The 70,569-nt window shown below is 47.7% G+C and overlaps 2 protein-coding genes and 1 long non-coding RNA gene across 5 annotated transcripts; 2 read left to right on the top strand and 1 right to left on the bottom strand.

Moving 5' to 3' along the window:
- Nucleotides 1-11,135: 11,135 nt before the first annotated feature.
- CDS1 (CDP-diacylglycerol synthase 1) lies at nucleotides 11,136-46,588 on the bottom strand. 2 transcript variants are annotated; one of them, XM_074588860.1, is made up of 14 exons: nucleotides 46,448-46,588; nucleotides 45,101-45,224; nucleotides 34,489-34,616; nucleotides 31,452-31,548; nucleotides 27,066-27,163; nucleotides 24,616-24,755; nucleotides 23,011-23,069; nucleotides 20,712-20,794; nucleotides 19,166-19,253; nucleotides 18,042-18,110; nucleotides 17,093-17,245; nucleotides 15,561-15,680; nucleotides 12,750-12,853; nucleotides 11,136-11,560 (listed from the first exon to the last, which is right to left on the bottom strand). In XM_074588860.1, exons 2-14 carry the CDS (start codon nucleotides 45,113-45,115, stop codon nucleotides 11,431-11,433), a joined length of 1,284 nt encoding a protein of 427 aa, XP_074444961.1. In that variant the 5' UTR covers nucleotides 45,116-45,224; nucleotides 46,448-46,588; the 3' UTR covers nucleotides 11,136-11,430. The 2 variants fall into 2 exon arrangements, with proteins under 2 accessions (XP_074444961.1, XP_074444960.1); XM_074588859.1 differs by lacking the exons at nucleotides 45,101-45,224; nucleotides 46,448-46,588 and adding an exon at nucleotides 42,540-42,812.
- On the top strand, nucleotides 46,465-52,871 carry LOC141743853 (uncharacterized). Its single transcript, XR_012587223.1, has 4 exons — nucleotides 46,465-46,777; nucleotides 46,933-47,168; nucleotides 48,006-48,185; nucleotides 49,931-52,871. It is a non-coding gene; the product is annotated as an uncharacterized LOC141743853 (long non-coding RNA).
- Nucleotides 52,872-59,427: 6,556 nt separating this feature from the next.
- NKX6-1 (NK6 homeobox 1) lies at nucleotides 59,428-63,582 on the top strand. 2 transcript variants are annotated; one of them, XM_074588514.1, is made up of 3 exons: nucleotides 59,428-60,490; nucleotides 61,246-61,347; nucleotides 62,431-63,582. In XM_074588514.1, exons 1-3 carry the CDS (start codon nucleotides 59,878-59,880, stop codon nucleotides 62,730-62,732), a joined length of 1,017 nt encoding a protein of 338 aa, XP_074444615.1. In that variant the 5' UTR covers nucleotides 59,428-59,877; the 3' UTR covers nucleotides 62,733-63,582. The 2 variants fall into 2 exon arrangements, with proteins under 2 accessions (XP_074444615.1, XP_074444614.1); XM_074588513.1 differs by having other exon boundaries at nucleotides 61,175-61,347.
- Nucleotides 63,583-70,569: the final 6,987 nt, after the last annotated feature.

Here is a 70,569-nt window from a genome sequence, read left to right as displayed (position 1 = left end):
GCATCTGCCAATGCCAACTTTTTCCAGAGGGGAGCAGGAAGATGTGTTTACTTCCCAGCACAGGAGTGGTACTGGGAGCTGGGACTGAGACCTGCAGCTTTGGAGATGAATGCCTTGCCCTTTAGGGTAACTAAACATGCATTTTTCCTTCTCAGACAGTCTCCACATCAAAGATTTCTGCTACAAACAGCCACCATGGGAAATAAGGAAGGTCTCATTCCTGACATAGCAGAGGTGCTCTCAAAGACAGCAAGGAGACCTGAGCTAGGCAACTACTCTTCCTTGGCTGTATGCTGGAATAGACACGGAGGGGTGATGGCTGCACCCCTGCTTCTCTCTAGGTGTGGGGGGAGTGATGGTCCTGGCTTTGCTCTCAAGAGAGAAGAATTTGTTCTCTCCATCAGCAGGTACTTCACTATAAATCACAGTAGCAAAAGACACTGTATTCTGACCAGAAATATAAGGGCTCTAGGATGTAAAGAAAGTTTTCTGCAGCTGCCTTTGCCAGTCCCCTGTTCTGAAGCACCTAATTCTTACAAACATTCCAAGTTACCCAATGCCAAGATTATCCTCAATTCCCCAGGTACATTTGGGCATCCAGCCTTCTAGCTCCAAAGCGGCATACCCCTGGTGAAACTGGGAGTCTGCTGAGACACAGCTTTGTCCATAGAAGCTGTCCTTTCTGCCTGTGACCTGTGCCACTGCTGCCTGTCCCTCGCTGTGCTGGAGAGCCCACTGTAGGGCAGTCTTCTCTCCCAGGGAGTGCTGGTCTCCTGGGGAAGCACCAGGGAAGCAACCTGGGTGGAGATGCTGAACTTCTGCAGGGCTCATTTGCTTGGGTGTAGACCCTCCAGACCAGATGGTCTGCATATCTGCTGAAGCCAGCATACTTGGTCAGCCCCTTTTATCTGCTCTGGTTTCCTCCATGTGATAGCCATTTTTTAGTTTCTAAGCTCTCCTGTTTGTTTTGAGAAAAGCACTCGGGAAAACTATACAAATCGTGGCTCAAAGGAGTGAAGAAGATCCCGTGACACAAAGGCTTATATCCCTGCCAGGAAACTGAACTCATTTTTCCCTCTCCTGCTGCTCAAACATCTGGCTTCAAGACTTTAAGTGTTAACAAAAAAATTGACATGTGACTCACTTTGTTGATGTTTACAGCTGTTCCACATCAGGTCTAGGGAGAAAAAAAAAAAGCAATGTAATTGAGCCAGGCACAAGTTTTATAAAGCATTTCTTCTGATGAGAAAAGGTTAAAAACACTCTTGGAAGTACAGGAAAAGACTCAGCTTCAACCGGAGTTTCAGCTAGCTTCAAATGCCACCATACTCACTGTTTTAAAAACCTAGTGGTCGGAGTTCCTGAAGCAAGTCCTTCTAACCCCCAAAAAACTGATGGGATAGCACCTCCCCTCCTCGTCAACCATGGGTGATAGGGAAGCTCCTCTTTTAGAGCACAGCCCAGGTGCTTTTTGCTGCTCACATCAATGAAGTAAAACCGACCGGTCACTTAACAAACAGCAAATATGCCTCAGGTGGAGACTGTCAAATGCCAGGAGCTTTGTCTTCTGTGAAGGAGCTCAGCCCTGGATATTTATTCAACTCCATATGTGTGTCCTCTGTCCAGAAAGCAACTATTTCTTCCAATTTGATTTGGAAAACTGCCTCACAACATTATAAGCAACTGCTTAGTAAAGCTACTTGCTGCTAGAGGGTTTATGAACAAGTCGTCCCATGCACACAGCACCCACAGCACTCAGAGCAGGTCTGCTGATGACGAGCAGCGCCTCCCACATTTAACCAAGGCACAAACCGGACACTCCGAAGGGCTTAAAACTATTAAAAACTTGTAAGTATTTTCCTTATGGAAAACCAAACTAGACATTGTCTGCCCTTACTAACTCCCACCTCCTGCCTCCCCCTCTCCAGTTTGGTCTTCTAGTTTGTTCTTCCCATCCGGTCTTGCAGGTGACCCTACGCTCGCTGCAGCTCGCACCCAGGCTACAGTTGTACGACGACATGACACGGGAAGCAGGGAAAGGATATCACACATGAAAAAGTGCAGTGCACTGCATGTTCTCCAGGACTTACGGCAGGGTTTACACCACAGGCTTGCATGTCTGGAGGACAGTGGGCAATTCCTGTCAGCGCATCCCCTTTCACCAGTCCTTTTGCACCTCTTTGTTTGCTTAAGCAAGGCAGAGACCTCGTGGGCAGCTACAAAAAAAATGTAATGAGAAAAAATCTGGGTGAAACCTTGTTTTGTCTAGGTTTCAGGCTCAAAAGGCAGCTACGCAAGGAGCAGGTTTTTCAAGGTCAACATGCATAGTACTGACAGCAAAAATTGGCTGAGGGTCCTGGGGCTGGCAGTCAGTGGCTCCAGCACACGGTGCGCAGGAGAAGAGCGTGAGGAAGAGAGATGGCAGTAGCGATAGAAATGTCAGTCTAAGGATACCTGCTAACACACAGACTGTCAGCGTCACCTCTTTTCAGCTCATGGAGATGGATCGTAATGCCAGCAGCTGCTGAGTAGCTTTTAGTGGATTACTCTGCGCTACTGAATTAGGGTTTTCAGAACACCGCCTGTTTTACCAGCGTACCCTGTTGTCTTGGGCTTTTCCTGAAGCCCACACATAGCAAAAATAAATAGTAGCAGGACGTGCTGGTGCAAACTGCTTCGATCTTAACTCTTAACTCAAGGTAATAAATGGGTAAGAAAATGTGGGGTAAAACAAAATTACAAGTTACTCAGGGCAAGCTTTGGAATGGGCAGCACCGAGGATCAGCTAGAGTACTCGTTCCCATGCTCTGCAATTTGGCTGCACAGTCAGCTAGCTGACCATGTGGTCCTTGCTCCTGTTGGTATTAATAGGAGACCGGCTGGGATGACAGATGCCATAACTCTCCAGACTGTTACAGCTTCTCTATTTTTAAGCTGGTTATATGAGGGTTTTGGGTTTTTTTTTTTCATCAGGGTGATCATAATCTAAGATCGCCTCAGCTAAAGGGCTGTAGCTCTCTTCAGCATTGAGCAGCAGGAGGCTGCAGCATCTCTCTTAAGTGCAGTCCCAGCCCTTAGCATTTCCACGTCCCCTGGCCGGGAATGCCCTGTGTCTGCCTGGATGCCACAGTGCCCTGTGGAGCTGACTCACACCCGGCATATTCTCCCTGATGTTCAGCAGCTGCTTGCTTTTTGGCTACTGAAACCCCAGGAGGCTTCAGTGCAATAAATAGTCTTTTCTGTGACCACTTCACCTCCCAGAAATGTGAATTTTGATGTACCCTGATAAGGAAGCCGATAGCCTTGCTGGGAGGTGCTCTCTGCAAGGGATCAGTGTTCTGCAGCAGGTGTCTCTGACAAGCTGGTCCTTCCAGGTGTGTCCATTTGAAAGGAGGCTGGAGGTGGAGGCTGAAGGAGGGCGTGGAGAAGGAGGAAAAGAAATGAGTGGTCAGAAGCATGGCAGGGCACAGTATTGCTTTTGTCAGTCATTGCAGGAGTTACTTGCAGAGGTACTAATTTGTGCCTTGTAAAATCATGGAGCATATTAGTAGAAGGGCATTGGTTCCCAAAATCTTAACATCTACATTAGCATTTGGGATTACAGACTTCATAAACATCCCTCTGTGTGAACACAAACAGTCATTTGAGAAGCTGACCACTGAAACCCTGATACAGGCATGGCAAAGGCTTTGGTTTTATGGTACCTGGCAGGTCTCCCCCTCACATAATCATTTAGGTTGGAAAGAACCTCTAAGATCGAGTCCAACCATAAACCTAACACTGCCAAGTCCAACGCTAAACCATGTCCCCAAGTGCCACATCTACGTGTCTTTTAAATACCTCCAGGGATGGTGACTCAACCACTGCCCTGGGCAGCCTGTTCCAATACTTGATAACCCTTTCAGGGAAGAAATTTTTCTTAATATCCAATCTAAACCTAGCTTGGTGCAACTTCAGGCTGTTTCCTCTTCTATCACTTGTTCCTTGGGAAAAGACACCAACACCCACCTCTCTACAGCCTCCTTTCAGGTAGTTGTAGAGAGCAATAAGGTCTCCCCTCAGCCTCCTTTTCTCCAGGCTGAACAACCCGAGTTCTCTCAGCCACGCCTCGTAAGACTTGTTCTCCAGACCCCTCACCAGCTTCGTTGCCTTTCTCTGGACCCGCTCCAGCACCTCAATGTCTTTTTTGTAGTGAGGGGCCCAAAACTGGACACAGTATTCGAGATGGGGCCTGACCAGTGCCGAGTACAGGGGGACGATCACTTCCCTAGTCCTGCTGGCCACACTGTTCCTGATACAGGCCGGGATGCTGTTGGCCTTCTTGGCCACCTGGGCACACTGCTGGCCCATATTCAGCTGGCAGTCGACCAACACCCCCAGGTCCTTTTCCCCCAGGCAGCTCTCCAGCCACTCTTCCCCAAGCCTGTAGCGCTGCATGGGGTTATTGTGACTGAAATGCAGGACCCGGCACTTGGCCTTGTTGAACGTCATACCATTGGCCTCCTCCCATCGATCCAGCCTGTCCAGATCCCTCTGTAGCGCCTTCCTTCCCTCAAGGAGATCAACGCTCCTGCCCAACTTGGTGTCATCTGCAAGCTGACTGAGGGTGCACTCGATCCCCTCCTCCAGATTGATGATGAAGATATTCAACAGAACTGGCCCCAGTACCGAGCCCTGGGGAACATCACTGGTGACCGGCCACCAACTGGATTTCACTCCGTTCACCACAACTCTTTGAGCCCAGCCATCCAGCCAGCTTTTTACCTACCCAGCAAAGAGTGCACCCGTCCAAGCCACGGGCAGCCAGTTTCTCCAGGAGGATGCTGTGAGAAAACGTATCAAAGGCTTTGCTAAAGTCCAGGTAAACAACATCCACAGCCTTTCCCTCATCCAGTCACATCCCTTCTCATCTAGTATCTTCCTCTTTGAAATGGCCTTTCAGTAATTTCTCGTGTCCCACCTTTAAGTCATCCCTTCCTCAGACTGACGCTGTTGGGGTGATCCAGGCATCCCTTCTAGGCTGCGTGTTTAAACCTTCCTCTGATCATTCTGTTCCCTTGAAAAAACACTCAGTCTGGTCAGTGTGTTTCTTGTAACACTGTGCTTTAGTGTGGACTGGCCACTCCGAATGAGCCGAGTAGAGCAGAAGGGTTATTCTGTGCATCCTGCACGTTCCTTCCTGCACCTAGAAACCAGGCAGGCTGCTCCAGCTGCTCCAACTGCAGCAACCAAACCAAACCAAAAAGCACAAACCAGTACCACAACGTGGCCTACCGACAACAAGCTCGTGATCCCACTAGCCCTCATAAAAAGGGCAGGAGAAGCAGTTATATGCCACCTATGCTGTGCTTAAGTGTGAGTGTGGCTCTTTCACCTTGCTGAACTGTCCCCAATAACTTTTGCATCCTGCCCAGGTGCTGGCAGCCCCCACCATGCTTGCGGCACTTGCAGATGCAGTGATGCTGCTCTCCTCCACCACCCCACTGTGACTGAACCCATTCTCTGCCCACTGCTGGCAAATGTGCCCGGCCACAAGGCCTTTTCTCCCCTAAAGCCTCCTGCCTTGCCAGGCGGGACCAAATGCTGCCAGCCCAGCAGCGGTGCCTGGACGGGGGTCCCAGGGCGGGATGCGGCAGACAGCACGGGACCTCTGGTGGCACTCCTGTCCCTGCCAGCAGGAGCGCGCTGAGCCAACTCACAGCTTTAGGTCCTGCTGCTCTGCATAGATGCTTGGTGAAATGCTTGTGGAAAAAGTCTCTCTTTGGACTATGCGGTCTGCTTTGTTTAAGAGGGAAACAAACAAGTTGCGGGGGAGTGATGTCCATGTATTGCAGAAGGATCACGGGCCGCAAACCTGTGCAGGTGGGTCCACAAAGCAAGGCTGTTTGCAGGTGATGCACACAGACAGGGGGGTGAGAGGGATCAGGCCTCCCCTGCCGGGCCTTAAATGTTCTGAGAAAACCAGGCAGCAGGAAGGACGCTGTCTGCTGGGCTCGGGCATGGTTCAGGTGGATTGCAGTGTGGTAGCTGAGACACCTCAAAGCATTGCTAGTGCCAGTTGTGGAGGGGTTGAAAGTTAGTCTGAAGGACACTGTACAAAGAAAAGGTTGTGCACAATTAGGCACAATTAGATTAAATGCAGACATGTTGGTTTGCACATTGATTTTCTTCTTCAAAACAAATATGAGTCAACTGTCCAGAGGCTTGCTGGCATCTTAGTTGCTGCAGGAAGAAAGGACCTAGCCTGTAGTTTTACAGAGCTTCCATCTGAATTTGAAGTCAGAAACTTGTTTTGGTGCAGCTGGACATGGCACAGCACGGAGTCTGGCAGAGCTTGCCTTGGGATAGCCTACATTTGGTGGGTATGACAGTTTGTCACGCCAGAAACAAGGTCAAAGTATGCAGAGCTACACACACCCTTCAAGCACATACAAACCTCAACGATTAGTCACGGTCAGGTAGTTAATATGAGCCACTATTGGACAATTGGAGCCCTCACCGTGTTTTCTTTAGAGGTGTGCACGATTCCTGCCAGATAGCACAAGTATTTAACTTCCCGTGATCAAAGAGCAGGGTCCTAACAGCAGAAGTTATAGAAGAAACCTATCCTCTTGCTCTGGAAACCGCGTGTGGAATTTCAAAACTGGAGTCCTTGCTGAGCCGGGGGCAGCTGGCCCGGGCACTTTGCACGGGAGCAGCAGAAAGCAAAGTGCTGCTATTGCACCTCGACGTAGGCAAGTGCAAGTGAACTGGTGGCATTTAAATGGGGCTGAAGCTTTATACCTTGACTTCACAATGAGAGTGTGTTGCCTTTTCATACTTGCGAAGGATATGTCTGTGCTAACAACATCCTAATAATACCAGTCTTTCTCACCTGTTCCTTTAGCGATCAAAACGTGTCCCTGTAATTTGCATCATGTAACAAGTAGCAGTTTCGGGAAGTCAGGGTGCAATATGTATGCAATCAACAAATCGTACTGTCTGTAGTGAATGGTGGACTTGGCAGTGTTGGGTTAACGGATGGATTGATGATCTCAATGGTCTTTTCCAACCTAAATCTTCTATGATTCTGGGTTTATAGGTGACACTTACATTACCGCCTGTTTCCAGAATTCTGTCAGATACAGGACTTAAGTCTAAGTTTATGCAATTTGAAATTGCTGAACCATGGCATCGAATATCCACTTTATAATTGAGAAACTATTTGCAGGAGAAAGAGCAATTGTACCTTAGCTATGGGCAGGTTCTGGGGCAAGGTGGACACAGGGACTCTGCACAGCGTGGCTTAAATGTTATGTAGGACAACTGAAGACAACGATTAAAAAAAAAAAAAAAAGTCCCTAATTCCTTCTTGCTGCAACTGCACAAACAAGGACTACGTTTGCTGTCAGATCAGTCCACTGCTGCTGGTATCCCTGAAAGCAGTTCCTCCCAAGTGCCCCAGCGAGCATGCCCTGAAAGGGTTTTGTCTGGTGAAGGTAAAAATTTCCTGTTTCTGTGCAAGTAACAGCCCAAAACATTATCTGTCTAGCAGGAGAAAACTCAGCACTAACTTCTTCCCTTCCCTTTCTTCAGAAGGGCATCAGGAAGCAGATGCAGGCCCTGGGAAAGCTCCCTCTGTGCTTCTCCAGTAGTTTTGTAAAGTCCGATGAGGTGCACAGCGCAGGCATGATGGCAAGTGTTTAACAGATGTTACAGTTGTCTTTGTAATTTAGAAACAAGGTGCATTTGTTACCCAGCTTGTTTGAGGCTGCAGGAGAGGAAGGGCCTCGGATCCAAGACTTACCAGGGAAGGAGCGGGAATTCAGCAGAGAGGCAGCTGCCCCATCATCCCCACACACGGTGAATGCTGACGGGCCCGTGCCAGCAGCACCAGGAGTAACTGAACGGGAAGTTGGGTTCCAAAACAAGAAAATTTCACAACCCCTGACACCAAGAAAACCGAAAGATTACTTGTGTTTCCAGAGGCAGAATGTGGCAGGGTGGGAAGAGGAGTGACTGAGTCCTTCCCGAGCAGGAGCTTTAGTCTTGGCCATGCTTCACCCTCCCCTCTCTGCCATTTCTTTGCAGGTACCTGGAGTGGAAGCAAGAGGGACCAGAGTGGAAGCAGGTACCTGGAGTGGAAGCAACTGGTGGCCGGGAGCAGCAATGCCACCCTTATGACACAGCGGGGGCCCAGACACCAGAGAAAGTCCTGCCTGGCCACCCCAAGAAGCGTCCCCAGGAATGGGGGTCGCCCATTGAGCAAGCGCAGCACTCACTGCAGCACTTCTGGCTGTTCGGTCTAGCCCACCTGAGTGACCTCTCTCACTGGTTGCGAACCAGTGGGAGAACCAAGAGAGCCAGCATCAGGCCTCGGCACACGGGGCAGCCTCTTCCAGCCTCTCACTGGTGTGCTGTAAGGGCAGCGATATTTCCTACGGGGAGGGAAGCCATTGCAGAGGGCAATGAAAGCGTCACTTTTCCATTCTGTCTGCTCCAGGGCACTGCAGTAGCCATGCTGCACTGCACGCTGTGCACCGTCCACTCGGGGAGCACACAACGTTGAAGTGAGCACCTTTTGGAAAGGACGGAAAGTTTGCACATCTTTGGACATGAGGCACATGGTACAAGTTGCTTGCAGCAAGTCAAGGATGGCCTGAAGTGTTGAGGGGCAAAAGGCAGGAAATTAATAGCAGGCTTTGCTACTAAGACCACAACTTTAAGGAATATATTAAATATTTCTTGTTAAGGAATCTCCACTCACTCTGCATGCTATAGGAAATAAAATACAGGAGGATTTCTGTCCCAGTTTTATTTTTATTTATTTTTTTTTTCCACAATGTCTGCTTCAATGAAAGATAGAAACAGTCAAACCAAAACAGACCAGGACAACATTATATGCTTATACCATTTACAATATTTACATAATATACATTTCTTTTGCTCAAGGGGCAATTATAGCAACTTGGAACAAAAGTGCAAGTGAAAAGAATCACTGCTGTAAAAAGATAAACTTTCCTGTTGGTCATGTTGCAACGCTTGAACTAACAGAAGTCACAAGTGGGGGAAATGCACTTCATAGAAAGCAAGCGTAGTTGTCACTTCACAGTGACAGGTCCTGCTGAGCTTTATTTACACCAAGCCTAAGCCATTACTCTATCCAGAAAAATTGATGAGTGAGTTCACAAGTGATCCCTTCTTCATTTTAACATTGAACAGCAGAATCTCAGGGTTGAGCCGTCTATTGTGCAAATAGTTAGCAATTAGTTTCAAATGCTCTGTTGTATTAAATGCTAAAATATATTTTAACTTCCTTATTATACATGCTATAAAATTACACTAAAAAGTTCAAGTTTCTGAAGTAACAATTACCTTTCTATATATATATATATATATTCCCTCTATATAAACTTTTAAATTTTTAATTTTCTTCTTTAAATACCCAGGATAAAGATATACCAGCTCTGGTACGGCTGTGTTTTTTTCATAAACATTTAACAAAGTCCCACACGTAACCAAAGCCTCATCTAAAAGTTAGTCTTCCAGGTACGCTACTTTGGTCACCCTCTCATTTTCCCTTCCCTTCTTTTTAAAGCACCTTCCCATGTGTCCCACTGTGACCTCAGGCTATGCTGCTTTTCCGGCGGAAGGGATGAATTTCTGTCCCCTCCAATTAATAAGCCAAGTCGCGTGGCCACTGAGGGATGAGCAGCTGTCAACATTTTCCACCTCTTGGAGGGTTCCTTCAACAGAGTACTGCAATCTCCAGGTCAGACACAGTTTAATTCTGTCAAAGACCTGACTTCAACGGGAATTACTTTAGACCCGGATTTCGTTTCATAGCCATGCACAGGGGTGTTTTTTCACACACACACTGTACACATGCTACCACGGCTTAAGTGCAAAACAGAGCGCACGGTGCTCTCAGCCGGATGGTGTTCAACAAAACACAGTCTGGATTTTACAGAGACAGCTTGTCACCCACCCTAGTGATTTTCCCCATGGTTTTATCCTCAGGTAGCACCAACCATTTAAAATTTTCACCTTTTATATACATACACCTTTTAATATTTTCTCTCTATGTACATACACACACATATATGTGGCATCGGTACGTTCACTGCAGGAGAAACTTATTTACATTAAGTTGGAAAAATTCAGTTGTATCAAGTTACAGTACACAAAAACAAAATTGGCATTTGTGCTTTCTTTTTTCTACAGGAGTCATTTTTGTCATTTCAAAAAAAGTTTATATTTTTATTTGCATCGAGACATGTCACGTAATGAAAAAAAGTTAGAAAACAGCTAGGACTGAGAATTACAGGGCATCAGCTTTCCTCATATGCTCCATTAAGTCTACAGAATAGCTGCTTTCTATAAAAATGCTCCATTCAAACACCCCTGCAGCTACCCACGCTTGCTTGAGGATCTTAATAAATAACACACAGCAGAAGAACCACACACCTGTCTTGCACTGTGCACATTCATGAGACAAAAGTTTCTGCATTCACTGAGTAACACATTAATAAAACAGCGCTTAAACTTCTCTTTTTATTTGGGACATCAAAGTGCTGTTAAAAAGAAGGAAACACCCCCATTCTACGCGGTAGTTAAGAGGCACAAGGAATAAGGCTTGAATTACTGTCTTCAGACACTGACTAGGCTGTGGAAACCAACGGCTTAAACTCCAGATTCTCCCCGGTCTCTTTACTGGGTCGGAGAATCCCATTTTCTCAGATAATCTCTACTCTTGAATGTCGATGCTTGTTTATAATCCATAACATTAACCAAAAAAAATAGCAGCTCCACAGCCCAAACAGCCCAGCTATACTTCAGTAAAGGTACTTTTCCCTTGAAAGCATGAGATAGTTTCATAACAAAGCTGTTTAATTAAAAACAGAGCAAAGTTTAGCCTTCATAGCAATTTAGTAAATACAGGTAGTCTGGTCCAGCGGGCTGTAAGTACCTCTTTGACCGGGTAACGAGTATTTTCCGGACAATTGTAATTTCAGCACTGGGCTACATAAAAGTGACCGCCTGCCTCATCTGTTTATGCTTCAGTAACCGCTGGAGACCAAAACCGTATTGCTAAATTATACAATATTAAATAACTCATTAAAAAACTAACAGTGAATTTATTATTTTTTTTTTTTAATTAAATACAAAGCCTGTCAGGCTGGGTGCTGAAGGAACACTGCTGCCATCCACTTCAAGAACTACAACATACAGCACGTGTCCTGTTACTTTGCGAGTATGTGAAGTATTTTTGGAGTAAGAGATCTGTGTCCAAATAGGGAGCCATAGCATTCACATCCATTTAAAGAAATATTCACCTCTTCCAGACCACAAACTACTCTTCCTTTAGCTATTATCAACGTGCACGTTTGCAATGCTTTTCCACAGGCTTCTTGTAAACGGAGGTTTCTTCTAGTCCTCCACTTTGACAAACTACCCTCTCAGAGATGGCTGCAGGATCCCCTTTTCAACAAGGTGAGATTTCAGGGTTTTATACACACTTAGTTGTTGCTCAGGCTGAAGTATCAACAACTGTTTCAGTAATTTGCTGGGATTTGGACCCCTGTCAATGAAAAAAAGAAAATTTTTTTTTTTTGGTGAGCAGCTGCTCTAAAGAAACTTTTTGACAGCTTTCTATTTTCCTCTTGCTGCACAAACAATGCCTTCCCTTTTTTGGGGACACCAAGTTATGGATTACTCCCAGTCTATGTTCTCAGGGTAGATGGGCAAGCGTTACTGGCAGTGTTCTCCTTAGCTCAATTTGAGCAGAAACTAAAAAGCATTTCTTGTATTTGCTGTTAAATGGGCATATTAAGAAGGCTTATGACAAATAAAATTCACTTATTCATCCTTAATCGCTGTAATCAACATTTTTCATCAACAGATCCTTTTTAGTTTAGCATCTGTTGCCAGATAAGATGTATACTATTGAACTAAATGGAAAGTTGGCCAAGTTGGTAAAGAAAACCACAAATTAAACCAAGCTTTTCTAAATAACAGCCTTATTTTTAGCTAGTCATTTATTTACAATCTACTTCTAGGACAGACTGAATAAGAGGCAAATAATCTGATCAGGTATCAAATAATTATTTAGCCATATGCTTTTACAAAACTAAGGACACGTATCAGGACACCTACAGCCCCTTGATTCCCCCCTGCCCCAGGAAATAAAATGACTGACTGTAAGAGAATTGTCATTCCCGTGATTTCTTCCTGAAAGCTGGTGTGGTTCAGGGAAGATAAGCAGTATTTTTAAGAAGTTGTCTCCTCTCTTTAACCATAGTGTTTTCGTCTTAAACAGAAGATCCCGAGTCAAGCGACAGAAATACTGAAACTCACAGGAAGAACTGCAGTCTCGCAACCTACAGGCTCTTCAGAAACCACACAGGGATAAAGCAGATGCTGCAGCAGCCCTCCTGCCCCAAACCCCACCCTCACACCTCTCCGTAATCAGTAAATTCTAGTAAAACTTCTATGAGGCTGCTCCACAAAACTTTATGGTACTTAGGGTACGCAGGTTACCTTTAACAGCAGCCATGGGAACATTAAGGCATAGCTTGAACCTGACACAAATCCTCGGCAGTGACATGTGTTTTCTGAGTAGTTCTGTATTTGAAATCATTGCATAAATCAGATTTAGAAACCTGCAATCGTCACTATGCTAACAGTGCAGAACATAAAAACTCATATGAAGTAACTGTGGTACAGCTCCTATGCAAGCTTAAGCAGTTAATATTGTAAAAAGCCCATACCTTATGAAACTGGTGATATAGACGTGAACAAAAGTGGCCATCAAGTACTGACAATCAAAGCGATCCATTATCCCACCATGCCCAGGGATTGTGTCTGCGAAATCCTTTTGAGTGTGAAGGATGAGGGGGGGGGGAAAAAAACAAACAAAAACACGCATTCAGTGATTCCTATGAAACGCACTAACGATGTATCACTTGACAGCAGCACATTAAGGCCGCAATTAAGCTATGGTTTCACCGCACTGAGCCAAAAGTTAGCAAGAGCCTCCTTTGCTAAAGGAGGTTTTCAACTGCAAAGGTGAGTCAAGGGGCGAGAAGAAAAAGAAGAGATGAAGCAACTTGTCCACAGTATCACACAAGAGGACAGCAGTAGGTCAGGTGCAGGTTTGCTACGCTTGCGTGCCTATACACACTTCATTTTGGAGCTAATGGCTGTGTTTCTTGCCTCTGTAGAATTTAATTCTCCTCTTTAATACTTTTATTGCTTTATTCTCTACTGGTAGCTGCTGCTGAAGCACTTGTTACCAGGGAGTACGTTTTTGCTACGAGAGAAGCAGTGATCTGGGGACTCTTTCCACTGTCTAACACTGGCTTTGCAAGTTGTACTGCCCATTCACCTGCTGGTTTTTTCACTGGGTTCTTGGTAACCGTAGTTAAAAACCATAATGTGTGCATACAATATAAATATATTTAACAGAATCAAAAAACCCTGTAGTGAAAAAATTATCACTACTTAAAAAAGTATATTTCTGATGCAAACAAAACTTGATACGCTACCTTTGTGTTACCTGATCTTGTCTGTAGAGCAGCTTTATAAGTCAAACTACCTGCATATATCTTTTTTGTCATCCACAGTCATTTGTATACTTGCTGGGTGAAAACCCTGACCTTAGCCATGTGGGGCAACTGCCAGCAAGTTAAACCAGTCCTGTGTCCGTGCCGCTCCAGCCACTCCAGGCAGGCATGGAATGTCCAACCTAACCTATGCTGTCCAACCAACCTAACGCTGCCTTCAGTAACAACTCCACAATATCATAGAATGGTTTGGGTTGGAAGGGACCTTAAAGATCTTCTAGTTCCAACCATCCTGCCCTGGGCAGGGACACCTCCCACAAGACCAGGTTGCTCAAAGCCCCATCCAGCCTGGCCTTGAACACTTCCAGGGATGGGGCAGCCACAACTTCTCTGAGCAGCCTGTTCCAGTGCTGTTTCATAGTAAAAAATTTCTTCCTAATATCTAATTTATATCTACCCTCTTCCAGTTTGAAGCCATTACCCCTCATCCTATCACTACACGCCCTTGTAAAAAGTCCCACTCCAGCTTTCTTGTAGCCCCCTTCAGGTACTGGAAAGCTGCTATAAGGTCTCCCTGGAGTATCCTCTTCTCCAGGCTGAACAGCCCAACTCTTTCATAGAGGAGAGGTGCTCCAGCCCTCTGATCACCTTTGTGGCCCTCCTCTGGACCCACTCCAAGAGGTCCAAGTCCTTATGTTGGGAGCTCCAGAGATGGACGCAGTACTGCAGGTCTCACAAGAGTGGAGCAGAGGGGCAGAATCACCTCCCTCGACCTGCTGGCCATGCTTCTTTTGATGTGGCCCAGGATGCCGTTGGCTTTCTGGGCTGCAAGCACACATTGCCGGCTCATGTTGAGCTTCTCATCCACCAACACCCCCAAGTCCTTCTCCTCAGGGCTGCTCTCAATCCATTCTCTGCCCAGCCTGTATTTGTGCTTCAGATCGCCATGGGATATCCCTGTCTTCCTGACAGCACTGCCTTGGGGCCCAGAAGTATTAAAACAAAAATAATGTACCTTTTAATCTTCTAGTTTAAGAATAAGTGCTGCTTTTCAGAAGCATTTTTTTTTTTTCCTCCAAAAGCCCTTCTTCACACAAACAGTCTTTTGCTACCCGGATGTACAGGTACAACAGCACACAAGGCTGTAGCTAGCTGGGCAAGTGCTGGGCAAGCTGCTCAGATCGGCATAAGAAAGATGGGGGTAAGGACAAGGACATGGATGGGAGGTCAGCACAAACAGAGAGGTTTATATACTTCTGTGCAAAGCACATGCCAAAACTGGTGGACATAGGAAACAATAACAACAACAAGCAACAGGATAAGAATTACAGCAGTCCTACCAAGACATAAAGGAGGTCGGGAGAAAATTTGGGGTTGCCCTCTTCCCATACTCCTGCTGCCACTTAATACCAGCCAGGGACAACACTGCCACAAGCGACAGCGCACACCTTGCAATAAACAGAGGTTAGCACGTCACATCATTTGCCAATACACACTCTTGTTACAAGGCGGCACTGTATTGGCAAAGGCAGCCAACCACCTCATGCTTTGGTGAACCTGACACGTCAGCATCTGTGTACGACACAAATACTGTTGGTAAAACACAGCCAGCCACAATCGGAAGGGTAAACCACTGTGGTGCTTCTTAGGCATCTACAGGTTGTCTTTCACGTCAAGTCAAATATCTCGCGCCTTGCTTGTCTAAACCCCTTCTGCAGCATGACTTGGAAGAGTAATTATCAAACAAAATACGACACCAAATTATTCTTAGATTTCCAACACTAAAGTCACATGTTGATTATGCAAAGTTTTACGAATAACATATACATCTATCTGGTAAAACTACGTACTGCGGCTGATGCTGAAAAAACCAGCTCAAACATCATCGCACCATACTAGAAACACTAGGTACTACAATGAACGATTAAAAACAAAACAAAGCAAACACAGACCACCCATTTATCTACTTCAAAGATAAAACAAAACCAAAACCAGCTTACAGAAGTCATTACTCACCTTGATTTTGAAAGCTCTTTTAAATCCACTGGCAAAAAATCCTCCAAACGGCCCAATTAATGAGGCAAATGTTGACAGTGCAATGCTGTGCATCTGAAATGGGTACATATTCACCGTTTCCTGCAAGAAAAATAATTAGCACTGTATTTCGATATGTTTGATTGTAGGCATTTTAAGCTTAAATATTTTAAAATGGGTCTGTCACAGAGCAAATTTCCACAAAGCTCCAGCTTCTCTCCTTAAAAGGCTTTTTGGAGCCTGGCAAAAGTACTCCAGAAGGGCACGTGGAACTACCATCTCTTTTTCGGATTTAACTGATGGCTCTCTATTAGATTGGCACAGAGCTGGGCATTCCCGTCTCCTTGCCCGTTACCAAAATACACGATATAGCTGGACGCAGTAAGATTTCTCTCCACTCAGTTCCCATTATGTTTTTGTTCAGAAAAATCCTTATTAAATTTGCAATCAAGCCCACAGTCCCTGAGGCAACAGTACGTTCATTTAGTATGAAATACTAAATGTACTTCTAGATGTACTCTTGCTTCTCCAAGTACCAACTGTAGACATTACTTACTTTTAGTCTTAAGTTTAGTTAGTACAGTTTCCAGTTTGCGCTTTCTCCTTGTAACCACATCAGCTTTTCCCCTGTGGTGTTACACGCGTGTAACCACAGGCAAAGCCCACTGCCTTCCCTAGTGCTGTGCGCTCACTCTCTGTGCTGAGCCACTGCACGGCCCAGGGGAGCCCTGCAGAACCCACTTGTTCTGCATTTATCCCAGTCACCTGCTCTTTGCCCTAAAGCAAAAATAACGACAGACTGCTTTGTTTCTATTTGGCGTTCTCTTCCTGTTCGAGTGCCTCTGGAGCATGTGACTTCAGAAGCACTGCTTTGTGCAGTAGGGTGATCGACGACCTATGTCCTGGCAGGTGAAGATACAACAGCTCACTTACAAGAATTTCCAGGCTGGGTGTGAGGAAAAGGGTCGGTGACATTACATGGAACTATTACTGCTACTCCTTTTTCAGTCAGCATGGAAGTAATGGCACTAATGCAGAAGATGCTATGTGGTGAAGTACGAGTCCAATCCTAACAGCAGCTACACACTAGCTGAAAATGGAACGAAGTTCTACAAAATTACTTGAGCTTGCTACTAATTCAGGCCATAACAAGGCTTTGTCCATTTTCCATAAAAATGGAAAATTTTTAGGTTAAAAAATAAATAAATAAATGGTTGCTCTTCAAAACCAGGTTTTTCTGCAAAATGCTTACGTGACATCCATTTCCAGCACAAAGAGGATACAGTCTATAAGAACGCAGGCAGATTTCCTCGAGTGACTCCAGCAAGACATTTCTAATCTGCTTGGGTGACCACCTCCCTGATCTGAGCAACAGAGCTCCTCATGGTATCGGTTCAGGTCTTACCCTTCAAGCCTTACCAGCATTCATATACCTTTCTAAAAAGGTTTAGAAAACCATTCAAGCTGGGAAGTATAATTTCAATTTTAACCAAAGCCTGTTTTTTTTCCCTTACCCATCCCAATACAGCCTGAAGCAATGGTGGCAGAGAGTACTTCTTCATCTGAAAGAGCTCTGAAGGTTCACACTCTGTCACAAATCTGTTGGTTTCACTGTTATATTCCACGGGGCAGACAAAGTACTGATGTTGAGCCAAAAAATAGGAAAACTGAAAAGCAAAACAAAGGCTCCTGAAATAGGTTTTCATTGTTAACGGTCAAAAATCATATTGTAATGGATGGCTTTGTCATCGCAAGCTGAGGATAATGAAAATCTTTTTAACAACAAAGAGACCCAGAATGGAGTAAAATTGGCCTGTTCAAGTTGCAGAACGCCTCAACAAGGCAGACAAATGTTCGAGGCACTTCGTGATGATTTCCCAGCTTGTCTTCATATCTTTCAGATTCACATCTACTGGACATTTCTGCATTATAAAATCCCAAAATGTTAGCCACTTATTTTTTGCAGTTCATTGCTCCATTAAAACCTGAACTATCACTTCTACCAAGTTTGGCATTTATGAGTTCTGCTGACCTTGGTGATAAGTTACTTATCAGAACAGTTACTGTATGCTGTTATCTTCTATGCAAATTGTCAGTGTAAACTACTTCTCATGAGAAACGTCATTATAAAGTACATAATAAAAAGTACTACTTTACAAAGCATAAATAATGTGATGACTAATCTTCAATTTCAAAGTAGGGATGCAACTGATAGATATTCCAGATATAGTAACAGTAACGGCAAAAATGGTCAATATAATCTGTTCAGGAGAGGTGCAAGCCTTGCCTGACCTTTCCAGCTAGTTAAGAATTGGCAGAATTCTCTAGCCAAAAAAACCCAAACCCCTAACTCTTAGGCTTTCAGCAGGTTGAGATTAGCAAATTTGTCAGTAATTTTACTTCAAGTAAAACCAGAAAGTTGGAAGACTGCACGTATACAAGGCAAGTCCTGTGGTTACTTACAATAAATCCAAACACAACTGTGGAAAAGAAGCCTCCAATGAACCCCTCCCAGGTCTTCTTGGGAGACAGCTAGGCACAAAAGAGATAGTGTTAGCCTCATCAGTTGCACCACTGCACCCTTTTCTACTGTATTTCTGGACCTTGTTTGTGAAAATTAAGCTCCTATTTGGGTTTTCAAAGCTATGTGTGAAATACTGAACGTCAGCAGCTGCAGCCAACGAATGTGATCAATAGAGGAGTATGGCTAGGACCTGTCCCAGGCACGGAGTGAAAGTGCCACAGTCGGGTTGGTGCCACTGGGCAGCTTGAGGGAACAGAGAGCTCCCTTCCCATCTGCTGCTGCCGTCTGGAGGCTGCTGCCTGCCTCTGGCCACAGCTGACCCCGATTAAGCAGCTGAGCTCCTTCAAGCAGAAGACTTGGAAACCTGCACGAGCCTGCTATGGCTCTCTTGGAGATCTCTGCTAGCAAGTGCACATTTAGATAGAGACAGAAGCCTGGGTGTTAGACGACTACTGCTGGAGATGCTCCTCGAGAGATGCTAGCTTGCTACATACGCACTGGCAAACTAATACAGCAAGTAACTGCAGGCCTAGAGAGACCAGCTATTTTCTTCAACAAGTTCTATCACATTTTCAATTTAGGAGCAGTTTAACATCAGAACCAACTAAATGCCCAAAAGTTAATGTGGCAACATCATGAAAATAATAATTCATGTCTTTCTGGGGGGTTTTGCGAATGGGAAGATTACTACTTGAGCCCTTCTCAGTGCTACGTCAACAAGACCAGATAAGGAACAGATATTTATACTTATTTCAAATTACAGTTTCTGACAGTAAGGATGCAGTTAAAACTATATATTAATTCCAAAAAGGAAGCGATTATAAATGATGATGCAATAGGCTTGAAATGTATTATACTGTAATATCAATATTACATTCACATTAATCCCAGTTTCCGCTTACACATCTTCAGAAACAGGACAATCAATTCAGTTTTTTTAACAAAGATATGTACCATGCAGTACAGCAGAAAGTATTTTTTTCCATGAACATGTTTTTGATCAAGTATCAAAAACGCTATAAATTGTAAAAGCTTATTAGTGAGGAAGTGCTGGAGTACATACCTTAATTAATGGAGTCCTGCCAAAGAAGAACCCAAAAATGTAAGCGGTAATATCATTGCAGATAACACTTGAAATTGGAACCAGAAACCTAGAGAAAGACATAAAAAGTTTCAGAGAGAAAAAGAAAAGCTGCCCAAAACTAAACACAGGGCAGAAATTGAAACAGCAGCATTTCTTTCTGGGAAATTTTTCTGTAGTATTTAGAAAGAATTATGTTCCATAACGTGTTCACCTAGTTTCCCCCATGAGCAGCATATTTAGCTATACTGGTTTTAGTCTTCAGCCAATCAAGACCATTACAGATCCATGTTAGTTCAAGTTAAGATACGATTTTGGTGCATGAGCTTAAAAAGTGAACAGGCTGGCTTTGTCCTGTCAGACTTGAAGACTGGTACCACAGTTAAGAAGAAATCAACAGATATAAACATGTTAATGTTACTGGTAACATCAAAGCAAGCAAATTCCTCGTAAAGTTTAATGATACCTAAATTTAATAAAAGAAAATTTTTTTCGTTTTTTTTCCTCCTGTCAGTTTGGAGCAGCCTGTGTAGCTTTCCAAGTGTTCTTTGCATGCAGACAGCATCTGAATTTGTTACTCAAGCCTGTTAATCTTCCCCCCCCACCCTTTCCAAAGCAGGGATGTATTAATAAGCCAATATTCAGATTTTGTTACCGTCTGCCAAATTGCCTAGCGCCAGTGGAAACAGTAGACTAGCAAGGCGACTAGGTTCAGTTTTTGGCTCATGAACATGATCACTATGAAAAGAATTTGTTAATACAAACTTTGTCAAAGGCTTTGGGTTTTCTTTCTAACTATAAGCATGGCTTCTCTGCAATAATCTCACCAGTTGTACATACATCGGGAAAAGAAAAAGGAGAACATACAGTATTATGTCCCTGGAAGAACACAAATCATCTCCTGTGTGCGTCTTCCTTCTTTCTCAATTTGTAATTTACCCCAGAAGTGGGGGGTGGAAAAACACACCCGCTCTTTGAAGAGAGGTTTTAAGCAATCAAATTCATCAGAATTTAATATATCGCTAGAAATGGGGCATTAAGATGACCCCCAAATATGCAAGATTTTAACTCTTAAAATATTTTAAGTAATCTGAATTTATCTGAACAGGGAAGGTGGCCAGACTGGGGATTTCAAATTAAATGGTCCAACTTCAATAGCTCTGAGCAACCTGAAGCTCCCAAATAATTGAAAAAGAAATGCTGGATATTCATCCATTCAGCAAAATGCTACGGAAACTATTTTGCCAAGCATGCGAGCAATCCTAGTCCTTGCAAGTAAATGAAGCGGCTGTTCAAAACTACCATACTTGTGGCCGCCAATCTAGTTAAAGAGGTTTCTGCTTCCTCTCCTGTATCCTTTACCTCATCACTCACAACTCCTCCGACTCCCCTTCCAACTAGACATTAATGCTCCTTTAATTTATGCTGCTTTAACTGTTCCCACGAATATTCCCTAACCAGATCTATGTAAAAGAACCAACCTTTCAATGCAATAGAGTTACAAATCAATTTATGACTGTCCCCTTACCAGATCATGCCTTCAAAGAGATTTTGGATGACAAGATGAGATTGAGTTACAGTGATCAGCAAAGTGACATGAGTCCATGCGAACTGTTAACAATGCAACAACACAACAGTTAGTGAAAACACCAATCTGTACACCTTGATAAATACTGGCGTGTCAGCTAGAGGAACTACTTAGGAGCTCCCAGGAAAGACCAGTTCTAGTGACAATGCAAGGGATGCGTGCATACAGTATATCACAAGTTAGCTGGCTTTCTGAAGCAAGTACTGAAACTTTAACAGGTTCCCCATCACTTACCTCCGCCCAGAATTTTTTAAAGTGCAGTTTAAAGTCTGATTTAATGAGACATACACCTTCCGCATGAAAGCAGCAGAGAAATGTAAGCAATGTGATATTCTGTATATACATATAACAGACATGTTAGAACTGTAACAATAAAATGGCAATGAACCACTTATGAAAGAGTCATGTTACACAGATGTGGATCTCTCTCATAACAGAATACCAGTCCTCTTATGAAACATGAACGTTCTCGGGATTAGCAAAAACAATGTGTTAATTTTTATGCACATGGTCATTTCAACAGTCATTTTCCTCAGTATTACTGTGTGTAGTACTTGGTGCCAGTGTACAGTGAAGTGGTTTCCAAACAGTTCACCAGTTAAGATTCTACATTAGATTTTATTTTCCAAAACCTGGTAGTTTTTTTTCCAAGAACTGGTAGTTTTTCCAAGAAACACCAAATTTAAGCACTCTAAGTGTCTGGGCAATTTAACATTGGGAATGTCCTACTTTATTCTCTTCTCACGTGTGTTTTCCTATGGCAGCCAGCATCTACTTCCAGTTAAAACAACTCAAGAAGGCTGAAAGGCGGGGGTGCAAGAACTGATTAAAAATTTCTAAAAATATTACCTGCTGGTTAATCAAAGCATCGCTGCAGCAAAATTTTTAGTATTTGTCAAGCAATATTGGAACATGACCTAAAACCAAAGGGCTACTCTCCTTGTCTGTTCAAACACTGTGTTGCCACACAGTGGATACACAACTTCCCTCTGTTTTACTGCAATTCTTAGGTAGTCACACCTTAATGTTTTCTGGGCAGGTACCAAGTCGTACGACTGACACTACATTTTTTTTTCTGCCTTCTTTCCAGAAGGGGAAAAAGGAAAAAAAAAAAAAAGGAAAATTAATATTTTTACCTTGTGCCAACCTGAAGATCAGAGCTTTTTTTGCAGATTAGAACATAAAGACCACCTCTCCTAGAAAAGCTGCATCTCCCTGTCAGGCAAGTTCTCCCACGAACAGGGTAAATTTTTTTGGAGTAAAAGATTTTTTTTTACATGCTCATACAGGGCTCAGCTAAGTCCTAGTCTAGAATTAGGGATCCTTCATGGTAAAGTGCTACCTAAAGCACTGCAGAAACAGATAGGTTAACTGCACACCCAGAACTTTAGGAAATCTTTAAGGTTGTGCAATGCTCTGCTCAAGCTCTTTAAAGACAGCAGCTGTATTGCATCACTGTTTTATTGTTGCTTCTAGTCATTCCTATATAGAAGTGGGAGGGTTCAGTGGAGCTTTTTGGGTCTGTTTTGGTTTGGGTGGAGTTTTTTGTGGGTTTTTTGGTCGTTCTGGGTGTTTTTGTTGGGTTTTTTTTTTTAACCTGTGATGTTACCAGATTAGTTTGACCTACAAGATACAAACAAGAAAAAGGTTCACGCTCTTGATTAGTTACTATGCTGTTTAGTAAATGGACAAACAAGAGATGAGAACATCGTTTTCTTTTAATAGATTAATGATCTATTGAGGCACAGCAGGGCAGAAGACCAGAACTGCTGTTAAATGTCACAGAAGAAATCTTCCACATAGGGGTTAAGATCAAGTTCCCTTCACAGTACTTCAGTGGGGCCTCTACAAAGTAACACTTGAGTCACAAGAACCACTTCCCACGCTACGCTGAGCTATTTGGCTTCACACCTGGGAGGGAGATGCACACCCCTTTCTCCTGGAATCTCTTTAGTATCAGGCTATCACTAAGGGAAATACATCACGTTGCATATGCACGAAGCCTCACCAGTGACAGCCTGTATTGACTGAAAGGCCGTATCCCGCGTTATAATAATAATAATAAGCTGCAAGGTGAACAGATACCAAACAGCCCAACACCAATTGATTTCATGCTACTGTGGGTTTAAGCACATTTACCATCACACCCCTCTTCAAGCTACCTCATGAACATGGGGACATGACTGTTTCCAGTGACATTCATAACGTGAGTGACCACAGCAAAGTGGGTAATACACACCATGTAAAACTGCAGACGATAATGTTTCTTCACTAAACTCAAAACAAACATGCAGAAGCCTGTAAAACAAAGCAGGTGTAGTTTGTACCATCTTATATTTGATTACACTGAACTGTGATATACCAGTAATTCTCTTCCCTTGAAGCAGCTTTTAATCCCTCTGCTGCTAGGAGCGTTTGCTTGCATTCAGTTAAGTGTACATATAGAATTATTCTCATTAAAGCACAAGATTTAGTTAACAACAGTAAAGAGCATCCATTTCATTACCTACAAGGTCCCATCGTAGACATCAATTTTTAGGGGAGGGGACCGTCACCTTTAAAAACCACTCAAAAACCAGGCCGACAAGCTGGTTTTGAGTAATTAACAGAAAGAATTGAAAGGAAAAGACCAGCTTGCCCCTTTCCTCCAGACAGGCATACGGCTGCATGCAACACGAGCATGAAGTGCAGGTGTTGGAGAATTCAACTGACTGAAAGAAACATTCCGGGGGCTAACAGAGCACCTCTTCTCCCTTAGGGCCGCTTCCCACACCAGCAGGGTCAGAAGCCCTCAGAAGCCCCTTAACCCTGGGGACAGCCCCTCAGCGACCCCCCCGATCCCAGGGCGACAGCCACCACGGGGCTCTGCTATGCTCTGCCTCCTGCTTTTGCTCACGACTGGCTTGTCTCACCTCTCCCCCCGCTGCCCTTCAGCAGCCACGATGCATTAGTTAAGTCAGTTTCCTCAAGGCAAAGCCAGCTGAAAAAGGTCAGCTCTTGCAAAGCTGGTTTCAAGTTTGCAATCGAAGCGCCAATTAGAATTTTTATTTGGCTTAAAAAAAAAAAAATTTAACAGTAGACAGACTGACAGTTCATCATGAAAATCAGGTTTCTTAATATATTTTACAAGTATTTGTACCATAGCAGTCTCCTGTCCCTTAGGCCAATCTGAGCCTTCAATTGATTTAATTTCAGGCTAAAGTAATACTAACTGCATTGCTGAAAATACCATGGACTATATTTACATGTTCACAAAGCAATATGCCAGCCAGCTCATGTCTCTTCTTCCTAGACAAGAGGTTTTTAAAAAGCCTTTCTTTGGATAGGCAGGAAAATCTACGCATGAGGCAAGCATCTGAATATCTTTCAGACAAAATAAAGCCTCGGGCATTTTGAATAATCAGTTTAAAAGATATTGGTAAATCTTATTGCTGTAGACCTAGCAGAACACTTGCAAAAAAAGCATCAGCCCAGCACAGCAATTACATACAAAACATACAAGTCATTCCCACAGACTACCAAAACAGCATTCAGGTATTCAGCTACTGAGTTCTTCAGCGATCAAAATTAATTCATGCCAACTTCTCTTGAGTGCTATCAGCTCAACTTTCTCAAGATCATTGACTTATTTAGGCTGCTTTCTTCTTCTCAGTGAATGCAAAATTTAGATTCATCTTTTCACAGGAAAAATGGAACTGCGAACACCTAATTTCCTCGAACATCAAGAGGAAAAAGAAACTGAAAGTGCATAAAGCTCGGGAGCAATTTTTTTTTTTTTAAAGAAATAAGCACAGAAACAAATGCAGCACAAAGTTCTTTCATTTTTGTGATTTCCTACGCTTACCTGTTAAATAGAGCGCAAAAGATATAAACCTGTGGTAACGAATTAGGAATTGAAGCTGTTCTCTTCTCTGAACAAACGTAGCGAAGTAATCAGCCACAGTCTCTCCATAAAAGAAGTAGTTCACACAGAGCAAAAAGTACCTACAACATACAACAGCTAGCAGTTATTTTAACAAGATAATATGTATTTAAGCATCATTCTTAAAAACAAAACAAAAAAAACAACCACAAACAAAAAAATACCACACAAGGAAAACCAGAAGGGCAGAAGAGACGTGAGAAAAATAAAATCCAAGTATAAATCAAGTCTTATACTTGTGGGTCGGCGTCTCCTTTGACAAGCCAATTTTTGTAATTTACTTCTTCTAGAGCAACCACAATAGAAAAACAAACACATTTTGCAGGATACAATTGGAACTTAACTACACTATTGAATACTCCAAACCTAGGCAAGTTGTTTTCAGATATTCTAAAAGCACGGAACAAGTACCATTGCTATCATTGATATTGACACAAGCAATTCTGCGTATTCTTTCCCTCTATCCTAACAAGGGTAGCTTGCAATTTCTGCTTTACAAACAGAAAAAAAAGGTACTTGCATAACAAATCCCCTGAGGTTATAGGACAGTGAACCTGGCATGGGGATTGGGGATCTGGATCTACACTTTTGCCACCTGGCCTGAAGATTCTCGTCTGCTCCATCTTCTGCTCCACTCCACCACGCGCTTTGCCTTTTAGCTTTCTTTACACAACAGTAATCTTACAGGGTTAAATTCATCAGCTAACCAGTAATGCAGCTATTACTACAACTATTTCAAAACAATTTTGTGGGAGCATGTCCATGCTCAACATTCAACTGAGATAAAATGTCACCTTCAGCCATCTCTTTTTGAAGGCCCCTCAAAGAAATTCCTTTCAATCAAAACAGTCAGTACGCAAGTAATTCTGTCACAGGTTTTCATACAAATTCAGTTACTCAGCTTCTAAGTCACAATGGGATCTCAAATGCCGAGGCAGCACTCAATAAAAAACAAGAAATAGCAAATCCAAAACCACTAAGAGAAGCATCTCTCTAGGCAACATGCTTTTTGGTTTATTACCAAAATCAGCCACAGAAGATGGCTGATTCAAGACTAGATCTCCGGAGAGTCTCAGAGTCATCAGTACTCATTGTTTTTCCCCCCCGATAGATGTTAATGCTTATTTTGCAAGGCTCCACATCTCTACGTAAGCCAAATAATTGATGTTCAGACTACTAACAGGATTCTCTCATCTCACTGAAATGTCTAAATATTTAGCCTCAGTGGCAAGACGTCGGACTGCAAAGAACTCTGATGTTAACTAGTGTGGCAATGCAGAGGGGTTAATTTTGAGCTCCACATAGGAAAGCAACGGCGGTCAACTGCAAAAGACAGCGAAGCGGTCGAGTACACGTCTCCTCCTCTAAAAATTTTGGCAAGACCACAGAATCATTCATGTGTGAGTCTGCTCTAGCTGTACATCCAGAAGCCACAGACTAAAGCAGACAACAGATCAGTCCCCTGGATAATCCAGGGGTGACCAGAGGGGAACTGATGAGCATTTACAGAAGAGCCGACAGCAGGAATACACCACGTTACACAGTAAAGTTGCCTCTAGAAGGAAGCTATGCGACAAGAGACAGGGAATAACCTAGATATAACAATTCCTTAGAAAAATAAACCCAACACAAAACCAAACCAACACAACATAGGTCACATCTGAAGAATTGTCCTTAAGCACCTTAGATGCTATGTGTGCCAAACACCTTCCCACAACGCTGACTGTAACCAAAAGTTCTTCCCAGAACTCAGAAGAGTTGATTTCCCCAGTTTTATCCAGCCCTATATGAGCTGGACACTGTCACAAGTATCCAGGATTTGCCAGAAAAATTAATCTCATCTTTCAGAAGATCCCTCAGCACTATATTTATGCAGTCCTGTGATTGAGTGCACGATTGGAAAGGTTTTAAAACTTGTAAGTTATTATTTTATTTCTCTACGTGTATGAAGAAGACCCTTTAAGGTACCTGTCCTATTTATTTCTTGTGCAAGTTAACACCCCCCTTCCTCCTCCCCACCCAAAAAAATCAAAGCAGTTCAGGTAATACATATCAGGTGATTATTCGGCTATGCACATTTTTAGATAGCTTACACATGCTCAATTCTGACTTAAAGCATATACGCATGCATATATATATGTGTACATATATACATATTTATTACACGGAAGAAATTGAAGTAGTAAAAGGCCAACTGACTTGTCCAAGTTCACAGGTGAAAGACAACTACAGAATCCTGTATTAGAGGCAGATGTCAAGTTTTATGTCCACACATGACCTACAAAGCTATCATCCCACCATGACAGGATATGAAGAACATGAAGATTTAAGTTTCACATCCCTACTAATTGATGTTCTTGCTTGCTACTCACCAGCTGAGGGATCTAAACCACGGTAAATCGTATGAGTGGTACACTCTGTAACCTATAGTAATGATTTCATGGTAACACTTCACTTGGATGCTTAAGACCTAAAAGAAGAGAAATAAAAAAAACTATGTAAATATGATGCAGTCGTTTCTTAAAGGCAGTAAGTAGTACTGCAACCTGCATTAAGGGGAGAAATTATTCTGAATTCAAATTCCACACAGAAAACAGACAGCTTCAAAGCAAGTCCAAGGGAAACCAAAGCTCCATTTAGAAAAAAAACAAAACAAAACAAAAACCAAACCCAAAACCACTAGGAAAAATGACATTGGGCTAGCTGGAAGAATGCACTCGTGAAACAAGGGAAAGCTCCTGATTCTTCTTCATTAAAACAGTTTGGCAGCAGCAGGCCAAAAGTATTTCCTGCAAAGAAGGCTCTTCTATTACTTTTGGCTATTTTACTTTTAAATTTAGTTTAAGAAATATGTTCTAGGCTCATGGGAAAAAACTAGCTGTGCAACACAACTTGGACACCCAGGTCTTCCACTTGCAAGTGTCTCATTAAGGGCAATTAGCATTGATGATTAGAAGCAAAGCTTGTCTAACCCCGGTCTGAATGTCACACCCTCCACGGCCTGCATTTGGCTTTGCTGATCTCACTACTTCAGCGCTTGCCTGCGCAAGTCTGGTAGTACGTCCTTGCAGTCCTTGGGCTCCAAAGGACACTCTGCCAGTTTTGTCTAATCCACAGTCACCAAGCAGACTGCCCTGCCCAGATATCAAGCATTGACAAACACAGGTCATCAGTAATCCCATCCAGAGGCAGGAGTAAGAACCTACCCACACCGATTGCACACGTCAGCGTGTTGGCTTTGCAGTGTTCTCTTACCACCTGCATTCATGAATAAATTTCATCTTGCTCAATGTGTGAACACAGTTTGAAACAGTCATACACCACCTAAGTGAGTTAGTTTTGAAGCTCCCCTGTCTCAGGCTCTTTCTTCTGCTTGGCCTACATTATAAAACTTAAATGCCATATGCAAGAGCAACATTAAAGGATTGCATCTTACAGTGGAAAAGGACACTGGGGTCCAAAGTCATGGAAGCTTTTTTTCCTTACATTCTTCTTTTTACCTAGTCTCAAATGTCAACTTTGTTCAATAGTTTATTATATTAGAAGACAGATTTTTTGCTGCGTGGTACAACAGAGAAAGAACTCTATTCCAATCCTACATGAACTTTAAATACTTTTTGGTTCATCTCTTGATAGCTTTGTCCATGATTGCAATCTCAGAGTATACCATAAATACACTGAATCACGCTGTAAATTGATTTGTTCCTTTTTGTCCGTTATCATCATTCTCAAGCATAACAGACTACTAAGGAAGGATTGGAAAAAAAAAAACCCTCTCTCTACAGTGACCAACAATTTAAAGGGGATTTTTTTTGTTGTTTCTTCACATACAAAAAAGAAAATCCTACACCAATGAAACAATGAATTACTAGTTTGTTATGTCATTTATCTGAAAACAGGAAATATAAACCAGACTAATTCAGATGTAGAGACTATAATGCAGACCATAATACTGGTGAAACAGCATTCCAGTCTCTCAAGACAATACAGGGGGGAAAAAAGGGGAATTTATGACTTTTGGAAGAAGGGGTAGGCAACTCAGGAGGACTACAAGAAGTCATGAGGTCATGCTATGAGAAAATTAGAAGGGCCAAACCCCAACTAGAAATTAATCTGGCTTCTGCTGTAAAAGACAATAAAAAAAATGTTTCTATAAATGCATTAGCAACAAAAAAGGGCTAAGGAGAAGCTTCATCTTTTATTGGATGCAGGGGGGGAAGATAGTGACAGGGCATGAGGAAAAGGCTGAGGTACCTAATGCCTTCTTTACCTTAGTCTTTAATAGTAAGACCAATTGTTCTTAGGGTACCCAGCCCCCTGAGCTGGAAGACAGACCAAAACGAAGCCCCAGTAATCCAAGGGGAAACAGTTAGCAACCTGCTACACCACTTAGACACACACGGGACTGACCCCAGGGTACTGAGGGAGCTGGCAGAAATGCTCGCCATGCCACTCTCCATCATATATCAAGCAGTCCTGGCTAACTGGGGAGATCCCAGTGACTGGGGCTTAGCAAATGTGACGCTTACATACAAGAAAGGCCAGAAAGAGGATCCAGGGAACTACAGGCCTGTCAGTCTGACCTCGATGCTGGGGAAAGTTATGGAGCAGATAGTCTTGACTGCCATCACACAGCACGTACAGGACAACCAGGTGATGAGGCCTTCTCAGCATGGGTTCATGAAAGGCAGGTCCTGCTTGACTAACCTGATCTCCTTCTATGATAACGTGACCAGCTTAGTGGATGAGGGAAAGGCTGTGGATGTTGTTTACCTGGACTTTAGTAAAGCCTTTGACACCGCTTCCCACAGAATTCTCCTGGAGAAACTGGCTGCTCGTGGCCTGGATGGGTAGGTAAAAACATGACTGGATGGCTGGGCCCAAAGGCTTGCGGTGAATGGAGTGAAATCCAGTTGGTGGCCGGTCACCAGTGATGTTCCCCAGGGCTCAGTATTGGGGCCAGTTCTGTTGAATATCTTTATCAATGAAGGAGGGGATCGAGTGCACCCTCAGTCAGCTTGCTGACACCAAGTTGGTGGGAGTGTTGATCTCCTTGAGGGTAGGACGGCTCTACAGAGGGATCTGGACAGGCTGGATCAATGGGAGGAGGCCAATGGTATGAGGTGCAACAAGGCCAAGTGCTGGGTCCTGCATTTCAGTCACAACAACCCCGTGCAGCGCTACAGGCTTGGGGAAGAGTGCCTGGAGAGCTGCCTGGGGGAAAAGGACCTGGGGGTGCTGGTCGACTGCCGGCTGAATATGGGCCAGCAGTGTGCCCAGGTGGCCAAGAAGGCCAACAGCATCCTGGCCTGTATCAGGAACAGTGTGGCCAGCAGGACTAGGGGAGTGATCGTCCCCCTGTACTCGGCACTGGTGAGGCTGCACCTCGAATACTGTGTCCAGTTTTGGGCTCCTCACTACAAGAAAGACATTGAGGTGCTGGAGCGGGTCCAGAGAAGGGCAACGAAGCTGGCGAGGAGTCTAGAGCACAACAAGGAGTGGCTGAGGGAACTGAATTGTTCAGCCTGGAGAAAAGGAAGCTGAGGGGAGACCTTATCACTCTCTACAACCACCTGAAAGGAGGTTGTAGCGAGGTGGGGGTCAGTCTATTTTCCCAAGTAACAGGAAACAGAACAAGAGGAAACGACCTCAAGTTGCACCAGGGGAGGGTTAGATTGGATATTAAGAGAAACGTTCTTCACAGAAAGGGTTATCAAGCATTGGAACGGGCTGCCCAGGGCAGTGGTTGATATACTGGTAGTATTTAAAAGACGTGTAGATGTGGCACTTGGGGACGTGGTTTAGTGTTGGACTTGGCAGTGTTAGATTAACAGTTGGACTCGATCTTAGAGATCCTTTCCAACCTAAATGATTCTATGAACGCCAATAGGTGTTTCACAGGAGGCCACGAAAAAAGTAGAAGCACATTTTGACAGTTAAACAAACTTAGAGTGAAAAATCAAAGCAGTTACCCAGAAGTACCAATTTCAGTGTTTTAGAAGCCACACCCCTGCCTGTTACTGGGAAAGATAGTTAAACCATTATTCAATAAAAATACCAGCCACAAAAAAAGATGGAAAGAAGCAGTAAAGGCTGACCAGGTATGCAGGGTGTATGAATTTCTTAATTTTTTTTTCTTCACTTCGTGACCTAAAAATGCACTTTATCTCTGTACCTAGGAAAGGGGTCTACGTCCACTCTACAGATAAATCCAAGGCCACAGGGCAGACCCATACAGAAGTAGGGAATTAATGGAACATGCCTGAGGAAAGCCTTCCAGTGCCGATCACAAACAGCAGACCAGAGCTGCCTGCTTTCCTCAGCCTCAAAAATGAAACTCTTGTGTCTTCATTTTTTTGGGGGGTTTTGTTGTTGGTTTGGGGTTTTTTTCTGTTTGTGGCTTTTTTGATTTTTGGTTTTTTTTAAACCTCAAAGAGTGTTAACAGTAGGTGATGGGAACTGGACAAGGAAATGGATGACAGTAGTTTAGTAAACGTTGAGGAAACAACCATTCAACTTCTTAGAGTTAGTTTAATTCCTACTTTAAAAAAAAAAGCTAATTACAGTATATGAGAAGTCCTTAATCCCAATGCCCAGATGTGAAACTGCCCAGTGTTTTTCAAAAGTATTTACATTTACACAAATAAGAGACAAATTGCTCTGAACTGTCTGTGCAGTTTGTTTCCAGCTGCCTTAGGCACGATGAACAAAGATATCAAGTAACTCTTGTGGGGCAAAATGTATTTAAACAAACTTACCAGAAGCATCAGCATAAATGATCCCAGGTATATGATCAGAAAAAACACAGAAATCATAGCTAGAGTGAGAATTCCACGAATCCACCAATTTTTCCATCTATTAAAAAAAAAAGGGAATAAAAAGCAAGCAGTTATAAATGAAAATAAATACTACTTCCTTTACTAACTAGAGATTAAAGTGGATTAGAAACAGTGGGAGTTCCGGAAAATTTTGGGCTTAGTAAAACACAGAATCAACCAACTATACGACTAAACAGGATACACAGTAAAAGAAATTAAAGTTAGGCACCTTTCATCTTCCCCCGTGCTCCCCCCCAAACATCATTTGCAATTAAATGGATCGACCCCATATTGAAGCCATATAAAGCCTTACATATGAAAGAAAGGCTGCCAGGTAAAAAGTGTACGATTCTTTGAGGAGTAACAGACAAAAAAAAAAAAAAAAAAAAAAAAAAAGATGATCACCAACTTTCTGTAGCGACAAAGTAGCTATTTTGACAGGTAGAGGGTTATCTATTGAAAGCAGTTGTGTGCTCTTGTGAGCACTGGCACCGGGGCAGTATTCAAGCTGTGCAATACCTTGACATGAATTCTTATTAAAAAAACCCAAATGACTGGGAATTTTTGCTAGGTTGTTTCTTTTTTTGCAGTTTCTAGACTAACCAAAATGTTATTTTCCACACCCTCAACCCCTGCCCCCAAAGGTCAGTATCAGAAATAAAATCAAAAGCCCCATTCATTTAAAAAAAATAATTTAAAAATCATCATCACATGCTTCACTCTGCCATGAAAGTGTTTCTAGCTATCAGCAGTCTGCATTTTATTGTTCACATCACTTTTAAGTTTTTCTCCTCTGTTGCCTCTGTTTTTCCCTTCAAGAATTTTGCCTCTAAAAGTACACTGAACAAACTAATCATGAATTACTGCTAAACACAAAGCCCCCTACTATAGCTTAAAGACATGCTTTCTAATGTTTTGGTTTGTATCAGTCTTGTGTTTCACTGCTGCATCAGGAGACACATCTGATTCAGGGGATCCTGTTAGCTTTGCGTAATATTCCAGTTTTAAGATAAACTTCAACTACATTAATTTGATTTTCAACGATATTATTAATCAGCAGGTTAGTGGCAGCTAAAGCCACTAACTGGATTTGCCTTAAGTATCACAACAAAGGCACAACGGGCTTTATCACAACAGATGCTTTATGTTCCTCTATGATGTGGGCTATAGAGTAGCAGCTTGCTCCTAGTGGCATATCTATAGTGAGCAAGACTCCTTGAGAAGAATTAAACTTCCCTTCAGAATAATGTTAAAACACCACATAGTATCTTGAGGGTCTTGACAAGTGCAGCACTGGAAAGACAGCTTCAGTAAGAAAGACAACAACCTCCAGAACCTAGGAAGCCACCTGACAAGTTTATTGTATCTCCATGGGAAAGTTACGGATACTATTTCTTCTAAAAGCCAGATACAGAGAGAAATGATATCTCTGAGAGTTATAGTCCAACTCACTCATGTTGCACATTATGACAACACCTCTGTTAGGACTGCCAGTTACTAAACAAATGGGTAATTTTGCATCTTGCATTCACAAAGCACCAAGAATTTAATTTTGCACTCAAAGCACCTTTGTGCAAATGCTCCGATAAAGAATTTCAAGCATGTGAGACAGGAAAGGTTTCACCCGCACTTCTTAGTTGCAGGCTTTGAGGTATCACCATGCAAGCACCCTTTGGAACAAGTCTGATTTGGAGACCTAATATTAAATGTTGCGGGAGTCTGGTAAGAGAACTCTGAAAGTGACAGGAACTAGATACTCCTTGCGGTGTGATGGCAGTAGAGAACATCACATTCTGCTCGCAGCTGGCGCAGTTTAGAAACATGCTTTTTGAAAGCCAGGAACAATATGTGTGTTTATAGCTCCCAAACATCACAGCAAAACCAGACAACAGATTAGAAAAGGAGCAAGTCAAAAAAACCTGTAGTTTCACACTGCTATTGAAGATAACTATTGGAGATCTTTTTTTTTTTTTTACAAGGACTCGGAAGTTTTTAATCGTAGTCTGGATTGGAGGTCCTCCTTCTGACTCTCGCAAGACCTAAGTTGTGTCTAAAATCTACATTGTACATTGCTTGGTTTGTCATATTGAACATAATGTATATTTGATACATACATTCATTTTACTAGGTAGTTTTTTTGGTGTGTGATCTATCACACGCCTAACGCCTTTTCATTGCATTAATGAAAAAAATGTAATGTGAATTGCCACCTCCAAATGGATTGATGGATCAAGTGTTGTAAAGGGATTGTATAAAAAATTATACTAGGAACTTTATTCGTTAGCCCCCATGAATATGCAAGTCCCCACGATTATCTGTCTATACACATACACACACTCCCCCCCGCAAACATGCTAGTCCTTAAACTCCTGTGAACAGAGGCGGGAGGCAGAAATCTAGGTTTGAAAAGACATGGCAGGAAAAAATTAAACATTGCTTTAAAAGGTAGGAAAATAAAAGCTATGTTGTATTTAACTGTAAAGAAAAATTATTTAGAAGTGGAAACGCTGTCACAAAAAGCTCACACAGAGAATTTACACTTCTTCCCTTTTCGTTTATACACAAATGCTGACCCCCCTTAACCTTGGATGTAGGAAATCAGTTTATTATAACCCCCAGAATACCAATATCTTCCGGATATCAAACCCAATTGCTATTCTTTAGCCCATTTTATTGCAATGCTTAGACTGAGCAATGGCAAATGTTTACATAAACTGTAGCTAAACATTGCAGCAGCTAACTTAGAAATGCATGCAATGGTCAATCTTCAGGTATATGCAAAAAAGTATTACACTGAATGGACTACCAAAGCATAAATAAACCAATGATATCCAGTTAAAGTTTATCCGTGATTTTTCATTCGTATCATACAAAATTTAAAACTGCAGTACAATCTGTAAGAATTAAAACTGCAACATAATCTGTAAGAATTTTAGCCAGCAGGTATTAAATTTGAGAACTGTTTGGTTTACTCTACCTGGCAGACAAGCCTGACAAAGCCCTTTTGAGGATTTCTGGAGTGCTGTCTGTTGGTGGAGGAACATCAGGAATGTCAGAATCGCTTCTAAGATCCAACTCACCAAGTCTTTCTTCCAAATCCACTTCCTAAGAAAACAAACACAACACACAAGGCTATTAACTACAATGTCAGAAAACAGTATCAGATCATAAATGTTACTTTAGGAACTGATAGTATCTACATTGCCTTCTAAAAAGACAACAGTGGTGTACTAGCGAAACTGTAGATGTTGTAGGGACAAACGCATCCCAATAAATATTTGTAAGAAGGCCAGTACTCAGATGCTGTGACATTACCTGCTGCATTCAAGAAACTTCACAGTCTAGGCACTTTTTCAACCCATGTACATAAGTATGAGGATATATATTTCCAGAAATACTACAGCTGACATAGAACACATGAGTTCAACAGAAATCTCCAACCCTCTAACACATTCCCTCACCTACGTCTCAAACTAACCTTTTATGGAATAAGGAGGAGGGTCTTCTGGTGGTTTAATGTCATGTTAAAAAAAAAAAAAAAAGGAAGTGGAATGCATGAAAAAAACAGTCCCTTTGTACAATGAAAAGAGGTTGCTGGCACAGTCTCATACATACAGATGCTAGGACTTTCACCCTCCAGCTTGAAAAGAACGATACAAAAACAAACTGTGAAGTGACCAAGTGTCTTATGGACACAGTATTACTCAGAATAGTTTCTTGTACGACTCCAACTCTGCTGTTTTTTCTTCAGTACTCACTAATGACAACTCAGGAAGACATCATCTAGACAGACTGTGTGTCTAATCCAAATGCAAAATAGGCAGTACATAAATTCGGTGACAATGTACAAATTGTCACCAATGGTCAGAGTAGAGTGCCAAGACTATTCTACCCCTCAGTTAAAAGCCAACACTAAGGGTGCTGATGATTTACTTTACTCCTTCTAATGATACAGACGCCACAACTCTGGGGAGTCAGAAGGCTGCAGTCAGCCCTGGCACAGCAGTAAGGCAGAGAGCTGTCTCTAGCTCAGCGTCTGGCTCTCTTGAGACCTGAGCTTCCTCCTGACCTCCCTGACTTGCCTCACCTCCTTACAATCCCAAACAGCTTCCGGCCTTCCCTGCCGCCTCAGGTTCATCAGTTCTTAACAGCTCTGGGGACTGTGAAGTAACTGCGCTTGACAACTTTTTTCACCACCACTATACTGCTATTTGTCTCTTTCCAACTTCCTCATCGCAGATCTCTGTTCTTTCACCTTAATCTACTTCCATGAACACTGCTTTTCTATCCTACTTTTCCTTAATAATATTATTTTCTTCCCTGGTTCCAAGTATTTTTGGCATTTTGGAAGACGGCAGATGTATATCCACCCTCTCGCCCCCTCCATAAGGCACCCCAGAACTAAGGTGGCCTACAATCCTGGCCATGGCATGGTTACTCCGTTTATAGGCCTTTTTCTCTCAATCCGTTGGCCTTTTCCAGGAAGTTACACTTCAGTGTAACCATTGCCTCAGTGACTGACCTCTGTAAACAAGACAGGTGGAAAAGATAAGGCTTTTCAAACCCGGCCGCCCAAAGCCAAGGAGGAAGCCTACAGCCGGACTGGGGAGGGCCGGGGGCCCGGCCCCGCGCCCCGGGAGCTGACCAGGGTGCTGCAGGCCGGCTCTCCCCGCAGCCTCCCCAGGCCCAGTCACCGTCCACCGCGCTCTCCCCGAGGACAGTAGTTCGAGGGAAAACACCATCCTTTTCATTTTTAAATTGTTTTTAGCTTTTTAGAACCCGAGACCGTGAGCTCGCACTATAGCCATGCACAAGGGAAATAGGTAATGACGGGAAGAGTAATTCTCTTCATTAGTGTTAGGCCTGTTTTTTTCTTGTTCACTTTATCGTAACACACACATGCCCAAGATGAAATTCTTGAATGGATTTTACATCATTTACTCCTTTGAAAAACATGATCAGTGCTTTCCTATTCCTTGAAACCCCACAATCAAATAATTATGAGACAGACATTGTCTAGAATTAATAAGTAAAAAGAGAAAATACTCTAACTGTGGTCCAGACTTCAGAAAGTATGTAGAACACCTGAAAAGCACATAAATAAATAAAAAAAATTGCTGTGCTTGCAACCTTGTTATTCAGAGATGTTCCTCACAGTGTTGTACCATAGCTTAGGAAATCAACTATACACGTGACTGAGGGGGAAGGGATCACAGGTCTCTCCCAAAGCCGTGTTCCAACTACCGTGACCTGCAGTGGAGTGCAGCAAGCTATCTGTACAGTTCTAGAAGACACTACTCACTATGCAGATAACGGGCAGTAATCCTGGGCCTAAGACCACGATTTAGCGTCTTTAATATTAATCCCTCCTTGCACATGGCAGAGATGTTCTCTCTTTTAAGCACTCAGAACTAAGAATACCCCCAAACTTTTTTGTTCTATTTTTGTGCTTTTGGGATTGCAGAAAATGTTTCCATACTAAACTGGTGCTTAAACATTAAAAAAAATAATAATAAAAATTCATACTTCGTTTTATCTCTCTGTTATTTAACACACAACTGTCGCTTATGCACCTCATTAGAAGCAATGTTTTAGATTTGCCATTTCCAGCATCTGAATTCACAGGTGCATGGCATTTTTCCGAGTATCTGAACACCTTGAAGAAGGAGTCTGCGTTTATCCAATGTATTTTTCAGTAGCTCATGCTTCATATTGATGCTACTGGGAGCTTGGTTGGTGCAACCTGCAGGTTGGATAGAACTTGGGGCATTTGGTCTTTTTTTAGCTTTATATTGCTACAATACCCAGGGAGGCAAACCCCAACTATCTTCAACTTCCCTTTGTAACATACCTCAAAAATGACCTTGAATACTTTATTTTCCAGTTAATTGGTATAATGGCCACAGCCATTTCCTGAATAAGGCATTTAATTTGCTAAGTCAGAAGCCAAAGAGGAAGCTGTTCACTAAAAGCTAGTTAATCGTCTTCTGCATCATGAAGTGCTTAGAGAAGCCCATCACAAGTCTTTCTTGCTAATTGTTTTCTTAATTATTTTACATGATTTATTGTAAATGCTCCAGTTTACAGCCACAAACATCAACAATCACTATAGAAGGAAACACTAATTTAACCACTATCAAAGCCCTTAAAAAAAAAAAAAATCAAGACCCTTGCTACTTCAGATCGACCTTGTAGAAGCAGTTTTGGAATTCAGTATAAAACCAAGCAGACCCTTCTTCTCCTGCTCTTCAGGTTTGGGATCTGGCCAAGCTGAGCTCACAGTAACAACAAGGACCTGTGAGGGGTATTACTTGAAAAGCCATGGGTTTCATACAGTAGGTAGGTGTTTACAAGGTTTTCAGAGGTTAATTGAAAACAGCAGAAGTTGTACTGTCCTAAGTGAATAAGACACCTTTCAACCCCAATTCAAAATTAAATGTTTGATCTGAGGTATTTTCATTTTTATAGAGTTTTCAAACTGCAGGTAACAGAGCCTTTTACATACAGAACATGTGCCACTCCCATCTCGATACACATCCTAAGTGACTGTAATGGACAGGTGTTGCAATGAGGTCCTTCCTTGCTTCTCTTCCTTTGAAGGCACACGTTCCCTCAAGAGAACCTCTCTGATCAGCTCATAGAATACAAATACAACAAGGCTGAGATGATGCAGGCCTAACAAGTACAGGAAAGCACACAAACATGACAATTATTCACACACTACAAGGAGCTCAGTGCATAACAAACATGCCTATCTGACACACTAAAGTGCTCACTGGTTTTCATCATTTCCAAAGTATCCCAAGACAAAGGTTTATTTAGTTGTAGGGTTTTGTTTTGTTTTAATTTTGGTGTTCTTAAAGACAAAACTTTCACCCTTAAGCTAAATCTTCTGTACAAGACCTCAAATACCTGGCCATACAAAGGAGGAACTCAAACAGTCAAGAGCCTGAGCCTCCCTAACAGGAGTTCAAAATGTGACATCTTGCCACATGTTAAGCTTCCATGTGGATTTCTGCTTGCTGGCTACTTTGCAACAGCTACCAGAATACAGCCGTGTGTCATGCAGGAAAAAAGTAGACATGCCAACCTTTCATCATCTAAAAGAACATACGCATCTGAATTGCTGGTTTGTACCACATGCCTTCCACTACAATTAACACGTGCCAAGTGAACCACGCACAAGAATTATTTGAGTTACAAAGGCACGTGCAATGTTTTGCGGGTATTGCATTTTTTCCAGGACTCAAAAAGGAACTCCCAAGTAGACAGCAAATATGTTTTTCTTGGAGAATGCAGCATCTACGTGAAGAGCAACTGAGAAAATGAAGGCATTTTCCAACAGCTTATGTGAAAAAAGCAAGCAAAAGAATTTCATTGTTGTCATTTTACCTGCATAAGCGTTACTTAAAGTAAGTTTTCTTCTCCAGCTTTGACCTTTCTGCAGTCTCTGTCACATGTTTCACAACGAAGTCAATAGTTCACTTAGACCACGTTCTAGCATATCTAATTAGATGTACCTTGATACCTTCCTCTGAAGTCAAGATATCAAAGTGTCGGAAGATCCTGAATAATGAAACCTTTTTTTCCGAACTGTTAAAGCCTGACATACGCAGAAACACAAGTGAGAGAACTGCACTCACTGAATCAAAGACTGAAACCTACAGATCCTTTACTATCTGCATCGGTACTATTTCACCACCACTTCAAAGAAAACAGAGGTTTGGAAATAGTCAGGCCTTATTATTATTACCACACTTGTGGCAGACAGACTTCTCTGTGAAAATTAAACAGATCCATTTTCTGCATATTCTAAAAGAAGTAAGACAAATTAAGTAACTAAGTGACACACAACAGACTCTATTGTTCCACCATAACTCATACTGCCATCAAGAATTTAATTTATCTCCAAGCGGGTTTGGGAAGTTTTGGGTATCAAAGACCCAAGTCCCAAATCCAGATTCACAGGTCTGAGAAACTTGTCTAGCAATTGATTCCCTGGAAGGGCTGTCTCAGGGAACAGAAACAGATTTTTCAATACCGTAGGAGAAACAGTGGTCAGTGATTCTGGGCTTGTTTTAGTTACAAATAATTAACAATGACCCTAGGCAAACAGGCACTTGTTCCCATGGCCAGCAATGCAACTCGATTCCACTACACCCTCCTTGTGCTACCCTGACAACTATGCACAGCACAAAGAGGAATAACTGTGATTACTTCCAGGATATACTAATTTTTTGGAAGCATTTGAAAGTAGTGTCACTTGCTTTTTAGTAAAGGATGCAAACAACTGGAATTTTAAAAGGAGCATGAACACACGCAGATCAATCTGTAAAACTTTAACTGACTTACACATATTAAGTATTTGAATGCCAAATCGTTCCTCTTGCTCGCAAGCACCACAGAGTATTTGTGAAGGCACTTTGACAAGACATTCTTAGGAAACGAGCGTCCAGGGCAAGCAGCAGCAAATAAGAAAGGGACAGATGAAAAATCACCCCTGCCACAGGACAATGCAAAGAAAAAACAAACTCATGAAATTACAAAGCCCTGCAGGGCAAAACCTGTTCAAAGGAATTTTGCAAAAAGTCGTCGGTTCAACAAGCTAGCGAGCAACTGAAGATGCCGAGACTTGCAGAGCTTGGGAACTTCAGGAAGAAGCTTCACAAAGGGCATACCGTATTCCTTCATACAAACCCAAGGAAGTTAACTTTTATTTGAAATGATACGGATGTAGAAATGGCTACCAGTTGTTTCCAGTTAGTGGTAAAAAAACATACCAATGAGAAAAAAAAACAGCTTTGCTTAAATTCAGTAAGAAAGCAGCATCTATGGATATAGTAAATGTAACATGAGAAGTATCGGATCACATGCCGAAAACAGGACTGAAAGTACAGAAGATAAAACCCTCCAGACATGTTTAGTGTCGTGGAGTTCTTCAGCAAAGACAGAGCGCTTCTCTACTTTGGCAAACAAGGTGCTTTAAAGCATGTCACCTTTATGTATCTGGAAGTCTGAATTAATTGGGTCAACAAGAGCAGAAGCAGCACAAAGCAGTTACCATATGAAAGGAGACAATCAAGTTTTCTCCGTCATTACAAGTGAGGAAGAGGGTGATGTTTCCAAGCGCCATACAGGGAAGCAGTGGAAACCCACTGCATCATGGCCATCCTGAGTAGTTCTGAACAAAAGAACACGTTTTGGGTCCAAATATGCAATTACCATGCCAAATAGGCCATCTCAAAATAGGCAAAGGACAATAAGTTACCCACTTGTAAAGGTCAGGTGAGAGGTAGAGCAGGAAGATAACCATCGAAGGAGGTGTATAATGTGGCATCTGTGAATCCAGATGACCAGATGCTTCCCATCAAATCACCTATACCCGTGTACTCGCATTCAAAACTGACACGCTGATAGAAAACTCAGTACAAAATGCTAGTTTATCTTTACAGTTACCAACAGCCCTAAAGACAGCTCAATATGTAAAAGCAATCCTCAATGTCACTTGTGAGCCATGACAAGGGTCACCGGTGCTGTGTGCATCACAGACAGGTTGAACGACTCTAACAGGAACAAGGAGGGTCCCCCACATAACCCATCAAAAAGCCTTCTGTGCAGTGGAAGAGGCTCTATCAAGCAACCATCACAACTGTATGCATATTGAAATTCATCTTCTGTAAGCAACATCCTAGCTGCATACACAGCAGCAGAGTCCTTTTGATTCAACATCATCTGAAGCTGGATGAAACGCTAGACTGCTGAGCAGCTAAAGTACAAGTGCAGTAGGCCTATAGGCAAGAACCGCACTTCCCTCTCTGGAAATCATGTTGATAAAACAAGAATAACATTAGGCAAGTTTTAGGTGCACCCTGCTGAGGTCTGGAGAGGAGGCTTTGAACTAGAACAGTTCTTTGAAGGCTGTGCACCTCAGAAGTGAACTTAGCCTACAAAATAAAGTAAACCTGAACAGCTCCACAGAAAAACAGCTTTTTGAGCACGCTGCTACAAGAAATCATGTTTAAAAGTTAATTCTTCTCTACAGAATAATACTCTCTGCCCAGCTATAGTCTAAACGTTACCGTATTCGATCACAAAGCTCAATGCAGCACAGTACTGCAAATTTTCAAGTTCACTGGCTCTGAGTTACCACAACCAAAGCACAGAAAAAAACCTGACTATTGAATTTGACTTTCCAATTCCTAGCCACAACGCGTAAGGCAGACTGCACACTCTGCAGCTTCAACATCCGTGCAGGTTTAAATAGTCACCGATTCGGGAGCCCTCCATCATGCATCGCAAACTCCATTTAGCAACCAGAAAGCTTAATTGTAGTTACCAAAATGAGAGCACCTCTTTCACTTTATTCAGATGATTAGCAACTGCGATGTGCTTAGCTTTTGTAGAGATAAGCCTTAATTCCACGGCAAACAAAAGAACAGCACCGTGGCTGTTTTGCCACTATAATGAACGCGATGCATAGGCTCAGTATTTCGAAAACCTCTTGCCCTAGCAGAAATGTCATACTGTAAGTCCTTTCCGGGCCAGAGGTGAATGCCTATCACTTGAAAGGCCATAAAACAGAAACAGTTGCCGGGGAAGTGCTGACACAGCCTTTACCGGGAGCCGGCCACCATCCCCTGTTTGCCTCCCAGCTCGCACTGGCCCAGCCGCCCTGCGGCGTGCCCTCTGCCTGCCCCACCTCCTCGGGCGACGGGTGAACCACCACAGCCGGGTCGACGGCGCCGAGCTTTTCCCGCGGGCCCGCAGGAAACCCGAACGCTCCCGTTTCGGCCTCGCCGCGGGGGAGGGGGAGATGGCAGCGGGGCAGGACACGCGTGGGCCACCGAGGCGGCTTGGCAGGTCGCCTTTCCCCTGCTCCCGCCGGGCAGAGAGAGCGGCGGCGTCGCGGCATGGGGAAGGCTCCTCTCCGAGGCCGGGGCCTGGCCATCGCTGCGTGGGGGAGGCAGCGCTGCTTCCCGGCCCCCCCGCGCACCTGCCCCAACGGCTCCCCCGGCCGCACGCCCTCACCTTGTCGCTACCCGCCGCCGCCTTCTCTTCCTCCTCTTCTTCTTCTTCTTCTTCCTCCTCCTCCTCGGCGGCCGTCCGCCGCCGCCGCCGCGCCGACATCGCGCCGCGGGAGCCCAACGCCCAGCCGGCGGCGAGCGGGGCCGGGCCGATCGGGACGGGGAGGGCGCAGGAGGCCGCGCCGCGGAACCCGGCCTCCTCTGAGGAGCCCGGCGCTACACCCCCCCCTCCCCGGGGAGGGGGGCGCTCTGGCTGCGGACACCGCCGCTACGGCTCGGGGCGGGGCGCGGCCGGACCCCACCGCCCCGGCAGGGGAGAAGCGCCGGCGTCCCCGCGGCGACGGCTGAGGCGAAGAGGGCGGGGCGGGGTCGCCCAGGTGCGCCCGGCGCTCCGCCCCCCTCCGCACCGGCCACGCCCCCGCACGGCGCAGGGGGCGGGGCCCCGACGGCCGCGAGCGACGCCGGGCCCGGCGCGGGGTCCCGTTCTCCCGGGGCGCCGTTCGTTCTCCCGGCCCCAACCGCCTTTCTCCCGGCCCACCCTACTCCCGGTCCGCTCCCCGCCGTTCTCCCGCGGCGTACCCGCAGCCCGTCGGTGGAATGCCCCGGGAGACGGGGTCAGGCACCTCCTGACAGCCCCGGCGCCTGTGTCACCCTGCGTCCACAGGCGAAGTGCTGCAGCCCGTGCGGGCATCGCTCGCTGGCTGCCTGCGGAGAGCTTTGCTTTGCTCCGGGGTGCGGGTGCCCACCTGCTGTGTGTCCATTTAAAACGGCAGGTTCGGTGCTTGCCCCGTTCCTGCCCCACTGTGCCACATGCCCTGCCAAGCATCGTGCCACCAGCCTGTATAGAAGCGTAACGCACCTGCCCAAGAGCTCACAGTCAAGAAAAACGCTCCGCAAGGGCAGTTACGCATGCGCTGTAACAGATATCACACTGTCCGCTCTACCTTCCTCTCAAAATACGCACTGTTTACCAGGCAGGAGCTGCGCAGAGGGTGCGTGTGAAAGGCACAGAGTGCACAGGCCCTCTTCACCCAAGCTGCACCTGTGTGGGAGACATTGGGGGCACAGCAAAGCAGGACACGTCCCTGTGCAGGGATGAGCAGACGCTGCTGAGCACTGTGACCTGACGAGCTGTCACCCCTATCTGTTGAGACTTGCTACTAGCCGGTGTCATCCCGGCCCTCTGGTCCAGTTCAGATGGCTGTGTTGGAGTGCCTCTCAGCCCTAGCACACTGCTGTCGGGTGATCAGGAGAGCAAACACTACCCAAAGCCCGCTGAATTCCTCCACCCGCCCTGTTACAGCATCGGTGTCCACATGCTGGCTTACTGTGTCTGCAAACACAGGGCCAGCACCTCTTGCAAGGCATCGCCTAGCAGCGTCTGCTGTCATTTATGTTATCCCTATGGTGACTGGTTTCACCGAGCTTGATTGGTTTTATTTCATGATTAGTTTTATTATGCAAACAATGTTATTATTATGTCCCTCTGAAGGTATGCTTGGTATGTTTTTAATGACAACGCCGTGGTTCAGGAAGTTAGAGTGAGCTGCTGTGAGTGGACATGGATTATGGCGTTGATAAACTGACTCTGACCCTGCAGAGTGGACCCTGTGGTGTTCAGGAAGAACAGCCGTTTCTCAGAAATGTTTTACCCGTGCACTGCTGACAGTGTCAGGAGGTAGAATGCCTGCAGTGTCCTCAAGTACGTGCAAATATCTGGTGTGCTAAGAGAAGGACTGCACCAGCAGAAGGCAAACCAGAGACCCAACGCCAGACCAGAGAGACCACAGAAGCACAATTTCTGCCATTGGGTCCTTTACGGACAAAGGTGACAGCAGCAGTCCACTGCAGATCAGCAATATGGCCATATGGCCTGGATCCTCCAGCACTTTACTCTTACTAAGTATAATTTTAAATGTATTTCTCTGTAAGTGAAATATTATGGGGGGCAATGAAGTCAAAACCCAGCTTTCCTTCCTCAGAACGTGCGAAGGTGGAAAACAGTTCCCCAGCAGGGAAGAAAGCTGGGTGCAGAGTGGATCCCAGTGGGTAACAAAGCGTCCTTTCCATTGTCTCCTCTTGCAGTATGTTTCTACTATTGAGTTTTTCCTTGCAAGCTTTCTCCAGTAAAGTTTTCAGGAGAAACCATGGTTTCCCTTACTTCAAGCACAAGATGTGCGTTTACTCTGTTGGCCCTGCAATGAGACTAACCATCTAGAAGAAAGCATAAACATTTATTTTTTTTCTGCACAGAGAAAATAAGGAGTGCTTTGTCTGGTCTCTGCAGCTTTACCACCCATGGTGGCTGCAGCCCGTGGAGCAGACATCCAGGCTGTTTCCCCCAGCGCGCAGATCCCACACGTGGGTCAGTAGCCCAGGGTGGGGCGGACACCGACTGCCCTACAGCCACCAGGGAGCAGCTGGGTCTAGCTGAAGTAGTATGTGCTTGGTTATAGACCTTCCTGGTAAACCTGGCCTAACAAATTCAGGAATGACTAGATGCTATGCTTTTGCCACAGAAAAGGCCCTTCTATGGTCCACAAGACAGAGACAATGCTTCAGTACCTGCATAAAGATCATTAAGCAGACCTTTACGTCCCATCCAGGAGAGAAGAGCCTCCATTTGTTCTATATCTTCGCTCCATCCTTAAGCTAAACGGTGAAGGGGAAAAGAATTTACCTAGAAAAGCTTGGAAGAAAAAAATATTTGTTTAGCAAATGGTGTGATGGAAGAAAGTAACAATAATGGCAAAGGAAGAAAAGGTGAAGTACTTGAAACATATTAATGAGCAGAGGCAAGGTGAGTGCAAGAAGATGAGTCACTGCATTTTGGGAATAAGAGCAATGAACAACTGGTGACAGTGGGGTGAGGGAATGAGCAATCTTCTGGGCAGGGCCACCAGGAGAGAGAGAATTAAAAACAAGGACTAAACTCTGTCAGGATCAGGTGGGAACCCAGCGCCAGCTTCACTCCTCCTCTCTGCCAGCCGGGTGCTCCTGCTGCTGCTGCCGCACACCTTTTCACCCACGGAGTGCCCAGAAACGCAAGAAGGGTCAGCAAAACAGCTGTATCGAAACGAAGTGTTTCAAGCCTCTCCAGCCCAGAGAAAAAATGCAAGGGGCTCCCAGAAGAGCTGCGGGGCAGGGGGCTTAGAGAGCAAGCACAGCGTGGGACAGTCGTTGTCCTGCTTCTCAGTTGCAACCCCTTGCAGCCATGGGAGCCCAGTGTGTCTCTTGAGTCGCAGCTGGTTAGACTGGTCGGATGGGAATTTTCCAAGTCGACACCCTGTTACTCAGGTTCCTTTGGGGCAAGTAACTACACCGGCTGGAATGTAACATCAAGTCTCCAAATGTTGTGACCCCACGTGGTTTCACAATGCGTGGCAGAAACCTCTGCGTTCTCTGCACACAAAAGTATTAGCGTGTCAGCCACCGACTTTTTCTGATATGCAAATATTATCACCTCTCTCGCATGGGAGTTCAGTATCTTGATGTGTGAGGCCTCAGAGGTTTTTGTTGCTCTGTCTTGCCTTTGCCTTCCCCCTGTATTCCCACGTGAATTTAGTGGCTCAAAGCTGCCAGCAAACAATCCAAACCCCAGTGACCCGGCCCAACGTTTTCCGCAGCGTGGGAAAGCCCCTAACAAACACATCCCCACACTTCCCCCAGGTGCCCAAAATTAAGAGGCATCACCTGCCGTGGCCACACTCCCCCCTGCCGTGGCCACACTCCCCCCTGCCCCGCACTCCAGTTATCCCCAGCAGGCGGATCTGCCCTGCCTGCTTAGCTGGGAGCTGCCTCTCTGCTGGGTGCCTCGACCTACCTACAGAAGGGGGAGTTCTCTGCAGGCAGACGCTAAACTAAAGCCCTGACATTAAAACAGTTATATAAGCCGTGCATTAAAGTACTTACATAAGCTGCATACAGGCTCCCGACAGAAAGGCAGCCGGCTAGGGGCTGCTGCCGTCTTCGCTGAGCGGCTGAAAGCCCCTTGTGCAGGAGAGAAGCAGAGCGCGGCTGCTTCCTTGCGGCTGCAGCGGAAGTAAATGGAAGGAACGGGTCCCCTGTCCGCTCAGAGGCTGAAGAACGGAAGGTACCCGGCTCAAAACGCATGCTGGAAAGAAGGGCACATCTGCAGATGTAACAGCGAGGAGCCCTATTGCTGACAGCCTCGGAAACAGAAGCTGTTTGCAGCTTTTGGGGTTTTTAAATGGATTCCAACTAATGCGCGGAACAAATGAGGCAAGTGGAAAATGTCCATGCCTACTGGTCAGCATAGACAGCAACGTCGAGCGATGTCAACAACAGCTCAGTATCCCTTCAGATAATATTAATTACAAATGATATTTTAATGATGTGCTGCATTTAATCGACTTATACCCTTTTTGCATCCCTAGATCATTATGAAGAGGATAACCCCAAGCCAGAAAGAAGGAGAGAGAGCAGCGATACAGCAGCCTCAGATCATGCTGAGTGTTTTTTCTCCAAAGCACAAGGCGAGCTATTAATACCCTCTGCTCCCCTGACAAAACCAAGAGCTGCAAAATGCTGCCTGGCGCTGCCTTGAGACGGCGCGTGGGAGCAGGACGCTGGAGCCCAGGCGCTCAGGATACGCTCGAAGCTGAAATTCCAGGTCAGAAGCTTGTTATTACACAACTTGTGCACTCTGAGATGAATCCTCCTCCAGCTCTAAGCACTAGACTCAGATGCTGAAAAAATAGGAAAGCCATGCTGGAATATAGGAGTGTGTGAGTCAATCAAGAGGCTGCTTTTCCCCCCTCTAAATGAATATAGCGTGAGCTCTAATACTGTCTTGCTGGGTTTAACATGGGTCAAAAGCCAATGACGCTTTGCCAAGGCATCCTGAATAGAGCATACGTATCTATATTTTAGTAATTTAAATCGACTGACAGTACTGAATTGTTCTTTTCTGTTTAGTTAACATGCCATGTAATCTGTTTACATTTGCTAGTCTGGCATAAAAACATCATAGTCCATGGTATTTGTGGCCGAGAATTATTTGCTTATTACTTGCACATTTGAACTTCATAAAGTAGGCCACTTGTATGCCAGAAAAAAACAAAACAACAAAACAAACTGACCTCATTATTTCCAAATTAAGCACCAAAGTCTGAGGAACATAATCTAGTGACCACTGCAAAAGGTCTGGCTGCAGAAACTTTTGCCCCAGGCAGCTGTCACCTTCCGTTTGGTCCAAGTGGCTGACTATTGCACAGCTACTGAGTTATTCTCGATCCTTCCTTCCCACCATAATCCCTGGGATGCTCTTGCTTTTTCCCCCAAAATGGTTCATACGCGGTGGGTGTTTGGCAAGCTGCTGCTGTTTTCATGTAAAATGTGAAATTAATTCTTGAACTTACTTGTTGTGGCTGTCTGAACATGCCGTGAATCTGCAACACACCCTTCCCGTGCAATTTCACGTGCACTGTATGTTATATTATCCATGCAGATCATTTCTTTGAATACAAATTATGGAATACCATAATTTATCGGCCTGCGACTCTTCACTGCTGGCAGGGGTACCTTTTGCAAGGAGTGTGTGGGCATGGAGAAGGCGGGGACAAGCCTGATGAGGAAACAGACCGGTTGATGCCAGGGGCAGAGACTACACCTTTGCAACTCCAGCTAGGTAAGGCTGAAGGGGTAATCACTGGATCGTTTAAAGGGAATGGCAGCGCTGCTGTGTCAAAATGCAAGTGACTGCCAGAGAGAAAAGAGGATATAACTCTGTTCTAGACAAGTCCCACAAAACACAGCATCGACAGAATCAGCTGTTCCCCACCAAATTCAGTCGAAAGTCTTTGTATAAATTACTTTACTCTCTGGGTGTGTTAGGCAGGACTGAAGAGCAAACCATTCTGCATAAAGTTTCATAAGGTGCTTTTAAAAAGGCCTCACTAGATATACAATAGTTCCCTTGGGTGACCCCACAGCTGGGGCTGCTGTGGGGCAGCTCCCCAGTACCTACAGAGTGGTACCAGCCCGGCGGAGACTCAGGGGGAGACTCCAGATTGGGACACCTGGTCCCTCACAGGACAAGGTTGGGAACCCTAACCCACGGCCTGCAGCAGGCAGGTCAGGAGGGAGGAAGAGGAGAAATATTGCCTCCTACACAGCCCCCACCGCTCTGTTTGGCAAAACCTCCTTGACAGGAGAAACCTGGCCAAGCAAACTCATTGTGCGCAGTGCACTTCCCAGAGGTTTCACTGGAGGTGGAGACTGTTTATGTCAACACATGTATGGTTGGTACCAGCCTTAACACCTCAAGACCTGCATCTCATGGCCAGCTGTCTTCATCTGCAAGAGATAATCCCTTCTTGCATGATCTCAATGGGACTGCGCTTGTGCCCAAACGTTGTTTTCCCTCTTCAGTCCCAGGTCATTCTGGTACTTCCTATGTAACTGAGCAGACCACAAAGTTCTCTGACAACTGGGCTCTCAGGGAAGGGGCTTTCTTGCCGCGTTGTGGCCCATCCCCATTTCATCCCGTTGCAACAGACACGTGCTCCCCCGCATGCCAGACACGAGGCTGAGCCCCAGTCCCATCAGCAGGTATTTTGCCACCTTCTTACGCTGAGGCAAAAGCTGTTCTGCAGTTTCAGCAACATCTTCTCCCATTCACAGGTCAGAGTAACACTTCCACGCAAAGTATTTACTGTTTACTTGATTTGTGGTGCATGGAGCACAGCCTGCACTTGTCTCTGCTTCCTGTCACTGGACTTGCTCCCCTCCTTTTTACACTGCTTTCAAGAAGTTTTATGTCATTGTATTTTATCAGACTCTAGTATTACCCACCCTATTACTCTCCAGTTCATAAGAAAAGTTCATCAAAGGTATAAGCAGGCATATCACTATTGATTTTTAGCAGTTTATGAAATATCACTCTGTTTTTCCAGCAATACCATCTTACCATCTTATCTTAAGGGACAGGCGCAGCATTATGGCACACTCGGGCTATATTTTATAAGTGGCGAGCAGTCGGCAGGATGCAATTAAGCCAAGTATTACAGTCACGATCTGGAAAGGTTGCCCTGTAAAGTCCTGGTTTGCTGCCATTTTGTTGTGTACTTCAGATTGAAGTACATCTTGTCCTTTACAAAGATGCTCCTATGTATCCACTTAGGTGAATTCTCCGAGAGTTATCTTCCAGTGGTATAGTCATAAAAATACACCAGAAATTACTAACTGGTTATACCTTTGGCATCTTTGGCATCTTTCTCCAAACCTTGTGGACTGTAACTGTGTTACACGAGACCCTGAGCTCTTTACTAAGGGGGATACAGGTTGAGAGAAGTGTCTTCCCCTGGCCTAAAAAGAGCCAAGAAAACACAAGCTACAAAAGACAGAGACTCATGGCCTCTTCTCTTTTTTAAGTTTTCAGGACTGTGGTTTAAAAGGCCTCAGCAAATCTTGAATAGTGACTTCTGGATGTATGCCACAGGACTCCTGTTCCTGATCTCACTTCTCTCCTCCCTAAGTCACTAGCACATGTGGGGCAGCTGTCAGCGAGTTCTTCTTATGCCTCTTCTTCTTACCTGGAGGTGCCAGATTTACTGGAAAAGCACTTGGTCCTGAACAAACAGCTTCTTCTAGAGACATGCTCTGAGTCTCTAGAAGCCGAGGGTCAAGGAAGTTGGGGTCAACCAACATATTACCTGTCCTCCAAACCCCTCAGCTGCCTGCCTGCCTCATGCTGAGATCATGGTGAAGGAGGGATCTGCAACACCAGAAGGATCAGGTACTGGTTGCCCAAAAGAGGCACCAGTTCTGCTTCTTAGAAGTTTTATCTCCCTCTGGGGCTCTTACAAAACTGGCCCATCCTCAGTCAGGTACTGCCAGAAGAGCAAGAGCTGAAATGGGAATGGAGAGCAACCACAGCAAGTGGCTTTCTACTGCTTCTACTGTTGTGCCGGATGGCTACCTGCTTACCTGAAGCCTGCAATGCAAAGCCAAAACAAGAGAAAGAGGTCCAGAACCATATCTTCAGGCTTTCTCACTTTTGGATCCTTTTTTTTTTTTTTCATGCAATTGCAGACTAAAGAAATTCCCTGTTTGCCAATAGAAGAAGACTCACTTTCAGCCAGCTGCTGTACCAACACACTCAGAAGGTGCTTTCTGAACAGCATCTTTCATGCCACTGTGACAGCTAACCAGAGTGAGTACTGGAAGAAAGTATTTAAAAATAGCAAAGTGTCAAGAACACGCCTGGAGGCAGAAGAGACAAAAACTCTGCATCTCTTCCTGCAGCCAAACATTCCCTGCTGCCCTGTACCACTAGAAGTTCACATAAGCTGCAGAACATGACTCCTATTGACACCACTGGTTATGACAGATAGGAAGGAAAGCATGAATGTGAACAGGAGCAGGAGCTGGTAGAAATGACTGAGAAACCTGTAGAAAAATGGGAGTTTCCTCTGTGGGGCAAGAAATGGCAGCATGCTTTATCCCAGGAGTGGTGGGAAGTTGAATTCAAACTCTCACAGTAGGAAAATGCCCTTCTGGCTGCAGGCTTTTTAGAGGTCTGCATTGCCCATCCTTCTGCAGAGAGAGGAAAGCACAAGGGAAAAAACAAAAAGCCTGAACAATCCTCCTCTCCTAAGGATTTGGCTTATTACCGGAAAATATGACCACTAGTCTTCCTGCTTCCCTCAGCAGCTCCCAGGCTCCACAGCATTTTCCCTGACTTCCTCATCACCCTGTGGAGAGCGGGTCCTGCCGTTCTGTGCATCCCTCCCACCGCAGGGCCAGGTTGGCCGCCCCGAGCAGCTGAGAGCCTGCTGCCTCTGTGGCACGAGGTACTTTGTCCTCTCCCCTGGAGAACGGGGTTGAGCCTGGCAGAAGCCGCCACGTCCCCTGAGGCCTCTGAAGGTGCCACTCAGCTCTCAAGAGCATAGCACTCACAGCCCCTCTGACAAAACCCCACACCGCTCTTGGGGCCAGTAAGGTGACCTGGAGTTTGCAGGGCTGGATGGTGCCGCACGTCAACAGGAGGGAAGGAAGTAATTCCTTCCTGTGGCTCAACGTACTGACAGGCTGCTCTGCTCCTGCAAATCCCAAGGAAAGCAATGGTGCAACACCTCAGCAGCCGTGCAGCCTACAGCCCTCACCCCCATCCAGGAAGAGATGCTCTTGCCCCTTCCATTACGGCACAGCAGCCTCTGCTGGCACGGGGCAGGCAGAAGCATCACGTCCTTCATGACTATACAAATTAGTTTGTATCTTCTCTTATTATGTTCTAACAAAGTTACAAAGCAAGCAGCCATCCCCTACGCAGGACATGAGATGGTAAGGTTTTATGGTGGTGGGAAGGAGAGCACAGGGTCTGCTCTGCTGCTCTGTGAGGCAGGGGAACTGGTCCAGGCAGCGCATGGTGACTCCCCTTGATATTTGCCCATGCACTGAGACTAACCGGACACTTGTCCTCTTGTCACTTGCTTATGTCAGGGCAGGACCAGCATGGCCAAGACAGCAGGGTCTTGCTGAGCCTGCCTGGGTTCAGAGAAGACGTGAGGCAAGGGGGTTGGAGCAAGGGAAGCTCGGTGTGACCTGAGCGTGTTACGGTGATTCGTGAGCAAAGAGCTTAGGGGTGGCAGTTCAGATAAAGTTCATTATTGAGATAAAACCCCTGTGGCCCAGTTGAAGTGGTTTTTTTTCAGCAGGCTGAAAGCATCGAGCTTCCACCTCATTCCTCCTGCCCTTCCCTGAGAAGGGCTTCTCTCTTCCAGCCTTGCTCCTTGGGGGGCTCGGCCAGGACAGCCGGGTGCTTGAAGTGATCCTTGCCGCTGCGGGGCTGGAGGACAGCTTGCCTCCGCCGGACCCCTGGTCTGTGTTTGTGGGACCAGGACTGGGGAAGATGGGGAAGACAGGGAGGACCGGTCTTGCCCTAGGGACACAGCGCTGTGGTTTCCAGCGCCGGAGAGCCGGCGGAGAGCCAGAAGGGCCGGCCGGGGAGAGCGCTCCTCGCTAGGTGGAGCTGCCGGAGCGAGCACGGCGCTGGCGACCGGCTGCAGCTTCGGGACCCCGCCGGCTCCGGCGGGGAACGGCCCGGGGCTTCCCGGGAAGCGCCGTGTCCCAGCCCGGCTCCCGGAGCGCTCCCTGCCCCGGCACACCGCGACGTGGTGTTACACTGAGACTGGAACGAAGCAAGCGCGATCTTTTCTTAAACCAAGCCGTGGTACCAAGTGTATTGCTCTCAGTAATTTTCTGTATCGTTTAGTCTGAATCTGCGAATCAATGCAGCCCTGTCAGCCTTTGATGTGATGGAAAATGCTGAAATATGGTTTTCTAAAAGTCATAAAAATATGCACATAATGATAACTGCTGCCGTCGCTTTCTCCCTCCCATCCCCATTTAGATCATCAATTTAACGATTTCCAGTTCCCTGACTCTGGACCACCCTGTGCCAGCAATTTCTAAGCAAAGCTCACTCTGCTGATTTCCATGGGGGGCTGCTTAAAGATCGATAGCCAGTGACGGCCTACTGTACATATATTTGTCTCACAGAGTGAAAGAAACTGTATAAAAGCTCCACCTATGCCAGTTAAATTTCCATACATTTTTGCTATTAATGTGAAACTGAAGTAAAGCCAGACATTAGGTTTAGCCTTAATAGCGTACCTGGTTGTCCACATCATGACAGTGCTCATGTGAATGTCAGGGTAGTACCTGGACCCACACCCAGTGACGGCAGCCGTGGGGACACTCACTGCCCTGCACGTGCTTGGGTGGCTCAACTGGGCTGATGGGTGCTGGGGGATGATGGGTGAACTTCTGTTTGGTCTAAATCGGTATCTTTCTCCACACATCAAGTGCACACACACTGCACAGCGGGAAATTTCTGTGCAGCAATGCACAATGGAAAGAAAAAGGCAGGCAACTTCAGAAGGGTGGTACCTTCACAGCCCTTAGGCAAAGGTAAATGAGGGCGATGGAGCGCTAATGCTCCTTGTCCCTGCTGTTACACATCTGGCCTACCATACATACATTTCAGCATGACTGTTAATAGCAGGTTTCTAAAATAGTTTCCTTGACTGTGTCTGAGCAGACACACATGTCCAGTCTTCACAGGGTTCCCCAAGCTCACCTGGAAAAGGAGCAGGCCACTCAAAAGCAATCACACTGCAGGCTGAGGTGGGCAGAGGCAGCAGCAGTCCCCGGCGCTGCTGCTCCCTTTTCCAGTGGAAAGCAGGGCCATCCCTTCTGCAAGGACTGCAGTCCTCTACAAGCACGTGGCTAGAGGGAAATACCTCGTCTGAACGCCACGTCGCAACACGGGCACAGCTGTGCTGGCTGCAGCTCTCTGTAGCACTACACAGGAACAGACAAACACGGCAATGTTGAGAGATCTGTGGTGTACTAATTAGTTAGGATAAATGAAGACCTGGTAATCAGTAATGCCACACAGCTAGCAGGGCTTCAGATGCCAGCAGAGTGCTTGGGTGCACCTGCAGCAGGCCCCTGTGGCCACATGAAATAGATATACGTCGCTTCCACACCACGGCCTAACGGAGGTGGTGGCCAGTCGTTGGCAACGTAAGCTGGACAAACTTCAGGTAAGGCTTGTCTTGCGGGGAGGGGAGCCTGCAGCGAAGGCAGAGCCTGAGCAGGGCACGGGCCTGCGGGTGGGAGAGGGGCTGGGAGCAGGAATGGTCCCTGGTGAACCCGTGGATCCCGGAGAGATGGACACGCTGCACTTGTAATCCTCTCCTCCTGGCTTTCCCCCAGCAGGGGTCAGGCTGGACCAACGATCACAAATCAAAAGTAAAAGTAACTACTCTGCTCCAGCATCAAATATTTTCAGTGCTCCAGAAAGGAAAGCAGGAAAAATATTTTGCCTTACTGAGGATACGGAAAATACTTGAACATCTCATTTAAGAAAAGCAACAGAAACATTGAAACGGCAGCAGAGGTGACTGCAGCTCACAACACCCTCCTTGTCCTTGCAGCTGTTTAAAAAGGCAATGACCAGGTCCTGTTTCCACTCAGTCTCATTACAGTTTCAGCCTCCGTTCCCAGATAGTCTGGATACACTTCAGCATAAATGGAAACAGAAATTCGGCCAGGATGTGAGGAACACAGCGTTAGAGCACCAAAGTGACATGAGCGTGTCCTCAGAAGTGACTGGAAGCCCTCCGGGAGAGCAGAGCTCACAGCATCCGCCACCGGCTGGAAAGGGAAAGCTGTTACCCACAGAAACCATTCCTGCGCGGTCAGACCGAATAACAAACGCAAAGCGATATCAGTCCTAGGTTGACGTCTCCAGTACACCCCCCAGCTGGAGCTGGCAGCATTTCATGGCCCTTGGCGCTCTGAAGAGCAAACCAGGGGGTCTGCAGTGGGGTCGTCCATGAAGTGATGCCTCTGCCGTCGGCTGTCACCAGAGGTCTGCACGCAGACACTCCGGGACAAGAATGATAAAAAGCAGGTGAGATGTATCCAAAGGCCGGGCTTCTGAAAAATTTTGTGGCCAGCTTTGCCTCGGTTTATCGCCTAGCGAGAGAGGACACAGAGGATGGCATCTCATGCGTGGAATTTTAATGATAACTTTATTATATTTTAGTGTATTATTGGCTTGCAATTTTGTAGTCTTACAAGAAATTTCCGTTTCCACATCTCCATTAAATGTCTGATTCATTTTCTTGGCTCGTGGTAATGCCTCAAAGCTACATCACTAAAGAATCAGTGCTCTGCATTAGATAAATATAAGACTGAGTCTGATTAAGCTATTAACTATTTTTAATTAGCTTTTACTGTTCTTCAGATATTCGGTGTTTTTGAGGAAGCAGAAAGAGAATGAGAGAACACTGGTACTATAGAGCTGTATAGAGCTAGCATATGGACCGAGATTATTCATCATCATTGGCAGGAGCTCTGCAGTAGGGAATCTTGCAACAACATCACAATTTTCCTGCTGGAGTGAATGCCATAATGGACACATTTGCAGCGTGAATTATGGGCAAGATAGAAAAATTTTAAATCTTTATAGCATTTTTATGCTCTGTCTTCCTTTTTGGTAATCAGATCTTGATTAAGAGTTGGAATTAGCACCCAGAAGAACATTAGGCTTTCCTGGCTCAGTTCCTTTCCACCATGTAGGGCAGGCAACAGATGATTCAGTGGCTTTACAGTGCTGTAGTGCTGCTACAACAAAAAGGTGTCTAAATACCTATCCATCACTTTAAGAAAGTAACTGACTGCTTCCTTGCCATGAAAAACATACGGTAACGGCAAAATATTTTATTTGCTAAATAAAGCGATTACTTGATATAGTTCAGACAGACCCCTCTCCCCGTCACAATGATTTCCCGGGGCAAAAGCTGGGCAAGGTGTAGTCCCTGGCATCTGTCCCCGCTGCTGGAGGGCTTGACAGGGCTCTGGGCAGGGCAGAGACAACCCTCCCTTGGAGGCACCACCCCGGCCACCGCCGGACACCTCAGGTGGCAAGGAGCAGCAAGCTGCAGTTCGGGTCCCCACCTCATCGGCTTGAAGAATATCTGACCCTGCTATGCCAAAGCACTTTGGGCCTTTTTATTTTAGGTGTTCTCACGTAGTATTTTTTTTTCCCCTCTCAGATATGCCGGGACCATTCCAGCCAACGTGAATTTCAGAGGCGCAGCTGCTCCAGCGCTCGTACTTCCTACACCTCGAACGAGCAAACAAATAACTACAGCTTTTTCTGCCAACGCTCCTTCCGTATACCTCTCAATCCATACCTCTTCTTCGCCTCCCCTCTGTGCGACCGGGATCTCCATCCTAACTTCAGCCCCTCTCTGCCGCCGCCTCCTCCAGCCCTTGGTCCCTCCGCGCCCCCTGCCCCTGCCGCCCCCGGCCGCAGCGGACCCGCTCGGTGCTCAAGGGGTAGTTTGGCTGCGGCGTTTTCAAGCTGCGGTGTGTTCACCCCGTTAGTGAAGTTTGTTGTCGGGGTGTTTTTTAATCCCACCGCTGCCTAGGGTGCTCACGGTGCTTCCCCCCCCCCCCCCCGCCCCGGTCCCTGCTCGGCTGCTGAGGGGCACAGCACAGCCCCCGGCTGCCCTCTGAGTAACTTAACGGCTGTGCTTAGGAAAACCAAAAACCGACTACGGAAAAGCAACTAAATGCAAATATTTTCAAATGTTTCTGGGTGACAGTTATTAAAGACACGGAAAGGAGGCAAAGTTGACGGCTGCTTTTGAATACGAACTATTTCTCTAGCACGGGGCAGCCCTATTGGCGCCATCTCACCTGTGATGCTGTTTTTAGGAAAGAAGTTGCACGAGGCGGCCCCCAAATAAACTCTCTTTTTCAAGACGCCACCCGTTGCTTACGGAAGGAAGGAGGGAAGGAGAAGCGGTTTATGCGGGAGGGACTGTTCTTGTTTTGCTTTCCCCAGAAAACGAACCCAGAGGCGCCGGGCGCTTGAACTCCCGCTTTGCCCGGGAAGGAAGCGCGGAGCCGGTGGGACAGCCGGTGCAGTTCGGGCGGAGGGGGGCTGAGCACAGCGCTGCTACCGCCGGCTGCCCGCCCTGGTACCCGGAGCGGTACCGCAGCCCGGGACCGCCCTGCAGGAGCGGGCGCAGGGCGGTCGGACTCGTCCCTGCGGGCTCAGGCCCCCGTTCCCCCCCCACGCCCGCCTCCATCGCGGACCCGCGGCTGAAGCCGCCGCTGCCGGTGGCCGCCCCCGGCCAAGCTCACTCGGGGCGCTCCGAGGAGGGTAGGCGGCGGGTGCGGGGTGGCGGGGGGAGCCCGTATTCTCCCCTGCCCGAGCCACACGGGTGCAGTCCCCGGCCTCCGCACCGTCTCCTCTGCAGGCGGGAGGAGAAGCAGCTCCCCTGAGTGCTGGCCACACGCTCTTGCCTCTACGCTTCCAAACACGGGTTAATTATTTTTCCTCGCCCCCCAATTAAAATGCAAATCGGTCACTCTCAGAGGTAGGCTCCCCCTCCCCACGGCCGCTGCCCGAGCCGAGCCCCGGAGCACCCGGGGCTGCGGGGTCGGCGGTGCGGGGCTGCTGCGGACGAGCGCTCGCTGGCTCCACTGAAACCGGCGGCGAAGGACTTTTTTGGCTTTACTTTTAGAATATTTGAGAAGTGACCCAAGGTAAAAAAAAAAATAAATATAAAACAAAAAAGTCCAAAATTCAAACCCGGAGACTTAAACGCGAGCTTCTCGGAGGCGCAGTTTGTGTGGCTGTGCAAAAGTTACGGCGAGGCAAGATCCTGCTCTACGCGCCCTTTCTCCAAATGTATTTTTTCGCGGCTTTGTGAATTAAACTAGAACGATTCCGAGCACCAGGGGATATTTAGAAATAGGAGGAAACACTGCCGCAGGTCGAGGATCAACATGCTTCCGCTTTATCTAAGACCCGTGATTACAAAAAAAATAAAATAAAAGTCGAAATTCCACGCCAGCCCCTTTTTCCACGCTCAAGGAACTAGGGTTCCCCACAGGCACACAGACTCGTCCCCAAGCAGCACAGGGTAAAAATGGTTTAGGGTGATTTTGCACCGCTTTTCTCTCCGTGGGACACTCTTTAGGGGCCACACGGGATTTTTTCCTCTCCAGCCCCAGGCGACGGGCCGAGCCGCCAGCAGCCGAGGGCGCTGGGGACAAGTGTCGAGGGGGGCTCGATACCGCGGGCCTCGAGTGTACGGCATCGGCCAGTGGCCGGGCAGGAGGGCCCGGCGGGACGAACACGCGGTTCCGACGTGCAGCGGGTACAGAGAGCACCCACGCGGGTCCAGAAGCGTGCGGGGACGGTCGGGCCGCGCCGCGCCGCCGGCTCGCTGCGGCCGCACGGGGGGAGGCGCCGGGGCAGGCCCGGCCGGGAGCCGAGCAGCTCCGCTTTCCGGAGTCGTTCCCGGGGCACAGGGACAGAGGGAAGGAGAGAGAGAAAGGAAAAAGGGAGAAAGACAAAAGGAAAGACAAAAAGACAGAAGGAAAGACAGAAAGGGAGAAAGACAGAAGGAAAGATAGAAAGACAGAAAGACAAAAAGAAAGAAAAAAAGGCAGACAGAGAAAGAAAGAAAGAAAGAAAGAAAGAAAGAAAGAAAGAAAGAAAGAAAGAAAGAAAGAAAGAAAGAAAGAAAGAAAGAAAGAAAGAAAGAAAGAAAGAAAGAAAGAAAAGAAAGAAAAGAAAGAAAGAAAAGAGAGGGAGTGGGGGATGTGAATAGATACAAAGAGAGAAAAAGAGAGGAGAAAAAGAGAGGTAAAGAGAGCAAAAAATGAGAGGGGAAAGGAAAAAGAAATGGAGAGAGAAAGGAAAAGGGAAAAGAGAAAGAAAAAAGAAATAAGAAAAAAAGAAAAGAGAAAAAAGAAAAGAAGAAAAAAGCCTGGAAAGAAAGGGGAAACGAAAAGCAATGGAAAAAGGAGAGGAAAGAGGAGAAGAAAAAGGAGAGGAAAGAGGAGAGGAAAAAAGGAGAGGAAAGAGGAGAGGAAAAAAGGAGAGGAAAAAGGAGCGGAAAGAGGAGAGGGAAAAAGGAGCGGAAAGAGGAGAGGAAAAAGGAGCGGAAAGAGGAGAGGAAAAAAGGAGAGGAAGTGTCAGGGAAAGGAAAGGAAAGGAAAGGAAAGGAAAGGAAAGGAAAGGAAAGGAAAGGAAAGGAAAGGAAAGGAAAGGAAAGGAAAGGAAAGGAAAGGAAAGGAAAGGGGGAAAGGAAAAGGGGAAAGGAGAAGAGAGAAGAGGGGGAAACACAAGAAGATCACAGGAGAGGAGAGAAGAGCCAGGCGAGCACGAAGTTGGCGGCACGGCGGGCGCGGCGCGGGTGGGCAGGGCCGTCCGCCGCCCCGCCCCCGTCCGCCGCCGCCGCCGCCGCCGCGCCCGCCGCCTGCCGTGCCCCCGCTAAAGGCGGCGGGGAGCGGGGCGGCGCGGCAGTTGCGCCCCGAGCCGCGCCCGCGCCCGTAGCCCCGACAGCAGCGCCGGCAGCCAGCCAGCCAGCCAGCGGGACCAGCGCCGGGAGGGATGCGGGGCGCCGGGGAGGAGGAGGCGGCAGGGCCGGCCAGCGCGGCCCCCGCGCCGCTGTGAGCCCCCGGCTCCTCGCAGGCACGGGGAGAGGAGGTATATACGTGTATACGCACGGACCCTGCGCATATACGCGTATATATACACCCGCCGACAGCACCACCGCTTTTTTTTCCCCGGGAGCGGCCGCCCAGGCGCAGCCCTGATGCCCGGCGGGGCGGCGGGGCCGCCGCTCGGGCGCGCAGGTCCCCGCTAGAGGCGGCGGCGGCCCCCGCGGGCTGGATGCGCGGCGCCGGTGCGGGAGGCACCCCCGGGCCGGCCGCCGGGGCCCCGCGGCGCTAGGGGCCGGCCGGGCCCCCCGCCCCGGCCCGGCGGCGGCGGCGCGGGGATGCTGGCGCTGGGGCAGATGGACGGCGCGCCCCGGCAGGGCGCCTTCCTGCTGGGCAGCCCGCCGCTGGCCGCCCTGCACAGCATGGCCGAGATGAAGGCGCCGCTGTACCCTGCGTACCCCCTGCCCGCCGGGCCCGCCTCCTCCTCCTCCGCCTCCGCCTCGCCCGCCTCCGCCTCGCCCTCGCCGCCGCTCGGCTCCCCCGGCCTGAAAGCGCCCGCCGCCGCCTCCGCCGCCGCGGGCGGGTTGTCGGCGCTGGGCTCGGCCCCGCCGCAGCTCTCGGCCGCCACCCCGCACGGCATCAACGACATCCTCAGCCGGCCCTCCATGCCCCTGCCAGGCGCCGCGCTCGCCTCCGCCTCGCCCTCCGCCTCCTCGGCGGCGGCGCCCGCCGGGCTGCTGGCCGGGCTGCCCCGCTTCGGCAGCCTCAGCCCCCCGCCGCCGCCGCCGCCCGCCCTCTACTTCAGCCCCGGTGCCGCCGCCGCTGCCGCCGCCGTAGCCGCCGGGCGCTACCCCAAGCCGCTGGCCGAGCTGCCCGGCCGGACGCCCATCTTCTGGCCGGGGGTGATGCAGAGCCCGCCCTGGAGGGATGCCCGCCTCGCCTGCGCCCCCCGTGAGTACCCAGCGGCGCAGGGCAGCGGGGGGGAGCGGGCCCGGGGAGCCCCGCCGGGACTCCACTCCCGGTGCTAGAAAGCCCCCACGCCCCGGCATCGCGGCGAGACCCTCCCAGCCTCCCCCTAATCCCCGGGCCTGGCCGTGGCTGAGGGGGCTGGCTTTGCCTCGCTTTCTTTTTTCTTTTTTTTTTTTTTCCTTAAGTTTGCTTTGCTTTCTCCCTCCCCCTCGGTCGGCGCGAAACCCTGTAAAAATGTCGGTTATTGCCGGCGAAAAGCGGAGCCCTCTCGGGGGAAGGCGGCCGCGCTGCCGCCTGCTTTCACCGTCCCCGCTGGGGACTCTCGGGGCCGGGGCTGGTTCAAGGGCCGCGCACAAACTTTCCCCGAGCAGGACTGTCCCTTATCGCCCGCCTGCGCTGGCTGCAGCTTTTCTAGAAAACAATATCGTTTGCCCGCTCAGATTTTCGATCCTTAAAGGAAAAATAATCAGGGGGAGCCGGGAGGCTGGCGCCGCCGGGCTGTCCCGACAGCAGTTTTGTTACAGACTCCCCCCCCCGTGCCCCCCCCCGCCCGCGGAGAGAAACCCCCGCCCCGTCCCCCAAGGCCTCTTGAGAGCGAAAGCGCTTTCCCAAATCCGTAGATTAACGTGTCTGTCCGTGCCTTCCCTTTCTCTCCCCCCCCGCCAGATCAAGGCTCAATTTTGCTGGATAAGGACGGAAAGAGAAAACATACCAGACCCACTTTTTCTGGCCAGCAGATTTTCGCCCTGGAAAAGACTTTCGAGCAGACGAAATACCTGGCGGGCCCGGAGCGAGCCCGGCTGGCCTATTCGCTGGGGATGACGGAGAGCCAAGTCAAGGTGAGAGGAGCGGCTCCCGCCCGCAGCGGTGCGGGGTTGGGGGAGCGCAAAGACCCCGCCGGGGACCGGGGGACAAAAGGGCCCCGCCGCGGAAACCGGGTCCGTGTCGGGCGGTCAGAGATGCTGCTGCGGGCCGGGGCGGCCGAGCCCGCGGGAACACGGCGAGGGCTCCCCGGGCAGTTCGCCCTTCATTACCGAACTGGCGGGGCCGAGAAGGATATTTTAAAGCGTATTTTATTTAAAAAAAAAAAAAAAATAAAAATCCCAAACTAAACAAACTCAAGCGAGACTGAGAAGCCTGGTGCGTTCAGCCCAAACGCCACGGGGGCGGCCGCCGTGCTGGGAAAGCGCGGGGGGGTGTGGGAGGGTGGTCGGGGGCAGTATCTCTGTCCCGCACCCCGCACAAAACCTCCCGCCCCCGTCAGCGCCGGCCGCGCACCGCGGCCCCGGGCTCCGGTCAGGGACCGCGCATCCCGCTCGCACCGTCCCGTCCCCAACTCTCCGGTGTGAGAGGGGTTGGGGGACCGGGCTGAACTCTCCGGGGACGTGCGGGGAGGCGTTTGCTCGGCGGGCGCCGGGAGACGAGGCGGGCTGGGCCAGAGAGGCCTCTCGGCGGTGCTGAGGCTTTCAGACTGATCTAGAGACCCTCCTTTGTCACTGAAAATATGTCCCAACGGCTGCGAATAAATTATTGCAGCCTCCACAATGAAAATAACCCCCTCCTCTGGCAGCGCCCTGCCAGAGAATAAATACGTCTAGCGGGGCAGGGGCGGCTGGGGAAGGATTCAGCCCGAAACGTGTGTTTTCCCCCCGCGGGTAGGGCGAGCCCCGGGCCCGCCGCGGACCTCGGGGGCGTTGGGATGGGCTGTTGGCTCTCGCCGGGCCGGGACGCGTGGCGGGACGGGTGGCTGCGGGGAGCGCGGTGCCGCGGGGCTCGGCTGCTTTTCGTTAACGGGGAAATTGCGCGATGGCCGGCGAAGCGGGAGTCGCTGCCGCAGGCGAGGGACGGGGAGGCAGCGGGGCGGGGGCGGCCCGGCGGGGGGCGAGCGGCGGCGGTGATGGTGACGGTGCCGGTGGGGACAGGTCTGGTTCCAGAACCGACGGACCAAGTGGCGGAAGAAGCACGCGGCGGAGATGGCGACGGCGAAGAAGAAGCAGGACTCGGAGACGGAGCGGCTGAAAGGCGCCTCGGAGAACGAGGAGGAGGACGACGACTACAACAAGCCGCTGGACCCGAACTCGGACGACGAGAAGATCACGCAGCTGCTGAAGAAACACAAGCCGGGGGGCGGCGGGCTGCTGCTGCACCCCCCCGAGGGGGAGGCCTCCGCCTAGCCCGCTCCGCCCGCCGCCGCTTTCGGAGATGTACAGATCTATTTTTCTAGACTCTACGTGCCCAGGAGGAGGAGGAGGAGGAGGAGGAGAAGCCGGAGGGGGAGCAGAGAGGACTGCGTCGGAGCGGGCCCCCCCCGCGGGCGCGCCCGTCCCCCGGCGCCGCGTGTTATTGTAGGGTCGCGGGCGGCGGGGAGCGGCGGGGGCGGCCGGAGCCCCGCTGCCGGCCGTGCGGCGGCCGCCCGGTGCCGGGCTCTTTGTAAATAAACCGTGAGTCACCGCGACCGTAGGCGTTCCTTACTGTGAATATTTAAAATGTAAAATACCTTCTTTTTTTTTTTTTTTTCTTTTTTCTTTTTTTTGTACAGCGGGGGCCCGGGGGCGCCGCCCCTCACCTTCCCCCCGCCCGGCCCGAGCCGCTCCCCGGCACCGGGGGACACCCCCCGGAGCCCCGGGACCCCGAGACCGGCGGCAGCGGGGCCGCCGAGGAAAAAGCTGCCGTGGCTGCCGCCGGCCCCTCCCTCGGGCCGAAACTGCAGCGGCCCCGCGTGCTATTTATTAGTATTTTTTGAAGCAGTTTCTGTTGCGGTCGTCGTGCAGAGGGAGGGGGTGGGCGGGAGAGGGCGAAGGGACAGAGTTTGCTTTCACTTACACCGTTTCCAATCAACGGCGCGTTGAAAAAGTAGCTGGTGGGAATTGTCACAACCACTTTCAGTCAAAATATAAAATTCATTTAGTTGCTGTAATTGAATTTAAAGTGTGTTTTCTTTTGTATCATACGGAATACTATAGAATGTAAATTGTTTTCCTTTTTTTTTTTTAAGCTAATAACGATGATATATCGTGATATAGCATCTTAACATTTATTAATTTATATTAAAAATAATTCGGTTTGTAAAGAGAAGAAAAGCCCTTTGCAAGACCAGTTAAATGTAATGCACTTTCTGTTTAAAAAAAACGATAAATCAATTAAACCAGTTTAAAGATGTCTGCTGCCTTCACTAAAGGGTAGAGATAATCTGATCTCATCAGAGATTAAATAATGAAACGACGGTACAGGAAGAGAAAAAAAGAAGAGATAATTTTCAGGATCTTTTGTTCAATCTCAGTAGTGTGTTTTGGGGGTTGGGGGTGGTTTTTGGGGTTGCGGGTTTTTTTGTTGTTGTTGTTGTTTTTTTTTTTTTTCTCCTTGTTAACGATGGAAGTTTTTCACTTTGTTGTGGGGGTTGAAGAAGTGTACAAATAAAATAAGATGCGGCTTGTTCGGGGCCAGGGCTGGCGGCTCCTGCCCGCGCCGGTCCCTCCGTGAGCGGGCAGCCAGAGCTTCCACCCGGCCCCCGGAGCGGTTCGTCCCAGCCTAAATTAGGCTGTATTAACTTTTTAAGCGGCGGGCCACACAAACTGTTATCGAGGGCAGAGTGTTACCATTATTACGGGAAAGAAACTGCTTTTCGAGAAGAAAACCGCGAATAAAATAAGAGCCCGGCTAAGCGTCTAGAGTAAATAGTTAGACCCAATACCGAAACAACTGGTTTAAATTGAAACTCATTAGCTGGACGCGATCATTTCCATATCTAAACAGACCAGAAACAATCGCTTTTTCTTTCTTTCTTTCTTTCTTTCTTTTTCTTTTTTTTTTCTTTTTTTTTTCCCTCACGGCTGCAGCAGAGCAAACAGCAGCGCTGACATGAGGGAGAAAAGGGACAGCTATTCTGGAGGAAAAAAAAAAAAATTTGTAGTCTTCCGTAAATTTGTGAATTATTTTCTACCCGGGGGGAGGGGGCGGGGGGAAGGAAAAAAAAAAAAGGTGGAGCAGTGTTTTATTCCGCTTTCAGCTTAGACAATACCGGGAGGAGGGAGCGAGCCCCGATCTCTGTGCTGCTGCTTCGGCGCGGCTGCCTGGGCTCTCCCGGGCCGGGATGCCGGGGGCTACCCATCGCCCACCGAGCCACCCTTCCCGCCCCCAAAATCTTTCCCGGGGCAGGAAGGGAAATGCCGGGCGGTTTCCAGAGTGAAGTCTTTCGCCGTTAAAGATTCCCCCGCGGGTTTTGCGGGGACGTGGGTGCCCGGCTCGGTAGAGCACCCGCTCCCCCGCCGACCGGGGGGTGTCAGCGCCCTCCCGGCTCCGCCGGGATCGGCGGAGCCGGGAGGGCGCTGACACCCCCCGGTCGGCGGGGGAGCTGCCGTGAGTGCCGCCCGCCCCGTCCCCTTTTCCAGATGACTGCAGCACCGACTGAAGCTTTCCAGTTAATTTACTTCTGCACAGAGACCCAGCTGGCCACCAGTTGAAGTTGGCACCGTCAAAGTGGAATGGCAAGGGGGGGGAAAAAAAAAAAAAAAAAAAAAAAAAAGAAAGAAAAAGCGAAAAAAAAAAAAAAAGCCCAGCTCTGATCGCTTGGTTAGGCTGGTTTTGTCTGGGGCGCTGGAGAAAAGAGCAGGTTATTCACATGAGCTCACTGTCGTGTCCCCCCCCCTCTCCCCCCACGCCTTTTCGGGGCAGGTTTTGGAAACCAAATGCGTCTTTCTCTCCTCCAGGAGAGGACTTTTTAGGGAGGAGATCCAATAACTAACGCCGGAATCGCTGCCATGGATGTCGCGGCGAACAATTAGGAGACAAAATGTCAGTGAGGCTTCACGGGGCGGGACTCACCCCCCGTGCGTGGGGCCCGGCCGAGATGAGCCGCAGTTTCAATTCGATCCTTCAAACACGCAGGAGTTTTTGTTGCGTGACGGTACAAACTCGGGGATAACGACATTAAAAAAGTACCGCACGACCGTATGGATACGTACAGGCGGGCCGGCAGAACCGCTCCCCGACAGCGGCCCTGCACTCGGTCCCGGGACGAAAACTTCCGCGGGGGTGGGAGGGGGGGGTTACGCGGCCGCGCACACGCGTGGGGAGCGGCGGATGCCGGCTGCGCGGCGGCGTAGCGAGGCGGGCGGTCCGCGGCTGAGCGGTGAGAGAACGCCGCGGGCCGATCCCGACAACTCCCTTCGCAAACAGCTTTTTTTCAGTTTTTCCTTTTAATTTTTCCTCTTTTTTTTTTTTTTTTTTTTTTTTAAGAGACCTTGGGTTTAAACCCCGCTCCCTTCCGCCCGCGTGTTGCGGGGTTTCCCGGCTGAGGGGAAGCCAAGGCGGCTGTTGCGTGGTTTAACCCGCCTCGGTCCCCTGCCATGTGCCTTCTCTGGGGCGCGGGAGATACCGCGGGGGAAACTCCTGGCTGCGCAATCCCAGGGTGCCGAAAGCATCCTCCCCCTTTTCCAACGCCGCTGCTTTGCCGACCTACTTCGTAACGGGAACCCGCTGCCGTCCCTCTCCAGCCCCAACGAGCATCACCACGGGCGGAGGAAACTTTTTTTGCCCGCAGAAACACGGTCCCCGCTCCGCGCCCTGCAACAGCCGGCAGGCATTGCGGGGGCGGGGGGGGGAATGGAGGGAGGGAGAGAGGGGCGAGAAGAGAAAAGGGGGCCAGGGGCCAGCCCCACCGCCAGCACCCCGCTCCCGGCCGGCAGCTGCTGCCCACGGAAGACATGCATATGGATGCGGGACATATGGACGCGGGGGAGGATCCGCACCGCCGTGCCACAGGGCCCAGAGGCCGGCAGCCCGGGCTTGGCCCCGGGGGACGCGGGTTACAAGGGGAAGGCCGCGGCCGGGCAGGGAAGGGAAGGGAGCGCTCTCACCCCGCAGGGTAACGAAGCGGGCGCTCTCCTCGGGGCATGTGCGTGGTGGCGGGACGGTCCGTACGCCACCCGTCCCTCGACAGGCTCTACACCAGCGTTGTCACAACCCCGAGGCCCTCGGGCTCTTTCATGCCGGCAGCATCTCCCACCCGGAGCCCCCCGCGTAGGCAGCGGCCGAGGCAACGCCTGTAGCCCTGCCAGAGGGGTGCCCAGACCGACAGCCACGTCGGGACAGCCCGACGATTTCAGCGACTGCTGACCTCTCCCACCTTTCCCCTCACGCGTGTTCGCCTTTTATGAGCTCCTGAAATCCCGTTATCGTTCGTCATTTCTCAGCGATATTAATTTGTAACACTTCCCATATCAAGCACACGCCGTTTTCGCCCCCGCTCTCCCGCCGTTTGTCGCCGCGACGTCGTTTGGTGCGAGACTTTTCGTTGTATTCGTGCCAGCCGCCCCGGGGCTTTGCTGTCGGCACCCCCTCCCTCGGGACAAGACTCCTCCTGCACCCCAGAGAGCAGGGGGGTTAAAACGCGGGTGGTGGGCTTTCACACCCGGCCCGACACCCCCCCACCACCCCGAGCTCCCTGCCCGCATCGAGGCCGCTGGGAGCGAGAGACAGGCGCCTGCAAGAGCGATCCCGCGTTCAGAGCCCGCGTCGCTGCACGCAAATTAAAAAGTAAGATTAACTGCTCCCTCTTAATTGCAGCTCCGCGTTTACCTTCTGCACCGATAGGTATTTTCCAGATACATGTTTCTGGCAGCCTTTACCAGCTGTCTCGAACAGCGGTTACAAGTCTCCGGGAGGGACGCAAACATCTGCCGGGGAGCGGGCGGCGGGGAGCGGCGGGTACCCGGCACCGCGCCGGCACCGCACCCGCACCGCACCCGCTGGAAGCCCGGCAGCGGCTCCGCGCTCCGGCAAACACGATTTATGAGAACAAAGTTACTTCTAGCACAAGGAGACGGGCAAGCAGCACCGAGCCGCTCCGCATCCCCCGGGGGCGTTCACCCCTGCCCGGCTCGGCGCAGGCGGCGCGGCGGGACCGGCCGGTGTCCGCCTTGCCCTCCGGGGCAGCCGGGCTGCGGGGAGCGCCCGGCACCGGCCCCGCCGCAATAACCCGCTGCCGCACACCCAAGTGCATCCCTGTAATAACGTCCTCGATCATTTATTAAAAGTCGTGTCAAGCGAGCCTATATAATTCATCTTTATGCAAATACATCAATGTCAAGCCATTAGTGTATTGCTCGGGTTTTTTATTAAAGTGCATTCTTTTTAATTCAGCTCAGTAAAATACGAGCCCTATTGCTCAAGAATTATAGCAACTATTAGAGTAACATATGGGCAACATGCACTCAGAAAATAAAAATCAACAGATAAAGTGGCAGGGTCACAACGGGGAGCAAACACTTAACAAAATGGCAGCGGGGTAATAGATTTTCCTCCCGCGGCCCCGGCGCTGGGGTGTCAGGAGGAGCCCGCCGGAGCGATGGCGGGGCGGCCCTACCCGGAGCCCGCAGCCATCCCCGCCCGGCCCCGGCCCCGGCCCCGCGGGGGCTGCGGGAGCGCAGCCCTGCCCCACCGACACGCACCTCCGCGCCGCAACACCCCCCCCCGCCCCGGCAACGCTCTCCCGGATTTAATGAGAGAGTTGCCCACATCCTCATCACCCCAGCATGGTAATTGAGCAGATCTATTAACTTGTTACACTAGATTTGTTTAAAGAGACTATTACACAGTCATTTAATCAATTTGTTACACTGGAGGTCCTGACTTATGAGACACTTGCCGTATGATTCCTTAATGACTGAATTAATTTGTTTTAATAAAACCAACATTGTGTACAAGCAGATTTCGAGAAATGTAATTTTGGAGACGGAACAGTCCAATGCTTCATCTGATTAGGTCTTTTCTATGGTTTATCAAAGTCGGGAGTTGCCGTCATAAACTGCATGTATGGGGTATTTTTCTTTTTTATAGCGTCATTAATTTAATATGGATCATTAGTTCTTTATACACATGCATGTTCTGACAAATGTACCCAATGAATAATGCACCTAATGTGTTTGGGCTCAAATGCATCACGCCATAAACAGAAACTGCCGCAAAATAAATAATAATAAATAATAATAACAACAATTAATACCACGGCCGCCCTGTCCTCTCCCTCCCCGCTGCGCTCAAGGCCGGTTTCTCCCCCCCCGTCCCCCTCCCCACGGCGGCATCATCAGACGGGGCTCACTGCGGCGGGAGCGCAAATAGATTTACGGTGAATTAAGGTTATCCCGAGAGCAGATGTAGGACAAGAAAATCGGTTTTGCTCCTGATGGAAACTGACGTGTGCGGAATAAATGTAAATAAACACGAGGGTCCCCAAGAAAAGGAACTTGATGGTATCGATTATGTAAAATAATCGCCACATTACAAATGTTAATGTACTATGTTAATGTACTACAAAGAGCCGGCTTTTAAGGTCCGACTTTGCGCAGGGGAAGGAAGGAGCAGCCTCGAAAAACGCTTCGGGAAGGGGGACGACAACAGCAATACAGACAACATTAATGGCAATAACGTCGCTCGTGACGATGATGATGATGATGATGATGATGATGATGATAACAACGGCCCCCGCCACGGCCGCACGCCCGGTGTCGGGAGGCGGCCGGGGCACCCACGGGCGCGGCGGGGCACCCACGGGTGGGCTCGCCCAGCCCGAACGGCGGCGGTGGGAGGGTTTGCGAAGGGAGGGCAGCTCGGCGGCGGGCAGGACGGAGAACCGAGCCTCCGCCGTGCCGGGGGACCGGGAGAGCGGCAGCAAGGCTGCTGCGGGCTGCGCATCCCCGCAGGGCAGCGGCCGGCCGTGCAGACGTGAAGAGCAAAAAACGACTTCTGTACAGAACGCCCCAGCGCCTTAACGGCAATCAGAGGAGACGTCCGAACAGATTGTTTTCGTCTAAATTCTTATATATTGCCTTTGAAATTCTTTGCCCTGACAGTGTATTTTTTTAAGTAATCTCCGCCAGTGACCTTGTGATCCAGGAATTCAGCTGGGCATCTACTTCGTTTTACACACGAGCACGTGTTTCCCGGCCCCCGGTGGAACGTAAAGCTCTGCCCAAAACGTGACACGGCTGCTACAAGGGGCACCATCGGACCTCACGCCTTCCTCTGAAAACGGTAACACCGGCTACAGAGCCTACCGAGCTTTGATATTTTGCACAGAGCAGAACTTAAAATGAAAACCCGAAGAGGCTTACTGTTGAGGAAGTATAACAAGATGGTGAAAACACATCTTCAGAGCAGTTTTTCATCCTCCTCACACGGTTTCTCACGGATAGGCTGCCCTTTACCTTCAAAGCCACATCTTCTATCCCCTTTAAAAACGTGGGCAGCACATCCAACTAGCAATGTATGCAGTAGGTGTCTTTAAGTAAATGGATTCGACCTTTTGCCCATTTTAACAGATGCTGCTCCTGACCACCCCAAAAAGCTTGTTTAAAGTTAACAACATTAAGCATTGGAGGTCACAAGGCCAATTCAAGGTCATTTTAATTCTGGCTAAAGGTTAATTAGATCACTGCATTAAAGGAAGAATAGACTATACTCAACTTTACTCTAATGAGGATGGACAGGGTTTTTTTATATACCTCTTAACTGCTCCCTTTATGATAAGGATATAGGGTATATATCAGGGAAGAAATCTTGCTTTCAGTTCCACAAATCGAGTTACAGGAGCTCCTGTGGCTTTACACTGGTGAAGCATAAATGTAGTGCTTGGTCTTTTTTCGTTTGTGAGGCTGGGCATCCGGGTCTCCCGTTACTCTTTTCCCTGTCCCACCCCCGTAGAGCCCGGTGTTGCTCTGCTCCACCGTGAGGAACACCGGCCTCGACGTCCAAACGTCCACAGTGGAGGCATGATCATCAGAGCCACCAGAACTCGTGGACGCTGAGGCACTTGCCCAGGAATGATATTCAGATGCTGACTCGCAGAGACAACAAGCCTCACTTGCAAAATATCACAGTATTGTGCTTAGGAGTGCAGAACCAAATGGGAAAGTAGTTTCTGATCTAGCAAGTGTTACTGAGCTTTCATAACACACTCTGCACCAGGGCAAATCCAAATTTTTTTTGAAGAGTTCATTTACAAAAAAAAAATCTGGAGAGAAGAGATCATGGGAACGAGAGACCCTGGTTGAAGCCTGATTATC

Source organism: Larus michahellis, chromosome 5, assembly GCF_964199755.1.
Source record: "Larus michahellis chromosome 5, bLarMic1.1, whole genome shotgun sequence".
NCBI lineage: Eukaryota > Metazoa > Chordata > Aves > Charadriiformes > Laridae > Larus > Larus michahellis.
Note: the sequence above shows the minus strand (reverse complement) of the source record. Positions and strands in the feature narration are given on the sequence as shown.

Bases quoted from the DNA above. Each gene is read 5' to 3' on its own strand.
- CDS1 (XM_074588859.1), bottom strand. From the start codon at position 42,638: ATGTCGGCGCGGCGGCGGCGGCGGACGGCCGCCGAGGAGGAGGAGGAA. The intron at 19,254-20,711 runs GTAAGGGGACAG...GTCTTTCTCTAG, and splicing joins CTCTTTGAAGGCATGATCTG to GTTTCTGGTTCCAATTTCAA. The intron at 11,561-12,749 runs GTATGGGCTTTT...TTTCATTGACAG, and splicing joins TATATCACCAGTTTCATAAG to GGGTCCAAATCCCAGCAAAT.
- NKX6-1 (XM_074588513.1), top strand. From the start codon at position 59,878: ATGCTGGCGCTGGGGCAGATGGACGGCGCGCCCCGGCAGGGCGCCTTC. The intron at 60,491-61,174 runs GTGAGTACCCAG...CCCCCCCGCCAG, and splicing joins CCGCCTCGCCTGCGCCCCCC to ATCAAGGCTCAATTTTGCTG. The intron at 61,348-62,430 runs GTGAGAGGAGCG...CGGTGGGGACAG, and splicing joins TGACGGAGAGCCAAGTCAAG to GTCTGGTTCCAGAACCGACG.